General features: G+C 33.9%; 6 protein-coding genes, 1 long non-coding RNA gene and 1 pseudogene across 11 annotated transcripts in view; 3 read left to right on the top strand and 5 right to left on the bottom strand.

The window, feature by feature from the left end:
• Positions 1 to 3,153, top strand: part of LOC148200238 (uncharacterized) — a 7,302-nt gene extending 4,149 nt beyond the window's left edge. Inside the window, exon 4 of the mRNA XM_088112873.1 lies at positions 3,095 to 3,153. Coding sequence (XP_087968999.1) covers positions 3,095 to 3,153 — 59 coding nt within the window. The remainder of the gene's footprint in view (positions 1 to 3,094) is intronic.
• Positions 3,154 to 5,165: 2,012 nt separating this feature from the next.
• Positions 5,166 to 9,147, top strand: LOC124828569 (uncharacterized). The gene is made up of 9 exons (XM_047301904.2): positions 5,166 to 5,604; positions 5,726 to 5,930; positions 7,028 to 7,118; positions 7,221 to 7,366; positions 7,448 to 7,691; positions 7,781 to 7,885; positions 7,973 to 8,155; positions 8,241 to 8,445; positions 8,532 to 9,147. The coding sequence occupies exons 1-9, from the start codon at positions 5,385 to 5,387 to the stop codon at positions 9,017 to 9,019; spliced, it is 1,887 nt and encodes a 628-aa protein (XP_047157860.1). The 5' UTR covers positions 5,166 to 5,384; the 3' UTR covers positions 9,020 to 9,147.
• Positions 9,148 to 16,899: 7,752 nt separating this feature from the next.
• LOC124828565 (SWI/SNF complex component SNF12 homolog) lies at positions 16,900 to 20,078 on the top strand. Of its 2 annotated transcripts, XM_047301898.2 has the most exons (3): positions 16,900 to 17,248; positions 17,486 to 19,076; positions 19,564 to 20,078. In XM_047301898.2, the coding sequence occupies exons 2-3, from the start codon at positions 17,506 to 17,508 to the stop codon at positions 19,634 to 19,636; spliced, it is 1,644 nt and encodes a 547-aa protein (XP_047157854.1). In that variant the 5' UTR covers positions 16,900 to 17,248; positions 17,486 to 17,505; the 3' UTR covers positions 19,637 to 20,078. The 2 variants fall into 2 exon arrangements, with proteins under 2 accessions (XP_047157854.1, XP_047157853.1); XM_047301897.2 differs by having other exon boundaries at positions 16,901 to 19,076.
• Positions 20,079 to 31,222: 11,144 nt separating this feature from the next.
• LOC124828566 (Ribosomal protein S24e family protein) lies at positions 31,223 to 39,352 on the bottom strand. 3 transcript variants are annotated; one of them, XM_047301899.2, is made up of 7 exons: positions 39,217 to 39,352; positions 38,849 to 39,028; positions 37,858 to 37,993; positions 36,991 to 37,075; positions 36,844 to 36,891; positions 32,600 to 32,700; positions 31,223 to 31,590 (listed from the first exon to the last, which is right to left on the bottom strand). In XM_047301899.2, exons 2-7 carry the CDS (start codon positions 39,012 to 39,014, stop codon positions 31,449 to 31,451), a joined length of 678 nt encoding a protein of 225 aa, XP_047157855.1. In that variant the 5' UTR covers positions 39,015 to 39,028; positions 39,217 to 39,352; the 3' UTR covers positions 31,223 to 31,448. The 3 variants fall into 3 exon arrangements, with proteins under 3 accessions (XP_047157855.1, XP_047157856.1, XP_047157857.1); XM_047301900.2 differs by having other exon boundaries at positions 38,849 to 39,031; positions 39,217 to 39,351; XM_047301901.2 differs by having other exon boundaries at positions 39,235 to 39,351.
• Positions 33,936 to 36,834, bottom strand: LOC148200237 (uncharacterized; annotated as a pseudogene). The gene is made up of 3 exons (XR_015785932.1): positions 34,906 to 36,834; positions 34,675 to 34,793; positions 33,936 to 34,593 (listed from the first exon to the last, which is right to left on the bottom strand). The product of XR_015785932.1 is annotated as an uncharacterized LOC148200237 (transcript).
• Positions 39,353 to 43,295: 3,943 nt separating the features above from the next.
• On the bottom strand, positions 43,296 to 56,896 carry SOX (sulfite oxidase). Its single transcript, XM_047301902.2, has 12 exons — positions 56,737 to 56,896; positions 56,524 to 56,639; positions 56,384 to 56,446; positions 55,187 to 55,223; positions 55,012 to 55,093; positions 54,481 to 54,599; positions 54,268 to 54,363; positions 48,412 to 48,522; positions 48,224 to 48,325; positions 47,520 to 47,567; positions 46,692 to 46,907; positions 43,296 to 43,662 (listed from the first exon to the last, which is right to left on the bottom strand). The coding sequence occupies exons 1-12, from the start codon at positions 56,809 to 56,811 to the stop codon at positions 43,546 to 43,548; spliced, it is 1,182 nt and encodes a 393-aa protein (XP_047157858.1). The 5' UTR covers positions 56,812 to 56,896; the 3' UTR covers positions 43,296 to 43,545.
• Positions 56,897 to 64,272: 7,376 nt separating this feature from the next.
• Positions 64,273 to 67,234, bottom strand: LOC148200236 (uncharacterized). The gene is made up of 3 exons (XR_015785608.1): positions 66,570 to 67,234; positions 66,386 to 66,471; positions 64,273 to 64,556 (listed from the first exon to the last, which is right to left on the bottom strand). It is a non-coding gene; the product is annotated as an uncharacterized LOC148200236 (long non-coding RNA).
• A 10-nt stretch (positions 67,235 to 67,244) lies between these two features.
• LOC148200235 (uncharacterized) overlaps positions 67,245 to 72,089 on the bottom strand; it is a 5,393-nt gene continuing 548 nt past the window's right edge. The window contains exons 2-3 of the mRNA XM_088112872.1: positions 71,964 to 72,049; positions 67,245 to 70,134 (exon numbers count right to left, since the gene is read on the bottom strand). Coding sequence (XP_087968998.1) covers positions 67,245 to 69,539 — 2,295 coding nt within the window. The 5' untranslated portion in view covers positions 69,540 to 70,134; positions 71,964 to 72,049. The remainder of the gene's footprint in view (positions 70,135 to 71,963; positions 72,050 to 72,089) is intronic.

The raw sequence follows: 72,089 nt of genomic DNA, 5'->3' as shown, positions 1-72,089 counted from the left end.
AAGGTACTTTGGAATGAAGACACACAGGAAATGACTTGGGAATTGGAAGAATTTATGATAAAGGAATATCCATATCTCTTTTGTAAGTAATTTTTTTTTTGTTAAATAGTCTTTGTTTAAATAAATAATTTTCGAGGGCGAAAATAATTGTTGTTGGGGAGATTGTAAGATCCTTGAAAATATTTGTAAGTTAAAATGTAAGATCCATGAAAAAAAAAATATTTATAATAGTAAATTTTAACATTTTATTAGTAATAATAATTTTAATGGATAGAAAAATGTAAATTTTTGGATATAAAGTTATAGTAATTTTAGAGGGAGAGCTTCAAATTTTTGATAACTTATTTAGGATTTTTTTTAGAAATGTGAATAGTAAATAGTAAATAGTAAATAGTGAATAGTGAATAGTGAATAGTTAAAAAAAAATATTAAAATAAATTATGGAAGAGAACACTCCACGTAGAATTAATCATTCAGAGATAAGAATGGTGAATAAAAAATAATTTTTGAATAGTAAAAATGAATAGTAAAAGTGAATAGTAAAAATGAATAGTAAAAATGAATAGTAAAATTTTTGGCTATAAATAGCCAAGGGGGGGGAGGCTGAAGATTTACACCAAAATTCTAGAGAAATTGTGAGAGAAGAGAGTTAGAGGAAATTCTAGTTAAAGAGAGGAAATTCTGGAAGTTTCCGGAGAACGGTTTGAGAAGAGGAAACTAAGTCTAGAATAGAGGTAAGGGAAGCTAACTTTGTGTATTTCTTTTTGTATTATCTTGAGTCTTGAATATGCTATATTTTTCTTTTGTCTGATTTTAAATCTTAAATATGGAGTATTTTGTTTCTGTATGATTTTGAATTTTAAATGAGAATATGTTTTTTTTTTGTGTGTTAATATCCAAGTGTGATAGTTGTAAAATGTGATATTGATTATGTTATGTCAATTGTATGTTATTAGTGGTTTATTTTTGTATTTTGGAAGGATTAGAAATTGTCTAACCGGCTCTGCCAGATTCAATTTCTTGTTTCCCCAAACATTTTATTGTTTTCCTTATTTTTTTATTGTATTTTGGAAGGATTAGAAATTGTCTAACCGGCTCTGCCAGATTCAATTTCTTGATTCCCCAAACTTTTTATTTCCTTCCGTATTTATTTTATTACATTTTTGGAAGGATTAGAAGTTGTCTAACCGGCTCTGCCAGATTCAACTTCTTGTTTCCCCAAACTATTTATTTCTTTACTTATTTATTTTATTGCATTTTTGGAAGGATTAGAAGTTGTCTAACCGGCTTTGCCAGATTCAACTTCTTATTTCCCCAGACATGTATTGTTCTTGTTATTTAATTATAATGTATTGATGGATGGATTAGAAGTTGTCTAACCGGCTCTGCCAGATTCAACTTCTTGTTTCCCCATGAATTTTTATATTAAGATTATTTTTATGATTGTCAAATATTGTATTCTTCTATGACCATTTATAGTAATGTTTTATTATTGTTAATTGTTTATAATTATCTTGTATGAATTCTATTATGGATGTTTATTGTGATGATTTTATTGAATGAGTTTGTTGGCTGAAATTAATCTTGTTGGAAGGTTTGGAATAAGGGTTCTGTAATAGCTTGTATATGGGTATTAAATATATATACAGTGTTTGAGGTTGTTGTGAGAGGAAGTAAAATTAGGCATTTTAAGATTTAGAGCATAAGAAAACAAGGTAGATAAATTAAATAAACAAATTGTTAATTATTGAAGGCCTCCCTTTGTTGGTAGGATAGAGGAACCTTAAAAACCTGAGTTGGCACATCCCTGATCATAGAGCAGCCCTGGCCTGGTCCAGTCAGTTGTGACTAGTCATATGTGCTAGCGTCGAAGGTGAGTTTGATGCGTTCAGACATCTGGGTCCTCTCCGGTGACCAATTGGGGTAAAGAAAAATCTCTATTAGGATGAAAATAAAATAAAACAAGTTGATTGTAGATGCATAATATTATCATGGTAAAAATTTCATATATATTTTATTTATCATGACATTGAGCCCAGACTTTAATATGTAGTTCCTAAGATATGTTGATGTATTTTGGTTGATCCATGATCTTTGTTTGGTGAAAATATGTTGAGTTATACTCGTTATGGGCAAAATGAGTTTATAATATGAAGCATGATATCTGGCAATATGTTTAATTTATCGATACCAAAACGGGTTATTATGAATTCATGATTAAAGAATGAACATGATTGAGTTAGGTGGATAAGAGGGTATGAATTATTGGTTTTTATGAAATGTTGGAGTGGATTTGAGAAATCATTACTTATGAAATGATGTTTACTACCGGGAGTAGTATGTTCGAGTTATACCATGAGAGTTTGGTATGAGCAAAGTAACACCTGAGGTTTATGGAAGCAGGCAGAGAGGGGTCTGACCATAAGGCTTCACAAAGTAAGACATAGTATGTAAGTGAGGCTTAAGGAAGCAGGCAGAGAGCGGTCTGATCATAAGGCTTCATGAGTAAGCATGGTACACTTGTAAGATTTATGGAAATGAGAAAGATGATTTTGATAATGATGAATTAATGACATCGGAATAATGATATTTTATCAATTGCAGAAATACATGATTTTAATATTTTTGTTACAAGTTTAATGATTTTATGATATGGTTGGCTTACCCTTATTTGTTTGTACTATGATCATATAACTCATGTTATATGTGATTAGATAATGTTGCAGATGCGGTTGAAAAAGCTTAGAGATGAGAGAGATGCGGGGAAAAACTTTCAGGGATTTTTGTAAAAAGAATAAATTTGTATTGGGAAGATTATATTGTGTAAAATTTATAAGTTGAAATTTCAATGGTGAAGACTATATTGTTTAAAGTTTGTAAGTTTGGTATTGTACTTTGGAGTAATTGAAATAAAGTTTGATTGTTTATATGAGATATCAAATTAATTTAGTCTCTACTATCAGTAATACCCTTTAAATTATTCGGGTGTTACAGCGGTGCTCTCCATCGACTTCTACTCGAACAACTTTGTGGATGAGTGACGATCCCTAAAACTCAAAATTTCCTCAATTTCATTTCCATATCGCAATTGCAGAGAGAATGGGGCTTTCTGTAGTTGAATTTCCAACTTTGTCAACTTTGCCCTTTCTGTAATTGAATTTCCACCCTTTTAACTTAATTTTTTAATTCAAAATTTAAAATAATATAATTCACCCACGTTTTTAATGACACGTGTGTTAAAACAATGTTAGTTTATGTTGTATTGCATAAAGTTTTTCTTTTATTTAAGTATTATGTTTATTGAAAATTTTCTACTGTACATTGTTGAAGAATAATATAATGAATGAAAACATACTTAGTTTTTACGCTTAATATATCTATCATGAACTGTTTTAATTAGTAGATAAATTATTAATTCCGAGTGTTATAAAGGCAACTGACATCTATCAGAATTTTGGAATTAGATTTCTTACAAATTAATATAACATCCTGAATTAAAATAAGCAAACTTTTAAATTCCAAAAATTAAATTAAAATAAAGATACTTAAGAATATGTGTAACCAAAATAAACGTTATATAATAATTTTGGTCTCGTGATATTTGATTTTAAAACTTTATCATTTTTTTTAGAAAGAATGGATATATGAGAAACACTAGATAGATTTGTTTAACTAAAAAAAATTAATAATATAAATATTGCATGGAAAACAACTAATAATGAAAGTTATATATATATATATATATATATATATATATATATATATATATATATATATATATATATATATATATTCAAGTTGTAATAGCTTGATGCTGAATTTTGATTGTGTAATTATGGTGGAGGTTTTATTAAAAAAAATTGAGCAGTTTGTTGCCCACTACCTTTTAAATAACATGGTGACTTTATTTTCATTATGTTTAAAACTTTTTTACATTGTATTTTAAGTTAATGTATCAACTAACAATTACAATTACTCATGGATTTGTACTTGGAAATTATCTACGATAATTGATTGATAAAAATATCACTGTAAAAATCATACAAATTGTTACAGTTTCGTTATGACAGTCATTTAAAATTGTAATTTTTTATAATATGATATAATATTTTTTAACTGCCATAATTTATATGTAAAATATGTCAGTTTTAGCTACCATTTTATTAATTGGAGTCCGTTTTAACTGAAACTTTTAAATACATTTCAATACTGAATTTTTCTCTAGTTGAATTTCCTGTAAATTTTTTCCTCTAATTTTTTTTTTCTCAATCATTTCCTCCCTCTCAGTCATGGCTATCCTTGCCCTCCCTCCCTCAAATTCTTCCCATCTCCAAATGCATTTCCCCACACTATACTATATTAATCAAACACATACTAACATCTAATATAGCATAGTATAGAATAGTGTAGTATAGTATAGCATAGCATAATAGTATAGTATAGCATAGTAAAGTATAATATGACTAACATCCAATATATGATCTATATAACTATATATTATATATTTTGTTTTATAATTATTTCTTTACATATTATTTTATCATTTATATCCTTATTAATAGAAATTTTTATTTATTAAAAGAACTACCCTATTAAAAATTTACAACTACTCTTCTTATATATTATGAAAATTAAAAAAATATAATTTTTCACGAACATGTTTTTTTATAATTTCAGTATAAATTTAATGACCATTTCTTCATTTTAATAATTAATTTTAATTGCATATTTTTTTTATCGTTGTAAAAAAAATAGAAGAGAACATTAGTCTATGCTCTTGTATTTTTAGTAGTAGTTACAAGCGGAAACTCACACAAATACGTAATTTAAAAAAATATAAAAAGTAAATCAAATTATTAAAAAGAGTGAGAATTAAACCGAGATATGTAGTAAAAGAAAACCAGGCTTTCAATTTTAGGTATTATACAATATTATCCATTTTATCACATCGTAAAATTACTCTAATTTAATAAAAAAATAGAATTGTCGAATTGAAAAACTATATTAAACTTAAAAAAAAAAGGTAAGATCTTATACTTATTTTATCTCTCTAATGTTTTGTTTTCTAATTAATGTTAAGGAAGACTGAAGAAGTTACAAAAGAACAGTATTACTCTATATATTCGCACAAAGTTGAACACTGAGGAGAAGGTTTTCTCCTTCTTTCTCTTCTCTCTTCTATATTACATAGGTGAGTATCTACTTGTGTTTTCACTTTCCTTTGGAGTTAGATGGTATTTTGCTTTTGTTTTGTTTGTGTTCTTCATATCTACAACTTTCCATTGGGATTTCTGTTTGCGTTTTTCATGATTGTAACACTCACCTCAACCTAGTTCTGATCTCTTTTGGTGTGAACTTGCGCACTAAGGAGAAGGAAAAAAAAAATGACGAAAGTCAGAATCTTTCTGACGAGGCTACTACTTATGCTCTGTTGTGTTGCCATAAATGAGGCAAAGTGTTTGAAATATAAAGATCCAAAACAACCTCTGAATGTTCGAATCAAGGATCTCATGGACAGAATGACTTTAGAGGAAAAAATTGGTCAGATGACACAGATTGAACGTAAAGTTGCTTCTGCAGAAATCATGAAGAACTATTATATTGGTAAGCTCAACTTTTTGAATGAAAAACAAACATATATATATATATATATATATATATATATATATATATATATTGATATATTTATTTAGTTGTTTTCTTATATGGTTTGTGGTTTTGGTAGGGAGTGTGCTGAGTGGGGGTAGCAGTGTTCCAAAACCACAAGCTTCTGCAGAGAATTGGATAAAAATGGTGAATGATTTTCAAAAAGGTTCTTTATCAACTAGATTGGGAATTCCTATGATATATGGGATCGATGCTGTTCATGGCAATAACAACGTATATAATGCAACAATTTTTCCTCATAATGTTGGGTTAGGTGCTACCAGGTAAGCACACTTTTTATCACATTTCAAAGTTCTTTCTTTGCATATAGGTAAGTGTAAAAAAATCTACGTTAGTAAAAGTAGCTCTTAATTAAAACGAAGACTTTTTTTACGTGTTTTTAATCTATTTTTTTTAAATGTTGCTTTATTTTATGCTTTTAGCTTCTTAAATATATTTTTTTAAAAAATTAATTATTTGAAAAGCGCTTATTTTAAGTTTTAACGTACTAGTCTCTATCATTGGTTTAATTTTGTTTTTTAGAGAGTTTTCAATTTAAATTAATAAATTTGGAAGTACAATTACTTTTAATATATGTTTTAAAATTCGCTGTTAGAGACTGAAACCAATATTTATGAGTACTTGTGGACGGCCCTCAAACAAAAAAACAACGTTTAACCAAATTAAGGATTATTGAAACATATATTGAGCGTGGGATTTACCCCCAACTTTATCAATAACTAGCTATGTAATTTAATGCGTGTATGTCCACTTTTTTATTAAAATAATATAATTCGAAAGATAATAATAATAATAATAATAATAATATTTACAATAAATTATTATTATAAACTATTATTATTATTATTAATTGATAAAGCAGACTAATTATAGATATAGCATACACATTTTTTAATTTAAAATCATACTTAAAAATTATAAAATGTTGGTGGCCCTCTTACTTTATGATTCTTTTTAGCTTTGTAGTTTCTAATGAATTTATGCTTACTAGGAATTACAGCATTCATATTCACTTTAAGATGGTTAACCACAACTTAATTAAATTTGTAAATTTTATAATTTTTGTAAATCTTATAATTATATCGCATATTTACACTTAAAATATTCTTTTCTATTTCTTTTATCCAACGCATGCTCTTTTTATCCAATTTTTTTCTATAAGTATTGAGACACATGTCTTTCAAAGCAAAACTTTCAACCGTACAATAGTTGTCTACTTTTTATACTTTTTCTCGTCATAAATTTTGGAAGCAAATAAATTATCTTACTATAAAAGTGTGATAGAGAATAGTTATTAGTGTTATTCAAAATTTAATACTATACTCATGTATCTTGATGAAGTTTATTTATGAACAAACAGGGATCCTAGACTAGTGAGAAAAATTGGAGTAGCAACTGCTTTGGAAGTTAGAGCGACTGGAATTCATTATGTTTTTGCACCTTGCATAGCGGTAACTAAGAACATTTTATTGAATAATTTTATTATCAACATCTAATGATAATATTCATTTGGCTTCAATTATAACCTTATCTTAATGTGATATGAAGTATAGGTTTGTAGAGATCCCAGATGGGGAAGATGTTACGAAAGTTATAGTGAAGACCACAAAGTAGTTCAAGCTATGACCGAGATCATTCCAGGTCTACAAGGTGAAATCCCAGCAAACTCCCAAAAGGGTGTTCCATATGTTGCTGGGAAGTAAGAACTTCATTATTCTCTTTGTTTCATATCTTTGTTTCTCTCTTTGATAAGCTTGTCTTGGTGTTGGTGTTAACATAGACGAAAAGTTATAGCCACCGCAAAGCATTACGTTGGGGATGGAGGAACCATAAAGGGAATCAATGAGAACAACACAGTAATAAGCAGACATGGATTGCTTGGCATTCACATGTCACCCTATTATAATGCAATCATCAAGGGTGTTTCCACTATCATGGTCTCTTATTCAAGTTGGAATGGAGAAAAAATGCATGCCAATCGTAATCTAATCACAGACTTTCTCAAAAACTTATTACGCTTTAGGGTAACACTCAACTTCTCAAAGCTTCATTTAATTCAAGAATAGCAAATTGACATAGTAAACAAGTCCTAAATTTTGTTGTTTTTTTCTAGGGTTTTGTCATATCAGATTGGAAGGGAATTGATAAGATTACTACTCCTCCTCATGCTAACTACACATATTCCATTTATGCTGCAATCACTGCTGGAATTGACATGGTAAAATATGAGTTTAAAGTATAAACTTGAATGTTTTTTCCATTTACCTTGTATAATCTTCTAAGACTTGCTTTGGTAATGTTGTAGGTAATGGTTCCCTTTAACTACACAGAATTCATAGATGGCTTAACCTTATTGGTGAAAAGTAATGCCATACCAATGAGCCGAATTAATGATGCAGTAAGGAGAATTTTAAGGGTAAAGTTTGTTGCAGGCCTTTTTGAGAATCCGTTGGCTGATTATAACCTAGTTCACCATCTTGGGAAGAAGGTTTGTTAGTGGTGAAACATGTGTATATTTTTTACCCACCAATTAACTTTTTGCATGTTGATAAAATCGTTTTGACAATGTACAGAAACATAGAGAATTGGCTCGGGAAGCTGTGAGGAAATCCTTGGTTTTATTGAAGAATGGTGAAAACCTTAAACAACCAGTTATCCCTCTTCCTAAAAGGGCTTCAAGGGTACTAGTTGCGGGAAGCCATGCTGATAATCTAGGATATCAATGTGGTGGTTGGACCATCGAATGGCAAGGAGTTACTGGAAATAATGTCACCAAAGGTATATTATAGATTCCTTCATAACATATTTCCCTTTGGTATAGTTTGGTAAAAGTACAATATTAAAAAGGCTTATGTGATTTACAGGTACAACAATCCTCAATGCTATAAAAAACACAGTTTATAAAGATACTGAGGTAGTTTACAAGGAGAATCCTGATTTGGACTATGTGAAGTCTAATAATTTTTCATATGCCATTGTGGTAGTTGGAGAGAAACCATATGCTGAAACAAAAGGTGATAGCTTGAATTTGACAATCTCTGCACCTGGGCCAGAAACCATAAAAAATGTGTGTGGAGGAGTGAAATGTGTTACTGTGATAATCTCTGGTCGTCCAGTGGTTATAGAACCATATGTTGACAAAATTGAAGGTCTGGTTGTTGCTTGGCTTCCTGGTACTGAGGGAAATGGCGTGACTGATGTTTTGTTTGGTGACTACAGTTTTAGAGGAAAGCTTCCAATGACATGGTTCAAAAATATTGATCAGTTGCCGATGAATGTTGGAGATAGTCATTATGACCCTCTTTTCCCCTTTGGGTTTGGCCTTAAAACCAAACCCCACCAATACAGTTAGGAATTCAAAATTACTCATCTCATAGTTTTACTCCATTTAAGATTATATGCTTAATGCCAAAACAAACTTAAATATGCTAAAATTATTATTATTATATATTTTAATTTGAAAAAGTATATTATTTATCATTCAATTTGTGCATTTTTTTATTATATTTAACTTGTTGTATTCCACATATTATTATATTCAACTTGTTTTACAAGGAAAATAATAGTTACCCTCACAATATTACTATATAACTTTAAAATTAAGAAGTTAAAATCTAAAATTTTAATTCAAAATTTCAAATTTAACATTAAAAAAATTTGAAACTAGATAAGGATTTAACAGATATATAAATTTAATACATAAAATTTAGGTATAATTAGTAATTTGATATCTAACTTTATTTTTCACTTTTCTTCCTATATCTTTTGTATCTAATTAATTTCAATATCGATTAAATAGAGTCAATTTGGTCATCTTCTGTCTTGAAATATCAATTTAACAAAAGTGACCAAATTAATTATATTTAACAAATATTAAAACTCAATATCGAGTCAACAAAATTATAGGAGTTGTCTTACAAAAAAAATGGATTCTTTGAGATGACATGGAAATGTTGATCATGGATTGAATAAGAAGGAGATCCACCTGCAAAATATTCTTTGACTCTCAAGTCAGCAAGTGCATAAAATATATGAATATATAAAGTGAGCATGAGAGAAATTGAGTGAATACTCTGAAGTGTGGGAAAACACTAGAAAGGGGAATGAGGGTCGGGGAGGAAGGGGGTGGGTGTAGGGAGGTGCAACACACACACATAGATCTCCACACTAGTAAGATATTGTCCGATTTAGGTCAAGCCCTCACGAATTTGCTTTTGGAACAAAGGATTATGGTTCTTCTACCTCCACCTCTCCTATAGTAGAAGTCTTTTCTTATCCTCGAGTACATCATGGTCAACACTAAGCATCTCATTGCCCTCTTTCACGATCCATGGTCACAATACTAAGCATCTCTTGCTCTCCACCTCTCATTATACATCCGACCACCTGCCAAGCTTCACCTTATCATGGAGGGACGTACTCGTCTAAGCCCGGTCACTAGACATGAACCATGGGCTCTGATACTGTTTGTAGGGAGGGACACCACACACACATACACATAGATCTCCACACTGGTAAGGTATTGTCAGCTTTAGGTCAAGACCTCACGGATTTGCTTTTGGTACCACTCCAAAAGGCCTCTTACCAATGGAGGTATCTTATGTGTATATAAACCCATGTCCATTTCTTATTTTATCCGATGTAGGACTTTGTTTGTACCCAATAGGGGGGAAGGTGTGGAATAGTGTTTTCGAAAACTCTTTCGCAAAACAACGATTTACTGTTATGGAGGGGGTCAAACGGTCAGTTGTAGGCGTTAAATGATTGTGTTTTTAATAAAGCGTTTTAAGAAAACATTTCAAATAAAGAAAATGAAACACACATGTTTTTATATTGGTTCACTCTTTCCTTTTCTCTTCTCTTCTCTTTTCTTCAGCTCAGATATAATCTTTTCTTTGAGCTCTTTTCTCTCTTCTATTCTGTAGGATGAATATGGTGTTGTAAGCTTTGCGCACTTGTTATCCTCTATATTGTCCTCTTGATTTTCTTCGTGAGAGATTTTTTATTTATAGGCTTGATGAATATTTGTCTATTAGACAACATTTGTAGTTCGTAGCCTTGGTGCTTTTATTTTCTCTTTCTTCTTTTTGCAACAGTCGTTGTGTAAGTCAACTTTGTCAGAGCATACATGATTTTTCAGTCCTTTGCTTGAAGTAGATTGTACGATATTTTTAGACTTTGCTTCAAGAGAGGAACATTCTATGATTATCTCTTTTGTCTCTAACGTGCACATTTGATTTTTGATTTGTAGCACTATGAATGTGTGTAGAATAGCTTATCTACAAAATTAGAGAAAATTGTGCATGCAGTAGATATTACTTTTCTTATCACTTTTTGTTGTTTTTGAACGTTGACATTTAATGTTATTTAATTTTTGCTTAGAACAACAAAGTGTTTTTTTATTTTCTACCGTTAGGTAGCATTTTGCAGTTAAGCTCTTTTAAATTGAAGATTCCAAACGTGTAGATACTATAATATAAGATGACGCGTTTGTTTCATTCGTGGTATCATCTGGATACAAGTAAACGCTTCTTTGTATTGTACCTTGTAGGCAGATAACGTTTAGCTTTGTCAAACTTTCTTATAATTTTTAGTTAAGTTGTTTTAGTGGAAGACATTGTTTCGACTCATTTTCATTTTCGAGAGAAGCCAAATACCTAGTTCATGTATCTTAAGCATTGAACGTTTAAATCAGTTATCTCTCAAATACTTTTAGATAAGACATCGTCTATCAAGCGTCTGATTGTTCTAGCCTAAATGTTTTTCTATTTCCTAGGACCTAAGTGTTTTCCTATGACTTCTAAGTTTTGGGTTTCAGGTTATAGTTTTGTTTGTTCGGGATTTTGGCTCTATATTTTTATCCTAGGTTGCTTTCTGATCTTTTAACCCGTTTTAATGTTATTTGATTAAATTTCAAAACATGAGATCGTTTGTTCATATAGAACGTTTAACCCGTTTTAACATGTTTGACACCTTTATCCATATTGAGAGTTTATTTGATTATAACGTATAACATTCAGCAAGACTCTCATTAATGCATTAATTAGGAACGATTTAGAGGAATGTCTTATAAAGACTTTTTTCTTAACAATTCTCTTTAGACTTCGCTTTTCTATTTGTATTTTGGATTTTTAGAATAATACTTAGTCATTAATCTTTTGTTAGTTCTGTTTATTAGTCCATAAGATATGTGAAGTTGTTAAACAATTTTGACTTATCCCTTAGCAACCTTTCTTTCTTTCTTCGCTGATGTTTAGTTATGTGACTCTTTTTATGGGTGAATTACTATGATTTGAGTATAACATTCTTCAGATTTTGTATGTTGTTGTGCTTAGTGTTTTGTCTGTTGTGCTGAGTGTTTTGTCAATGGTACTTGAATGTTTCTTGTGCGTGTTATATATTTTAGCTTTATTGTGTGAACTCCTTGTTATGCTCCTATGTTGTTTCATCATCTTATGTAGATTTAGTCATAACTTTGTATTCCTATGTTGGTTGTCTGACTTTTAGTGTTTTGACCATTGTGATTTGTTCTTTGTTTATACTCTTTTGTATATTTGATGATCTACCGCTACTTCGTTTAATGTTATTTGTTAAACTTCACAACCAAAGATGTCGTAGACGATCTCGATCTTTTTCTCAAACGATCTTATCTTTAGCAATCTCCTTTTTTTATGTTTAACAAATACAAATGCTAAACGAAAAGTTTTTCTATTCATTATTTTAGAAGGTACTTTAGATGTACTTCTCCCCTACTTCAGCGTGTTATGTTTCGTCTATTATCTGTCCTATTTGGCATTTTATTCATACTTCTCTTCCTATTTGTTTTTGTTTAGCATATTTCTCTCCCCCTTATTTGAGAAAGATAAAAGAGGTATTAGAGGATGCTAAACATATTTCTCTTCCTAGTTGTTTTAGCATATTGATACCACTATTAGGTATGTGTTTGGAATTGTTAAGGATAAGTGCACTTGTAGCTCATCAACTCTTTTGTCTTTTCTGTTTTCTTCTAGGTTTAGACTTCTCATGTTTTATGACACTCCCTTATTTGCTTTAAGGATTCATTACGAACCTTTTATCAATTTCTTTGGGTATTCAATTCATTGTTTGAAGTTCTTCTCTTCTATTATACCTGGTGTTTTATCATTGTATTTAGTATTTTATTAAACTAAAGGTGTTCAATGATTTCTAAACCTACTTTAGATATTGTTATATAATAGAGTTTTTAGATTGATGTAGACTTTTGTGTTGTATCATATATGGATGATGTAATATATTCTAAAGATTTGGACATTTCCCTATTTTACTAGTTATTAGGCTAACTTGCTATGTGAACATGTGAGTTCTTCATTTTGTTGGTGTTTTCAACTATCAATTAGCTAACAACTATCAAATGATTAACTACTAATAATATCACAGAACAATCTATAATTTAATTCGCAGCTTTCATAAGATAATGTAGACGAGTGTAGTTAAAAATAATCACAAAAGAAACCAATGAATTCAGAGAAAGTCAAAGCAAAAGAAATTTCATATGATAAATTTACACTAGCCGTTTGGTTCTATTCCCTAGTTGATGGTGAGGGTTTGTCCCGTTTTTGAAAATAATGGACTATGGATTTAAGGAGGGTCTGAAGGTAGGTCTTTTGTTCCTCCTTGTGTGCTTGGAGCAGTGCTTCAAGTCTTGTTAGTCGACGATCATTATTCTTAGTAATCAGTTGATTAATTAAGCTTGAGCAGAGGAGTCAGCAAGTAGGGCAGGTATGAAAATTTTGTCTATTTATAGCTTTTCGTGAAAGATGAACATTAGGCAAATAAGTTGACTCCAACAGAGCATGTAGCTTTAGGTGGAAAGTCAAACTTTAGTATACTTTGTAGAGGTACATAGCTTTATCATAACCTTTAGCAAAATCGAGCTTGTACGATGTGATAGAATAGAAGACTTCATTCAAGGGAAACATTCCCAGAATGTTCTTCATCTCTGACAACGTCTTTCTCTTGAGTATAGTGATTCTGATCATATCGTTTTGCTTTAGTAATCTGCACAAATATCAAGAATAATGTATATAACCATCAAAACATTTTATCGTACATGTATTAAATATTTTGAACTTTGATAAGCTTTAAGTCATATTGCGTGTTCAAAACATTTTATCATTTGTCATGCCATTAATAAATGAATCGTTTGGTAAACAATACCACATACAATAACCTCAAATGGTGTAAAACAATAGATGTTTTATCAAAGACTATTTGTAGCGTTTAACAGTCATACATTAGACGATGTAGTTCATCAGACGCTTTACTTGAATTAACATTGTATTGAATAACACTTTCTTTAAGATTCAATGTTATATAAGAGATAGAATTTTATGTTCATAAAACACTAGCTTGTTACTCATATCGGCTATTAGATGATTTAAAAAGAGAAACATTTTTTTTTCTTAAACGTTGTTCATAAACTTAGTTCATCAGATAGTTCAGTCTAGAAAACGTTATTCATAAGCTTGATTTTGTCTATAACAAATGTTACAAAATGTTTTTCTCTTGGGTTTTATTTCTTTAAAACAACTTTTTATACACAACGATATTTCGCATAATGCTTTTAGTTAAATTTCAAAACTTGAGTTGCTTAGACGGTCTATTCTCTAGACGATATTGTCTTAACACCTTTTAGTACAAAGCTTGAGGAAACATTCTAAGAATTTCTTCTTATCTCTCAACGTCTTTACATCTCCCCTACTAATAAGATTTCTCTTGGTCATGATTGAACACTTTTTGAAGTTCGTTACTACCTACACGATGGTCCTGTTAGATCAATTTTCAAAGTCACTTGTCACCTATAGTGTCGGCCTAGGCGTCCACAAAGTTTGGAAATAATTACAACTTATAGAAGGCCAGCGAAAGAGACGAGTATTGAACACATGTAACGTTTTGCCTCCTCGCTTTTTTCTTATGTTCCTGACAACTACTCACCCCTCACATTTATTCAAAACTAACATCCCATCATTCAAACCTCTTCATCATTATGCTTCTCAAGGCCAAGGGACTATAATACCTATAGGACGAGACCAAATAAATACATTTTTTTTGTACAAAATGTCACTAGGTATTGACACCATGGCAACAACATCAAGACTCGAGTATATGTATATTGAGCTTGGGGGCAAGTGTACTACATGTGTCCGAGTACATCTCAGCTACCTCTGCTTAGATGTACTCGACCCCTAAGGTATAAGAACATACCATGACAACCTAGTTGACTACATTTCAGCCAAGGCAACCTCCGTGACAATCGTTAATTACGTTGACCATATTAACATCAAGATTAAAGCATTATTAGTAAAATTGGTTAATTAAAGACAAATCATGGTAATTAGACATGTGGACCAAGTCCATCTAAATAAAAGAAAAAACATAAAATATAGTATAAATAACACAATACACGAGATAAATAGAGACGTATCTATTATTACAATATTTATTGTTGTCTAAATTAACTTAAACATCAAAGTGTCTTTTATAAACATATATTTTCTTAATCTTGAAGAGACATAAACCTAAAAAACATTTCAGCTTGAAGTACGTTACCATCCAAATTATGAAATATTTAGATTTGAAAAGTAAAAAGTTTTCTCTTTGGAAGGTTCTACATTATTTCAATCATCATAGAGCAAACAAAAACAAGTTTATACAATATCCACATATGAAGTTATTTATCATTCTTACTAATAAAATCAACTCTTCAATAAAATTAAATATCATTCGTTTTGATAAAAATATATGAAGTTTACATACAATATCGAGACTTTATTTGACAATTAAAATTAAATTATCCAAAGTAAATTATTAAAAGGAGAATGTTCATCTGTATCAAAATTTTGAAGTCGGTGAGACTCTCCCAGTCTAACGCTCCTAGTTCTAGAAATGCAGTTCTAAATAAAGTTTGAACTGGATAACTTAGGCCTTGTTCACTTGAATGGATTTGGGGGAGAGTGATTGAGGGGATTTGAGAGGATTTGAAAATAAATTTTTTGTTGTTTATTTGAGTGAATTTAGAGGTAAGTGAGAGTAAATTTGGAAGTAAAATTTGTGAGAATTAGTGTAGGATTTAATTGACGTGACAGATTAAAAAAATTTACTCTCAAATCCCCTCAATTATTCTCCCCAAATCCATTCAAGTGAACAAAGTCTTAAAAAGAAAGATTTTTTTAAAATTAACTATAAAGAATCTTTAAGTAATCCCTTTATAAATTTAGTTCATTGAACTTTTTCGTTTCTCTATTTTTATCATTACATATTTCACTTTTATTTCAGTTTTAATTAATGTATTGATTTTTATTTAAAGTTAAAGGTCTTTGATTACTGTATAATTTTAGTTTTTATTTGATTTCCGCGAATACAGAATATTTCTCTTTGTTTTAATATATTAAAACCCCTTTTAATTTACTAAAATGGGTTAATATGGAAATTTTAGTAGTTTTAATTGATTAAAAAGTTAATTTACTTTATTAATAACAGCATATTATTGTTTTCAAAACTCTACCAATACATTTAACACATTAAATTTCCTTTTAATAGTTAAAATGATTTTATTATAATCTATTTCTTTTGAATTTTAATTTGTTTTAATCACCAAAAGAAGTCCCTTTATGTCAAAATCAACCAATTACATATTGTGTTTTACTAAATTAAAATACCAAATTCAATGATCTTCTGTTCAAATGGGTCGAATGCACCAAAGTTTGACTGATTCCTTACTACTCACCAAATTTGGAAAAATTCTATTTTAAAGTGACCAGTCTAGTTAGTAAGTTAATTCCATTGCAGTTAAAACCGTTGGACTAGTTAAGCTTTTGAAATCATAACTCGGGTATCAAAGTTTATTTTCTTCCTAATATTAAAAGTTGATTATATTTTTAAAGTCTTACCAAATATGTTCCTCCATATTTTAAAAGTTTTATTTTCCTTATCTAATATTGCAAAGTCACTTAACATTTTAAAAGATATAGTTAATTATTGAATGTAAAACAAACAGAAATACATCAAGTTATTTTAGCTGTGCTTTAAATAATATTTTAAAACTTTCTCAAAAACATGTATAGAGATGTCCCTAATTTAGTGTTTTATATAATAATAACTAGCAATCATTTATAATGAGATCAAAATGAATAAAATAAATTCATAATGAAAAAAAAAAAAAACTATACTTATTATTAAAATATTTGTAGAAAATATCACTTTGTAGGAAGGACGATGCAACACGAACGACGGCGTTTTGCTGGAAAGCTAGAAGGGAAGGCGTACTCATTCAGTGACTAAACTTTGAGGTTTGACCTCCCAAAATTGGGCCATTTTCCTAACCCTAGCCACGCTTCACCGCAATCATCGTCCACCTTCCTGAAAAGAACCACTCCCAATTTTTCTCACTCTTTCCCATTTCTCTAATTTAGCCCTCTTTCTCCTCAAATTCCAGATCCTTCCAATCCATCCCTCTCTCCCACCGAAGCCCCATGCGCCGAAGCTAATCTCGTGTTCTTCTAATCACCTGGAGTTACGTGGATCCTTCCAAAGCCAGATCGAGGTAAACCCTAGTCGATTCAGTGGTTTTTCGTTTTCGGTTCTTTGTAATTTTCCGGGGCAATGCAAATTCGTAGTTGGTGGCGACTCACGCGAGTTTTGAATTTGGACGCTTGATTTTGTTGGTTATTTTCCCACTTGGTTCACTGGTTAAGATCGAGAGTTAAAAGACAGGATCTCTTCATTTTGGTATTGAGGTTTTTGTTTTTGTTTTTTGTTTTGCCCATTTCTGGTTGACTAGTGGATTAGGTTTGGACAGTGATGTCTGTGAACAATAATAACCCTTCTAAGGGCATTGGGGCATCTTCCTCATCCTTTGGCAATGCTGGAATACCCTCCAATTCTATACCTGCAAACCATGGTTTTTCACAGTCCCAAGGACAAGGCCAGATTCCCGTTGGTTTTCAAGGGCAGTTTCCACTTTCCCAGGCTCATGCTATTGTCCAAGCTCAGTCCAAGGCCCAGGCCCAGGCTCAGGCCCATGCCCAAGCAGCAGCTGCAGCCCATGCTCAAATCCAGGCTCATTTGCAAGCACAGGGGTTGACTCTTAATCAGAACCAAGGTGGTGGTTTGGGGAGTTTGGGGCTGTCGTCGGCTATTTCCACACCGGGTAATGCAAGTGGGAAACGGATCCCTCTAAAACCCCCAATTCGGCCAGTGGGATTTTCCCCTCCTAACAGCTTCTCCCCTTTGAGACCGATGGAGCTCACACCTGCTTCGCGGAGGAAGAAGCAGAAGCTTCCCGAGAAACAGCTGCAAGATAAAGTGGCAGCTATATTACCTGAGTCTGCACTGTACACACAGCTTCTAGAGTTTGAGTCTCGTGTTGATGCGTCACTTGCTAGAAAGAAGGCTGACATCCAGGAAGCGCTCAAAAACCCACCCTGTATTCAGAAAACTCTTCGCATCTATGTATTTAACACTTTTGCTAATCAAATTCGCACAATTCCAAAGAAGCCGAGTGCAGAGCCTCCAACCTGGACGCTGAAGATAGTTGGAAGGATATTGGAAGATGGTGTAGACCCTGATCAGCCAGGAGTGGTTCAGAAGTCCACTCCTCTGTATCCGAAGTTTTCAGCTTTCTTCAAAAGAGTAACCATTTCTTTAGATCAGAGACTATATCCAGATAATCACATTATTATGTGGGAGAATGCTCGATCACCTGCTCCACATGAAGGTTTTGAAGTAAAGAGGAAAGGGGATAAAGAGTTTACCGTGAATATACGTCTGGAAATGCATTATGTGCCTGAGAAGTTTAAGCTTTCACCAGCTTTGACAGAGGTTCTTGGTATTGAGGTTGATACCCGCCCAAGGATTGTTGCTGCGATCTGGCACTATGTAAAGGCCAGGAAGTTGCAAAACCCTAATGACCCTTCTTTCTTTCACTGTGATCAGCCTCTTCAGAAAGTATTTGGAGAAGAAAAGATGAAGTTTACAATGGTTTCGCAGAAAATATCTTCACATTTATTCCCTCCACAGCCTATACTTTTGGAACACAAGATCAAGCTATCGGGAAACAGTCCAGTTGGGACTGCTTGTTATGATGTGATGGTTGATGTTCCTTTCCCAATTCAGAGGGAGTTGTCTGCTTTATTGGCTAATGTGGAAAAGAACAAAGAGATTGAGACATGTGATGAAGCAATATGTGGAATCATTAGAAAAATTCATGAGCACAGAAGGAGACGGTCATTCTTTCTTGGTTTCAGTCAATCGCCAGTAGAATTTATTAATGCATTGATTGAATCGCAAAGCAGGGATCTGAAACTTGTTTCCGGAGAACCTAGTCGCAATGCAGAGAAAGAGCGTCGATCAGATTTCTTCAACCAACCATGGTAAGCTTTAACATTTATCTTATTTTTTGTTCATTATACTGTCAACATTGCTACCATTGATGTAACGAGAATAATTTAAAATCTAGCTTTATAGTTTAGAGATTAATAGTTTATTTGGATATGCTGCCTTTGTTTAGTGTGATGTATGATATTGTTTGGATTCTATTTTACTTGACTGATGCACTTTCACCAATTCATATCCACGGGAGGATTTCATTTCAAAATTCAGATGTGACTAAAAGTGCATAACATGTTTTTCCTTTGAGCAAATCATATTGACACCCCTGAGGCTTCTCAAGATTGCACTTAACGCTCTTCCTTTTTTTTTATATTCATAGCACTTCTAAGTCTCAATAGTTGCTTAGTGTGTTTGTGCCAATTTAACGGTAGACTTAATCAGTGTTTATGTGCTTTTTCTTCGATGTTATATAAATGCACGTCAGTTACAATCATTGTAAAATTTGATCTTGTTTGACAACTTGAACAGGGTTGAAGATGCTGTTATTCGATATCTGAATCGCAAACCAGCTGTGGGAAGTGATGCTCCAGGAAGCACATGACACCGGGATTTCGAGGGCCTCATACTCAGTTATTCATCCCTTTTGGCGATGTATTTGAAGATATATACTACGAGAATTTCTGAAGTAGCTAGTTTTCCGACTTCCATGCTGTATTAGTGGCGGGAAGGAATGCTGCTCCATGGTAATTAATATATACAATATGTTGTTGTATGGGTAGTATGAGCACAACTAGTTGCAGTGCTGATGATTGTTTATTAGGATAAATGGTACCACAGTTTCACGTCTAGTTGTAGTCAACTGTGGTGAATTCTTTGGTAACCTCACACTTCATTTCTCCGCGCAAGATGCTTGTCGTTATGGAAAATTGTATTAGGAAGGATTTGATTGGTGTACAGTATCTTCAGTTGTCATGCGACAACACGAGAAAGAACAAATGTTGCACCCCATGGCTCCTATTTCATCCATCTCTAGGTTCTGTTCACATTGATTTTTGGACTGTTACTTGCTCAGTATGAATGTTAGTGTTAGTGGTACATAAATAATTCTGTAACAGTAAAATTTGGTTGCTGTTCTTCTTTTACTTTAACTCAACCTCAAACAATGCAACACTATGTAACAGGCATAACCATGGCGTTCGCTTTACCAATAATGGTTATTGGATTAGTTGATAATTTATAATGATTATACATGAAAATTATACTCAATAATCTGATTTATTCTAGTATGATTTGCTGAACATAGTTTCATTTTAGTTATCAAAGCAACATAAGGTTCTAACTGTGTGAAATTATTCAGGTCATCTCCAGTACAGTTGTTCGTTGCGTAACTGTGGCCTAACATAATTTGTTTGATGCTTAACATAACTGTTGTCGAACATAAGTTATCACTAGAGCAAACAATATGACGTGGTAATTAAAAACACCGTTGTTTATATGATGCTTTGAATAAGCAAAACTAACAGAGATATTACTTTTAAGTAATAAAGTGGAGTTAATTATACAACTTGCAAAATTATATTAAACACTAATTTTGAAAACGTGTATATTCGGATAACAAAATTAAAATTTTAAACATTTCTTTATAGTTGGTGCGTGTTCTTTATAAATGTAATTTAGTCCATTTTATTTTAGTACTCCACTAATATGATATTTGATTTATCAAAACACTTACAACTAATATTTTTCAATCGAGGAGATCATTTGTTGAGATGATATTTTTAACTTTTTCAAACCATAAAAAGAAAATACAAGATTGATGAAAGAAAAGGAAAAAACCATCAATTTTTTTTACTGGTTTGATTCAACTTGAACATACATGTTTTTTTCAAGCAACCTGAGTTTAGAAGATTTGTACTATAGTCAAAGAGTTTATAAAATTATAAGTACACCTTAATAATTCTAAACCCTAAGATATCAAGAACTTGATATACCTATTAAGAATAAAAACTCTAGATGCAATACTTCACACAATTACATCAAGATTATCACTTGCAACGTAAATACAATTCAAGAAATGGAAAAATGTAAAAAGTAAATGAAATGAGTATACCCAAAGTGTAAACTTACGAATCAGTCCTATATCCAAGCAAGATATCAATCAAATTCATTTTGATAGCTTTTTGATGAATTTTAGAAAACCTAACAATTGCTCTTTTCAAGAACTCAAGAATGCTTTTTTTCTTACATTATCAACTCTTAGGTATGAAAATTTGTTTATTAGAAAGATAATAGAGTTTGTTTTTTTTAAAGAAAAAACAATTTACTTATGTGTTTTTATGATGGCCAACCTGCATGTAAGATCAAATACCTTTCTCTCCCTTTCGACATTAGCAAACATAGGGAGAGACAGATATCAAAGACAAATGAACCATGAAACATAAAGATAGATTTATTTCTAATTATATCAATTGATGGTAGAAATGGATTGTTCACAATAGCAGGATAGACCATAACTATTGAACCACAACATTAAAGTAAATTATTTAGCAAAGCATAGCAGATTGTTCAGTAATAGAACAAACATGAACAGAGCAAACTAAAGATCAAGTGAACAAAAGGTGTAACAACAAAGCAGGCAATCTAAGGTTCTAAGCAATCAAAGTAATTTAAGATGTAACAAAAGAAATAACAAAGAGAAAGAGCATTTAGTCTTCTTTATATGTCTCAGTGTCTTTTTCTTATAGCTCATCTTCCTCATCAGCATCAACATCGAAGTCCTCACTGCCACCGCCAATATTGTTCTCTTTGAGTTGTTTGTGGATGCTTGCAATTTCCTTATATAAGTTGAATGGTTCAAGACAACCTTGGTCAGTTGCTTCAACACACATTTTCCAAAATCATTCTTTGGTCTCACAATAGGTGAAATATGTGACTTATCAACAATCACTGGATCGACATCTTCTCCTTGGTCAACTTGAGGCTCATCTTTGGCCTATGTGATGAAGTGCCAAAATTTTCAATCTTATTTGTGTTATTGTAAGCCATGGATACTTTATCATTTAGATTCACATGGTAACATTCAAATACTTTGGAGAGAAAGACAACATAAGGTAATCTAGCCATAGATACCTTTGTAGTTTCTATAATGGTGTCACTTACAACCTCAGCCCAATCAGTTTGAATGTGCCCTTTGAGTGCATGGATGAGGTAGATGTCTTATGTAATTAATTGAGCACGGTTACTCCCCCTGAGAATCAGAGCCCATGCAAGAATAAATGTTAACAGTTTGTCATCCCTTTTCATGATATCATATTTAAACAAAGTGTAATCTCTTGGTCAAGGGCCTGCTACTCGGCCTCATCCATCAGTCGTTCAGGACACCAGCTAGTCCCCCTAAATGTTGTTCTCTCCTGAGATCAAGCGGACCAAGGGAAGAAAAGGTGTAGCATGGAGGGCGAGAAATCATCCTCACATAAAAGAAGTCGTAAGGAGACCAGGCCCCCAAGCAACTAGCTCGTGAGATCTTTAGTAGAGAGTTCTATCTAGGCAACAAGCTGAACTTCCGTCTAGCTCCAGATGAGAAAGATATGATTGAACAATTGTTCGAGTAAGAACTAGCGGACATGGCCCTAGAACTCGATGATCGGGCTACGCTAATGAATTGACACTTAGCATATGCCTTCGACCAAAGGTCCAACGAGAGGTTGCACGCTTAATTGTCCGAGTCGCAAGAGTTCGCCAATTGTTTATGCACGAAATCGAAAGAGGCCACCATTTCTCATGCTGGGTGCTAGGAGAAACAATAGGAGGTCAATCGGCTTCTTCAAGAGGCTCACAAGGTGATGAAGGATACCACCGAAGTTGGTTGGGCCCTTCAACAAGATTATGACATCTTGGGTGAAGAGAATCGTAAGCTCAAAGTGATAATGACCGAGCTATCTTCCCAAAATACTGAACTAATAGAAGAAAAGGGGAATTTAGTCAAGGAGAATGTCAGCCTATCGACTCGAGCTGAAGACTTGACTGTCAAGGTACGTGAAACGAATGAGGCTATCTTTGAGGAGCATTAGGCGAGCTTCAACAAGGCCATCCGTCAAGCGACTTTCCTTTTCAATAGCTCAACGGATGAAGCGGCTTTGACTCGACGTTTACAATAGAGACCTCGTGCCTATTGCCAACATTCTTGATGAGGAAGAGGTAAACGTTGTAGGGCTGGACAGGGGGATAACACTACACTGAGGGAGTAGATCTCAAATGGCCCGATCGAGGTGGAGGTGATTGGGCATGAATAGACCATAAGGGTTTATTATTTTTTGTGGTGGTCGGGTAACAAACAACCTCTTTTGTTTGGTTGTTTGTGCGCCAACCACCTATTCTTTTTGTACACCATAGTTCCATCAATGAAATACTTGAGTTTGGCTTTGCTCTTATGGTTATGTATGCCTTTTTTTTAATTTACTTGTCATTGTCGCGAATATTGTGTTCGAACCGATCGAGTTCCTCTATTCTTACATCTATCTTACGGGACTTATATTAACTTAATGAAGTTAGCAATTCAAGTAAAGCCTTACTGAACTTATCAATTTCCTTCATTTTCCCAGCCTTATCTCGTGGATAATTTAAACGAAGTTAATAGTGGTGTGAGTAAGAACGTATCGTTAGAAGTACCTGAAAAACACTAAAAGGGGGCTGAATAATGTTAATGGAAAACTTTTCGCAACCCTTCTGATATAACACATTATCAAGCTCTTGAAATTTTCCTTTAAATGATTGGTAGCTTGACTTAATAGATTTGTATAATAATAGCTTTTAACGTGCTATTTAGAATGTAGATACTGCAACGTTTTGTTAAGAACTTCCTTTATGAAAAAGATTGTTTAGCTTGGAAGATTCTTATGTTTAAAAATAAAGCACAACTACAGGTTTTCACAAGATCGTTTAGGTAAGAGAAGATATAATTACACAATAGATTTTATACTGGTTCGCTCCAATTGAGCTACGTCTTGTCTCCTCCATAAAGGGTTCCACTATAATCTTCAAATGATTACAAATGAGTATTAGCACCACTTCTGATACTCAGGAACCTCGTCGAGATTTCCTTTGAGGTCGCACTACTCCTGGTACTTAGCAACCCCGTCAAGATTTCCTTTAAGTATTTGCACTACTCCTAACACTCAGCAACCCCGCCGATTTTTCCTTTAAGTATTCAAACCACTTCTAGTACTTAGCAACATTGCCAAGATTCCTTAACTCACAGAGTTCAGTTGTAATTATTTTAATTCTCTTTAGAATTGCAATCAACGATTGGTTACAAACAATTCAGACTATATCTCTCATAGAGAGAATTTGATTAAAATACAAAGTAGTCTAAACACTCGCAAGTGTTTCTCTCTTCTCTCTAACAACAGTAAGAAATATGATAATGAAGCTTAAGAGTATCTCTTTCTCTTTTTCTCTTCTCTTATGTTTTCTTCAGCTCATACGTATTCTTTTTCTTGAGTTCTTTCTCTACTTCTTTTTAGGATGAATATATCGTTGTAAGCTTTGCTTTTGTTATTCTCTTATGTTATCATCTTGATTTTCTTCTTGAGAGATCTTCTATTTATAGGCTTTAAGGATATTTTTTCGTTAGACCGAGTTTGTAGCCTTGATAATTGTGTTTTCTCTTTCTTCTTTCCACAATAGCTATTGCGTAAGTCAACTTCTTAAAGCAGACATGCTTTTTCAATCCTTTTCTTGAAGTAGGTTGTACGATGTTTTTAGACTTTGCTTCAAGTGAGGAACATTCTATGAATATCTCCTTGTCTCTAACATCCACATTTTGATATTTGATTTGTAGTACTGTGGATGTGTGTAGAATAGCTTATCTACAAGATTAGAGTAAATTGTGCATGCAGCAGATACGTCTTTTCTTATCACTTTTATTGTTTTTGAACGTTGAGTATTTAATGTCATTTAATGCTTGCTCAAAACAACGAAGTGCTTTTTGATTTTCTACCGTTAGGTAGCATTTTTTCGATTAAGCTTTTTTCTCTAAGGATACCAAGCATAGATATATACTTCATCATAAGATGAGGTACTTGTTAAGCTCATGACATCGTATAGTCAAGTAAACGCTTCTTTAGCTTGCTTAAGCTAGAAGCTGAATACATATTCCAGATATTATAAACAGTAAGCTTTTAACTCAATCTCTCTTGGACGCCTTAGGCACAACAATGTTTAGCCATGCATCTGCATGTTTGAACCTAGATGTTTTTCTATTTCCCAAGACCTAAGTGTTTACCTAAGTTTTTCTATGTTTAGGGATTCTGGTTCTATGTTGTGTATGTTTGGGGTTCAAGCTCTAAGTCTTCTATTTTCACCCTAAGTTATTTTCTGATTATTGTCTCGTTTTAATGTTATTTTATTAAACTTCAAAACATGAGAGCTTTTGGGCGCATAGACGATTTCATCTTTAACATTGCTCGCTAACTTTTTTGTTATTCTTAGATCGATTGGTGAGGTTGGTTGTGGTTCACGGATAAGCACTATGTTCATCAACCTTTGATTAATAATGTTTCAAATAAGCGATAGTGGTTCACAAGGGGAACTCGTTGTTCACCAACCTCTAACGCGCATATAAAGGCATCTATTCGTGCACTTTTTTGGAGTTTTTTCCAAGAATACCTCGTTCCATTAATTGACTTAAAATTGTTACAATTGATCAACTGAAATAAAACTTCAAGTGAGAGGCGTTTCGCGTGTTGGACACTACTTTCCTGTCTGGGTGACATAAGCGATAGGCTCCATTGTTCAAGTCCTCTACCACTCTGAATGGTCCCTGCAGTTAGCTACAAGCTTATTGTGGCGTTGGCATTTTTCGTGATTCGCAGGTCTTTCGCCATTACCAAGTCTCATTCGTTAAAGCCCCTCGGTCAAACCTTGGTGTTGTACCTCCACGCGACCATCCTTTTACACGCCTCTGATCGCTTGGCTGCAACTTCCCTTTCCTTTAGCAAGGTGTCCAACTCGACTCAAAGCTCATCCTCATTAATGCTCATGTCTTGGATTTGCCTACTCAACGATGGCTTTCCCACTTCAACCGGCAGTATAGCATCAGTACTATACTTGAGATTGAACGAGGTTTCTCCATTTGTATCGTGCAGTGAACAACGTTACGCCCATAGGACTTCAGGAAACTCATCTACCCAAGCACCGTTTGCCTCCCTTAAACGTCTCTTGAGCTCAGCCACAATGCTTTTGTTGACGACCTCTACTTGGTCATTCGTCCAGGGATGCTCCACTCAGCTTGTAACATATTTGATGTCCAGGTTCTTGTAAAATTTTGACAGCTTCTTGTCGATGAAGTGGTGGCCATTGTCTGTAATAACTGTTCAAGGTAGCCCGAAACGACATATCAGTTTCCACACGAACTTTTGAACTTGCTGAGCAATGATGATGACAAAGGCTTCTGCTTCCACCCATTTCATGAAGTAATCAATGGCCACCAGAAGGAACCTCTATTGGGCTTGGCTGATCGGGAATGGTCCAATGATATTCATTCCCCACTGAACGAACAACTAAGGGGAGTTAATGTTGTGCAGCTCAACAAGAGGTATTTTAACATTGTTGATATGCTCTTGGAAACTCTTTCATTTCTGGGTGAAAGTCTTGCAGTCCTCCTCCATGGTCGGCCAATATTAATCTGCTTGCAGCGTCCTTGCCTTCAACATGCACCGTTCGGTGTGAAAGCCATTAACACCGTTATGCAGCTTGTTCAACACATATTGTGATTCTTCTAGCAATAAGCACTTCAAGAGTAGGGTGGTGAACCCTTTTCTGCATAGGTCTTCGCCAACAAGAACGAATCGTGCAATCTTTTTGGCCTCGGTCGAGCGTATGGTTTCACCTTCTTCTTCCTTTCGCAAAAGCTCTTTGATTTCCTCCCTCTAATCCTTTTGGCTGAGCATTGTCGTGGTCATGCATTCCACGAATTACTTCACTAGTATCTAATAGATGATTGTGGACAGTTGGCCATTTTCCTTACCACTTGTAAGTTTGGATAGCATGTCCGCTCGGTTGTTCTCCGCCCGAGGGATGTGCCTAATTTCCATGCATTGGAACTCCTTGATAAGCTCTGTTACCTTGTGGAAATACTGGAGGAGGTGGTCGTCTTTAACTTAGAATTATGCCTTCATTTGTCTTACAAGAAATTGGAAATTCGTTCAACATTCAACCTGCCAAGCCCCTACGTCCTTTGCCAACAGTAGCTCGGCCACAAAGCCCTTGTATTTGGCCTGGTTATTAGAAATTTTAAATTTAAAAAAGAGCGAGTGCTCAATTATTATATTGTTTGGTCCTTCAAGTGCCACAACTGTTCCTCCTACTTTTTTGTTTGACGAGTTATCCACAAACAACTTCCTAACTGGATCTAGGTGGTTGTCTTTCTAGAGGAGCTTAACTACGAACTTTGTTAGGTGTTTCCTTTTGACGAAACCGTGTGATTCAAAATGCAGCACGAATTCTGACAGTTCTACTAACCATCCAATCATACAACCTGCTAGGTCGAGCTTCCTATGGATTTTTGAAATTGGGTGGTCCGTGTGGACCACCATTTAATGACTCTAGAAGTAAGGCCTTAGCCAACTTGCTGTCGTTAATAAGCCAACACTAGCTTTTCAAGTTTCTAGATCCTGGAAAACCCTGCTAATAAAATAAACTAGTTTAGGCTCGAGGGTTTCTTGGACTAGAGCGACATTGATGGCCTCGTTAGAGACCGCGAGTTGCAACTGCAACTCCTTGCCCTTAACTGATTGGCATATAACGGGCGTGTTAGCCAACAATGCCTTTACCTCCGTGAACGTGATCTCGCACTACTCATCCCATCTTTAGGAGGAGTTCTTCTTCATCATCTTCAAGACCAACCGTATCTTCTCCACCAATATTGGGATAAAATGGGAAAGGGAGGTCAAACAGTCCATCAACCGTCGCGCCTCTGTTAGGTTCTGTGGGCTCCTCATCTTCAAGATTCACCTTTATACCCCGAGTAGTCAACATGAACCACGTTGGCTAGCCATGTGGTATAGGTAACCTCTTAAACAAAATTTTCCTCCCTCAACTTCTTCACTTCCACTTCTACTGCCTTTCTCTTCTCCTCGCTTAAGCATCGTTTCTTCTAAGCGACCGAACGTGCCTCCTTGAAAAGGGATAGCTCTTGGGACATCACTGTTGGATGAATGTCAACATGTTTGTAGCAATCCACATGAAAAAGTCGCTATTATCCTTCAACACCTTGATCAATGCCCCTTCGGCCTCCTTCTCCAGTTCGCTGGCCAAGATGGTAACTTGGCCCTTTTCCTTCCCCAAAGGGAGCTTATTGGTCTCACATTGTAGCTCTTTCTGGTTATCCATGTCGTTCAGGTGGATAGTGTTAAGTGTTAAGTGTTTGAATTCTCTTTAAAATTTTCAATCAATTACATCGCTTACAAGTCCTTAAATGATTACTCTCGCAGAGAGGATGTGTATACAATAGAATTCAATCTAACAGACTTTTAGAGTTTTCTTTCTTCTTATAATAAAGCTTATGATTTTATGAAGCTTGAGAGTATTTTCTTTCTTTCTCGTTTAAGCTCGCTTTTCTTAACAAATATTTTCTTCCATGTTTGTGTGCTTATTCTCATACTCTTTTCTTCAATGTTATTCAATTTATAGGCTTCAAGAAAATGTCTGTTAGATAGTACTTGCTTTGATCTTCGGATCTTCTTAGCCTTGTCATAGGTAACAGCCATTGGTTAAAGTCAATTTGTTAGAGCAGACATGTTTTTTCATTACTTTATCAAAAGTAGGTTGTACGAACTTTTTGGTGCGGATTTTGATAAAGAGAACAGTCCATGAATGTCTTTTTTGTCTCTAACATTCACTTCTTAACCTTGTCATAGGTAGCAGTCATTTTGTTAAAGTCAATTTGTTAGAGTAAACATGTTTTTTCAGTACTTTATCAAAAATAGGTTGTACGAACTTTTTGGCGCAACTTTTGATAGAGAGAACATACCGTGAATGTCTTCTTTGTCTCTAACATCCATTTTTGATTTGTATATGGTAGAGCAGGTGGATACTTGACATAGGTAAACTACACAAAGTAGAGTAGATATGGATGTAGGCAGATATGTACTTTTTCTTATCAATTTTGTTGTTTTTAAATATTGTGCATTTAATGTGATTTAATGTTCGTTCATAACAACTATAAGCATTTCAAAATTTCATTGCTCAAGCAGTATCTGATCGTTTAAGCATTTTAGTAGAGATACCTAACAATTCATAAGAGATTCATCGTTAAATGAAAACTTCGTTTAGCATAGGGTATCGTTTAGCCTATGCAAGGCTTTTCTTAATAGTGCCTTGTTTAGTAAAAAGTCATTTGATTCAAGTGCGCAGTTAGTGAGATATCTTTCAACATAAGTTTTTGGAGCAACGTTTGTACCTTTTAGTACGTTTACCAAAAACATCATTTTATATATCATGGTGAGAGCTCATCTAACTTTGTTTAGCAAAGTATAACACAAGTGCATTTAGCAAGACTCTCTCATATAGCACATTGACACATTTAGTAGGAAAATCGTTTAGTAGTGTCTACCTATGTATTAGCGCGTTTACTACCTATGTGATCTAGCTTATGCACCTCCACTTTAATTGTAAAGTCAAATGCCCTCACCATAGAGACCACTTTGAAATACCACATATCCACGTCAGCCTTTGTTTAAATTGTCACGTGTGTGAGAAAGTTACATCTCATTCACTCATGGCTCACGTAGACACTATGTTATTAACGATTTAGACATCGTCATAGAAAAAGTCCAAATTAAACAAACATTAAAAAAATTTGGACCATTTTAACTACTAAAAAAAGTCAAGAATCATTTTGAATAAACCTGATGAAACTATAGATAACAAAGAGTTATTATGTATTATATTTATATGTTCAATCAAAAAATCAAGATGTTGGACTTTTGCTCTAATAGTTTGATTAACATTACATGCAATAAATAACTTAAAAGTCCTATGATTTAGCACAATGTTAGGACGTCATTATTTAGAATGTAATGAAACCAAACTATGTAATGAAAAAGTAAAATCTAAAGTATGAATAAAACTATGGAAACATTATTGTTAAGCTCTTTTAAGGAAATGAAAATGAAATGTCTATCAATAGGAGAACCAAATGAATGAGAACAAGATTTGGTGATTTATCACTGTGCATAAATGTAACTACAATTAGACCTGCTCTTTTAACTGCATGATGAGATTATCAATTATGGACAGGATGTAAGCATGATAAGTTTTCTAAAATCATGTTATTTAAAGATAAAATGATCAAATTAAAATTAATCGTTTAAATATATGATAAAAAGAGCTCTTGAAATCTTCTAGCAAATATTACGTTATTTTGAAGTTGACTTAATAATGGTATTTTTGTGGAGTTTTTGGATAAATCAAATAATTCCAAGACTTAAACTCTTCAATTTAAGATGAAAGTGACGTGCAGATAAAGAATCAATCAATTCTAACTTTAACTAACTAAACTAAAATTGAGACAAAACTGATCAAAGAAAGTTAAAAGTCAACCATTTATAATAGAGACCAAATTTATCAGCCAGTTAGAAACAAAAAATTGGCAACTACAAAATCTTTTGCAATTTACCATCGTTATTGTACTTTAACCCAAATGTGTCTTTTTCAACTTAGAGGAGTCATCCCACAATACTTGCCATAATTTTGGCTCATGTTAATATATTATTCTTAGTAGGTTATAAATGTGAAAATAATTCTTTTACGGTTGTCTAATATTTCTTTTCTGGAAAGAAATTGTTTCTTCAGTATTCCTTTTTGAATTTAACTCTTCCTCTCTGGAAACTTCATCACATTCTTAACCAAATTCATGTTTGGCAATAATTTCTGCTGCACATTTATGTGTTTGCTAACATATTTACATAACTTTCTAATAAAATATCCACATATATTTATTCAAAGAACTAGACTACGCGAACATACGTATAATAATAACTGGAAAGTTGCTAGTTTTATATCAGCATGCAAATAAGACACACTGATATATAGAATTTGAAAAGTCAAATTCTCATACAATCAACACCACGATTTCAAGTCATTGGAAAACGTTGAATAATTGGTTAGATAAAAACACATTTCAATATAAAGAAAAACCAACCTCTTCATCACTCACCGATCAACTAATTTGTCAAGTGTTACTACTCAAGGTAGACATTTTACCACACTTTTAACATTTCCTTGCATCACCTTAAACCAGAGAGGCATTATGAAAATCCCAAATAACCATGAAATGAAAAAAAACTAGTTAAATACTCTATGCTCTGTTAAAGTAGTACTAATATAATACCAGCACCAGTAAGGGGCATGCATTACTGCAAAATTTGTACCGAAATGCGACTGTTTTGGCAAAAGGTTCCATTTTTTGCGATGAATGCATTAATTGCTTGAGTCCTTGAATGGAAACGCACTGTGGCCAACTTAATAGGTTCTGCAGCCCACTCTTCTCCTCGCCTGAAAGTAAGAAAAGAATTACCATTTTGAAAATATAATCCAAGCAGCAGTTTGTTTCAAGGCATCGTGAAAGTGAACTTGAGAATATGATATTCTCATGTTTGAGACAAGTTTTGTAAACACATTCTCAGGAATGGTTCTTGCAAATGAATATAAATTACACTTTTGTGTTACTTCTTATTCCATTACCTAAGTATTTTGTATTCCCATTTGAATAAAAGTTACTTTCTACAACAATTACCTACCTCACTTCATCCCTTTTTGTTCAATTAAATAAACTCTAATTCTTTTATAAACTACTGGCATTTTTCGGGAATAATGTTCCCGACAATGTGGTTCCGGAGGAGAGGATGGTTGGGAACAAAGATACAATTTATTAAAGTACAAAATTGAGAGATCCTTAGATAAAGTGAGACCTGCCAAAATTTGTGATTTTCAGTAAATTTCAATAAATGAGTGTGTTTTCAGAATGTTAAGAGCGTAGTATTCCAAGCATTTCTTTCTACAAATACATGAGAGGGTTTAAACATTAATTTAGTCCTTATCAATGCAGAACTGTTCACCTTGAGACCCTAAAACTAAAACGATCGCATCTAATTCATTAGCTTACAAAAATGTGTCAAGTGTGATCCTTGTCCACTACAGAAGTTTTTCTCTTTTGGGTCTCCTTTGAAAATGGGGATCACATATGATACATTTCCATTAAGGTGACTAAAAGCACTTGTAGAGAAGAAAATAAGAAATGCACTAAACGTCTCCATAAACTAAAATTGATTTATGCATTTAGAATAAGTTCTCTCGTTAGTTTTTCAAAAATAAGATTTTTAACTAAAGCGTAAAGTAGTAATTAGTAGAAGTTTTCTCATTTTAATTTTATCTTCTCCTATATGTATGAAGAAGTTAAGACACACACATTCTTAACCAACTAAAAACTGCCCTATTTACAAAGACTAAAAACCTGTCTAACTCTAAAATAAAATATAAAATTTCAAGTATATTTGATGTTTACCTCAAAAACAAGTTGATGGAGGAGGAATCATATTCACAACCGGACAGGGTTCGCACTACATCTTCAAAATTAGCAGTTCGAGCCATTCCTTGAATCAAAATCTAAAAAAAAAAATAGACACTGTTAGGTAAATGTGCTATTTCCATAGTAATGTTTGCATGAAACAAAAATTATAACACTTCAACTAGTAGCCTTCAGTTTAAAAAGTTATTCTAAATATAAGTTCAGTCTCAGCCAGCATATCACACAACAGTGGTAACGGAAGCACAACACTAAATACCAAATATTTATGGAATTCGCACCACAATCTTGGTACTTTTTCCATACCGAGAATTCAAGCGATCATAATGCATTCAATAACATGCATAAATAAACTGAATAAATTTGATGTCGTAACTTGTTGTAAATAAAGGATTATTATTATAAAAATATTTTTTAATATCTTTATAGTAATTAAAAGAAAAACATATTTAGAATCTTCTTATTCATTTACTTGAACAAAAAAGATAGAGGAAAATCAGTGCATTCCACCTACATGGTTTTTCATTGATGTATACATAGGAGTTACCAAAAGTAAGGCACTTTTCTTATACTCTAACCCTAAAGCTGGGTATATACAACAGAAATTATAATAAAATAACATTACATTTTAATACTCCCCCTCAAGTTGAAGCATATAGGTCATAGGTACCAAACTTGGAACATACAAACTAAATTGTAGGTCCTCCCAGAGATTTAGTTACAGTGATTTAAGTGGTTTGTTAGAACTGGCAAACTTAGTAATAAAATCTTTGGACAACAATTTCTCTCTGAAAAAATGACAATCAATTTCTGTATATTTAGTTCTCTCATGAAATATTGGATTGGAGGCTATATGAAAAGTTGCCTAATTGTCACAATACAACTTTATTAATTCCTTTTCACAAAATTTCAACTCTTGAACGAGTTGTTTACCCCACACAAGTTCACGTGTTACTAAAGTCATGGATCTATATTAGATTTCTACCCTAGATCAGGTAACAAAACTTTGTTTCTTACTTTTCCACGATAAAAGATTTCCCTCCAAGGAATACACAAACATTCTATGGTAGATCTCTTATCAATGGGACAATCAACCTAATCTGCATCACAATACTCAATCTACAATACAATACCCTAAGGGTTGAGCATTTCCCTTGTTTTAGTGTTATCCATATAGGATAATGAAAAATATCGATGACCTAAAAATACATAATAAAGTTATAACGGAAACTATAACGGGTTATGACGGAAACATTGCAGTCAAAAGAAATATAATACCACCACATAATTCTAATGCAAAAGTAATGATAATATGTCTAAAAATTCAAAATAATAATAACATCATATCAAAACACCATAAATTTGTAGTTCAAAACATAAAATGAATGTATTAAGTTTCTAATAATCAAACTCTTCAATCCCAACATATTGTCTTCAATATTATCACCCAATGGGGCATATCCATCCTCTTCTTCCCTTTTTGAGAGACTCTTGTCAAAGTTAAGTAATCTTTCAAACTCGGAATCAGAGTTATCATGCAATTCATTCTGAACCCCAATTTGAGTCTTCTCTTTACCCTTCCCTGTTAGTGTTGGAGTTGCGCCTAGACCTGTCTTAGAAGCATGGGAAGATCCAATAACAATACCACCACTTAATGGTTGCTTTCTTTCATTGGTTGCTTGTCTCCTTGTATAAACTATTGGTTCTCCAATACCTGAAGCTTCATAAATAGTTGCCCAATTAAGAGTGGGATCATCATCAAAACCCAACCATTTCCCACCTATTCATTATCATTATCATCATCAACTTCTCCCACTAACCACTCATTACATTCATCAATGTCATTCAATACAATAGGGTCAGTCTATTTCATCCCTAATATTGTATCTGTGAACAAGTTGTTGATTATACTTTATGTAAACCAAATCATGCAACCCTTTGTGGTCCAGCCTATTCCTTTTCTTTGAATGAATCTGCATTATAAATAAGTAAAATGTGAATTAATTTCTCTACACTCTACAAATAAAATAATGAAATGAGTCATGTCTTATTACTTGCTCAACAAAACTCCAATTGTGCTCACATCCCGATGAACTACATGTCAAACTTAATATCTTAATTGCTAGCTTTTGTATGTTGGGAGCTGCATGCCCATAATTCTTCCAACATTGAGCTACAAAAGCAAAGAAAGTAACTTAGAATGTAACCATTATATCTTGGCGCAATAACTTAGAATGTAACCATTATATCTTGGTGCAATTTAGAAAGTGTTTAAGTGTCTGAACTAGGGCTGTGGTCTTCTTTGATTCTTTGGCAAAATCATCACCATAGAGTCTACTTGCACCATTAAGTGTTTAAGTCTATTTAGCTGCACATCTTTCCTTGGCACCAACCTCCTTATGCAACCATACAATCCATTTGTAACTTCCAAATCATATTCCATGTCTAGATTGGAATAATAGAACTTCGGGTTCAAAAAGTGAAGCTGCATGCAAGGGGCGATGAAATGTCCATCAATTATCAATGATTGTAAATACATCATTGTATTTACTTTCATTGTTGTTGAATGACTTCATTATTATTTCCTTGACTTTCTCCATTGCTTCATATATATAGCCCATAACTTATTTTCTTTCCCCATCCACTAGACGAAGCACATGAACAAGAGGAGCCATGACTTTGACAATAAATACGACATGATTCCAAAATGAAGGCATAGAACAATTTTTGTAGCCTCCCTGCCCTTAGTTTCCTTAAACAGCTTGTTATTGCTCAATTCATCAAAAGTGAACATCTTTCTCAAATTTCCCTTCTCTTGATGCAACCTTTGTAATGATATAAATAAGAGGTACCAAACCTTGTAACAACATATCTTACTAATTCCCTCTTATTTGTAAATTGTCTCAACAAACTCAAGGTACTAGAATGGCCATAGATAAAGCCAATAAGACTAACTCCTCTTTGAACGTCTTCTTTATCAAAGGAAGCTTTCCAATGTCTTCAAGCATCAAATCTATACAATGGGCACCATAAGGAGTCCAATAGAGATGGGATCTTTTCTCTTCCAACAACTTACCATCCAGCACATAATTGCTCCCATTATCTGTTATAACTTGAACAGCATTTTCTTCTCCAATTTCCCCCAGAGGGAATCACGCATCCCAAATAGTTTTTCTCCTGCCTTCATAAATTTAGAACCATCAATGGACATGACAAACATTGTCCCTGCAGGAGAGCTCACCAAAATGTTAATTAAGCATCATTGGTTTCAATCCGTCCATGCATCTGACATAATATAACAGCTATGTTTGCTTCATTGCAATTTATGATCTTGCAACAACTTCTCAATATAGTCAACTTCCTTGTTGAGAAGTGAAACTCTGATTTCATGATAGGTAGGAACCATATCTTGAAAATTTTTCAACCTCACAAGGTTGAATGCATAAATTGACTGGTAACTCATAATGGATAAGAAAGATCAGCTCTTATTATTGTATAAATGAGTTTTCCCACCAACCTCCTATATCTCTCTAGATTTGAGAAAATTTCAAAGTGGTTTCTCATTAACATTAGAGTTGAGTCCATAGGACTATCAATGAGCCTACAATTTGCTAAGTTTGTATCCTGCAAAATATCAAGAACATATTTGAAATGATGACACCTCTTGATTGTGTCACTTCAATAATAAAAATATTTTAGTTAGTCCAAATCTTTGGTATGAAAGAGGCACAATAAATGTTGTTTTAGTTGAGCAATTCTAGTGATATCTATCCATGTAATAACAATAGCATCAACAAAGAGCATAAGATAAACACACTTCCCATGATAAGTATGACAGTAAAACACTAAATGATTTGCCTCACCCCGATCCAAAAATCAACAAAATGGACAAATGTTCTAAATTTTTCATTTACCAACAGAGAAACAATAATTTTCACTCTTAACAAAGAATAAAGACGTTACATAAAAGATTAAAACTTTTAAGAATTTACCTCCAAATTGGTGTGATTTACTCACAACTTAAAAATCGAACAATAAGAGAACCTTATGGTTATGGGAAAAACTGTCTTAAATCATGCTCTCTATTTTACTAGTTCAAAATTTTCAAAACCCAACATCTAACAGTTTCAGCATTTGGGCAGTTTAAATATATGACAAACATCAAAAAATAATTAGTATTCAAAAAACAAGACAAGCAAAGATAGGTAAGAATCTGTACTGACAGTTTTTCCATCATATGGCTTTACTATATCCCATTGGGATCGATTAGCCTGATATTAGAAAAAGGAAAAAATATCAAATAGTTTCCAATTATAAACAAATATAAAAAAAATGATTTTAGAAAAAGACATGTGAGCAGAGCAGCATACCCTATCCAATTTGTAGATGCGACCCTTCTTTACAATCACCCTTATAGCATTGTCATAGGAATCACGAGAAGGGAATTGCAACAACCTGACCCAAAACGTTTAAATGATAATTTCAAGTATTGACTCTAAGATGAGGCCCATTGAGAAAACACAATGATAATAACGAAATGCTAGATGATTAGCTATGATGCTAGATGATTACGGAGAGTCATGCGGATGAACCAAGATAATAACGAAATGCTAATAGTAGCAATTGAGGAAGAAAAAGATAAGTAAATTGGTTAGAATAAAAAGGGCAGAAGGAAGAAATAGGTAGGCAATAATTGGATAAGGATTGCAAAGGAAGAAAGCTACTCTTTATCCATTCACTTTTCCTGTATTCTGATTTTACCCCAGCAATTGGGATTATTTCTACTTGTCTTCAATGAAATACATGGGTTCATATAACAGGACGAGTCTGACAAAATCTAGCACTCCATATTTTGGAACGATACCTTAATTACAGTTCAAAGTGGTGTTTCTTTTATGGTGTTTAGTTTCAGTGACTAAAAATATAACTTAAATAGAACTTATATATATATATATATATATATATATATATTTTGGACAATCCTCTCCTGACAAGTTGGTTGTTTTATAGGATTTTAGGGCTTGAAAGTCCAAATTCTGAGAGCATGACATGTTACAAACAAGTATATAATTAAATTGAACTTTCTCTTTTGTTTTCGGAAACATCATTCAGAGTAAAAGAAAAAGAAAAGAAAATGCAATTCCCTGTGATAGGCATGAAAATGCACTGATTATATTTCTATGACAAAAATAACTTTCACAATACCCCAAAAGCAAGACAAAGATGGAATACATTACGTTGAAACTGGTATAAGGCTACGGTTGTAATCAAATTTAACATCCTCCAGAGTCAAATTACAACCTTCAAGGAAGTTGATGATATCTGTTTTCAGTACATGTTTACGGATACCAAGCAGCCTAGCATATGTCACTCCTAAAGAAAGAACGAGAAAGGAAAACAGTCATTAACTAGGATGGAAATTATTTAAAATAAAAGAACTGTAAAGTGTTGAAAGGTATTATTTAAATAACATGGCTAGCAGTGATTTGGTTAGAAACCTAACATCTTATTTTCAAAATCCAAATGTATACAAAAATATAGTCACTAGCATCAATGATATATACTGTATGTCAAATTTCTATAATCTTATGCATTTATTATGTTCACATTGTCAAATCCGAAAACTATTTGGCTTTAGAATGTTAGAACACATGAATTGACAATAGGTTTATGGGTCCTTCTATTTATATACTAGTCATCATCATACTCATTTTGATTCAATGTGGGACTTGAGAATTACTAACAACATCGATGATAGTGAGTGATAGCAATAATGGTGAGAGTGTCTGTTATGATAACAAGGATGACATTGATGATACAGATTTAGTGACACTAATGGTAGTAGTGACCATGTGGTGCTAGTGATACTTGCTATGATAGAAATAATTATCCTATACAACAAAACCAAACAACTCATTAGAACAGCTATTATTTTATAGATAAATTATCCGATTATAACATATCCTAGCCACCGAGCGAGTCCTAAAAGTAACAGCAGCAACAAGGTTTTAGATATTAGTCGGCAACTGTGACCACAATTTTGGCCACAATGTCAAGGTTTTTGGATTCTGACATTTTTGTGGCTGCATCAGCCACTTTTGTCCGCATTTTCCTGTAATGTCAAGGAAATTATAACCTCGAGCTGCGGTAGAACAGTTTTTTCGTAAAAGCTAAAGCATGTCTAAGAGCGATAGAAATGGGAGAATAAGTGCATAAATAGGGTGGTACCAGAATGGTCAACGTCGAAGAATGGAGGAGGGGTAGTTGAATTCAGAGGTGGCTGTTCTGCTTCAGTGGAGAAACACCTCACGGGGAGGCCAAAACTTCTCTGAACAAATGCACAAACACTTGGACTGCAATTGGATCTCAATGCAGCCCTAACAATACAACTCATCTTTCACAACACACCTGCTATTTCCAAACCATATAATGAAAAGTTAAAAACAACAATGATAGGGTCGTAGCCACCACCCAATTCATTTTTGTATATGAAGCATAAGTTAACAAGTCTTTTGTAAATGGAAATGCAATAGAAAGAACTGCGAAAACAAAAACGAAAATGGGTACGTGAAAAGATTATACTTCTGCGAAAGTACCTGTTTCGATTTTGATACCTTGATCACCAGGAAGAAGATTGGGGAAGCAGTGCAGCGGGAACGAGAACACAAACACAAGTTCAGGGCAGTAGATTTTGTTTCGGGTGCCAGATTGGCCCATTACTGTTCCCAAAAGGCCCACCTACTTTGAACGTGCAAATCAATTGAGCCCAAGATAACAAATGTGCGAATTGCGGAATTTTCATAATTATAATGTGAATGTTATAATTACATAATACTCATTTTGACAAAGAGAAGAGATAATTATTAAGAATGAGATTTTTAATAAATTTCACCTAAGGCAAAAGAGTATTTGTATTATTTCTTCATTGTAAAATGTATTTTTTGTAAGTGTAATATGTACTAATTAACAATCATTTTTTAAGTTTTAATTGGGAAGTTTTAGTTAAGTGATTATTGTACTCTTTTATACTAATTTTCTATAATACTCCAATTTCAAATAAATTTTCTAAATCAAATGTAAATTTATTGATGACATGTTTTTATTTTAATTTAATATATTTATGATATATTTTTCTTGTAAAGTATTTATCTTATGTGAGAGCTTAGAAAATTATTATAGTGTTGTGATGGTTTTTATAAAAAAATAAAATAGAACTCTGCAATATTTTAATTCTAATAGGTTAAGTTATATAAATTTTTTTAATAAGGAAAGTTTTTTATATATAAAAAAACACTTATTCTCTAAAAACTATTTTTCCTATATTTTTTTTTACTTTTTTTTTTTGTTTTTTACTTCAATCTTCATCTTATTAAAGATAAAAAATCCTAGATTGATCCTCACGACGATTTCTACATTTCTAGCTGATTGAATAGTCTAACAAAATAAGTTTTCGTTCTTTTCTCTTTTAGGTATTTTCTGATTTTAAGTTGCATGTGGAGTTTAGAATCGTACATATGACTTAAGGTTACTCTTAGTAAATCTTTGTTGTTTTATAATCATGAAGTTATGTTTATAATTCTAATCGTGGTTTTGATTGGTTTTTAAGAGATATTATGTATGCAGAGCTTTAGAGAGCAATTGTGTAAATCAGGGGCTTTCTTTGTCTCAAGTGAGAGAAGTTGATTTAACTACTTTGTGATTTTTTGTAATTCACTCTCCTATGTGTTGGTTGATTTTAGAATAAATTGTAATTTGCATGGTTGAGTTGGTATGTTAATTTAGGCTAATTGAAATTTGGAGATGAATGAATGCTAAAATGGAGGTTCATGTGAGAATTGGAATTCTATGTTGTATAATTCGAGATGTTGGCTTATCATGACTGGAATTGCTCATTTTAATATTGCCTTTGGTGTGTTCGTAAATGGTTTGAAACATGTGAGAAAGTTTTAGGTTGTGTTGGCCATTGTCAAACCGCAAAATTTGAGTTTATATGTTATGTAGGCTCCTTGGACTAGCAAACAACTCATTGTGTGAGTGCCAAAATTTATTTTGGTTGAGAGATTTTCTCGTTGGGCAAGTTAGATGTTCCTACTCTAAGTCATCTGGGAAATTTAGGTTTTCTCATCAATAGTCCATTAGGCATAGGGCTTAGGTTCCTACACGTTATTATCAGTAATAGTAGGAACAAAAGGACCATTTTCAAGAACATCCCAAATACCAATATCGACATACTCTAAAAATATTTGCATTATTATTTTTCAAAAAGCATAATTTTCCCAACAAAAAGAGGGGGTTTGTTAATTGAAGCACCCTGTGCAAATGTTTGATATTGTCCAGACATAAAAAAATTGAATAACTATCAAAGCAAGCTTTGATTTTGAATAACGTATTTGGACAAAAATCAAGATGACGGAGTGAATTGATTTCTTGTGCTTTAAAATATTTTTTCTTCTCTCTTTATAATATTTATTTAACAAATAATATCAACAACAATAAAGAGTGTAAGGAAATAGAGATATGCACAAGGAATTTTATACTAGTTCAGATCATAAGGATCCTACGTGTAGTTGCTAATCCCAAACAGAGATTAATTATCTGCTGTCACAAAACCTATAAACTATTACAATCACACAGAAAGACAAGTTTAAGGGTTTAGAAACACCTCTCTTGTTACTAAAATAGATGATACTCACTTCTCCTGAAAACCACAAGGGATGAACACCTCCCCCGAATGTTTCACAAAGGATGAACACTTCCTTTGAATCTTCACAAAGGATGACAGACTTCACTCAACAATAGCAACAACACTCGATCATACTCTTAGTGAAAATTCTCGTTCTATGCTAACACCAAGTTCTCAAAACCACAACACAAGGGTTACATAAACCCTAGATCAAACTTCACCTAGTTTAACAAGTATAATTGTGTGTGTTAGAATGATAGTCTAAAACATCTTTATAAAGACTTCACTCAAAAACTCCTCCAAAAATCTGTTGTCAGTTATTTAATGTGTGATAATCGATTATCCCATTAAGGTAATCGATTATGCATTTAATAATGCACAAATGTCAAAAACATGCCTAAAAACTTCAACGGCTAGTCTTGATAATCGATTATGGTAAGTCATAATTGATTATGGATAATCGATTATCATTAGTTGGTCATCGATTACTTCAGAGACAAAATGAGGTTTTAGCTATTTTAAAAAATCTCTTTGTGATAATCGATTATCTTAAGTGTTAATCTATTGTTGTAGAGTTTTTCTAACTACAAAACGAATTTTAAAGCATACAATAGTTTAATACGCATTAATAGTTTGAGCTGCCGAATTTTTACTAACTTTATCATTGGAGTACCTTCTGCAGGTAACCTCTAAACATAACAGACAAACAACAAGGACGAATGATAGCATAAAGACGAACATTTGGACTACTAGCAATTCATACGATAGTAAATCGTTGACCTCGACTCTCACACCTGAAACATAAACCTTTCCCTGAGACATGTCTCCAACTATTAATACCTTTGCCTCTACCAAAGTTCTTTCTATTATCAGTGGTTATAATAAACACTATGGTTTTTTCATCAAAACTTGGGTTACCTTTCTTAGTGAAAAAGCTTAGAGAAGGTAAAGGATACATCAACAATATCTAAGATTTCGCTATACTAAAATAATCATTCAAACCATTTAGGAACTAAATAATTCTATCTTCATGTCCATAATTTCTTACCTTACTTGTGACTTGATTGAACATGACAAGTGCAAGTAAGAATCGGCCTACAACATTCAAACTCCTTCCACAACCTTTAAAGCTCAGTGAAAAATTCAATTTCACCAAAGGTTATTGTTTGAAATTATAGATTTTCTATTGAAACTCGGAAACACAAATCAAATTTCCTTGTGAGAATCATTCTTTTAAATCATACCAGATAACATTTTTCATGAAAACAACAATGGGGGACGGAATTCGTTATTCATGAATTCATTAAATTGTTACATCTTTCCCAAGCAAAATGGTAGGAATATGTAATAGGTGGTACTACGAGAGTTTTGTCAACAAATATGTATTCGATATTAACAATCAAAGCTTGACACACCATTCTAACCCTAATTTTTCTCATTAGAAACAACTTCATTTGGCTCCCAGTCATGAATTCGAATTTGGGCCATTTAAGTTGCGTAGCAGATCTCCCAAAGAAAGGGGAGCGACATACCATAAGAAGAAATCTGGAAAGACATTTAGTAAAAGAAGTAATGTAATCTCATTCAAGTTTTGAATACAAAGTGTTTCATTTGTATACAAAAGAAAAGAATCGTGACAAAACAGACACGTTTGTTTTCCATAACCGTGTAACAAATTTCTTCATGTGCTAGGTGTGACATATGATAGAGGATCTTTTTTCTTTATCAACAACGTGGTAGAGGATCATCATTTGCTTATTCGGTGGTGGTGGTGGATGAATCATGTAATATAGGTTGCTACTATTTTACGACTTTGATTTTTGTTACTTTTATATTTGTTTGTTAGTTAGACTACTTTTTACTGCTCTAATAACTGCTTCAAAAACGCTAATTCTATTTTTCAAAGTTCAGAATGATAATTTACTAGGATAACAATAAATCAAATGCGTAGATGTGACACAATTTAAGGTGCGGGGAAAATGATAAAACGAGTGAAAAGTAAATGCATAATGATGATCTCAAATTATTTCCTTGAAGAGAAGGAGCAGCAGATATTCCATGAAAAATTCTGCGAAACTAGAGTACAACGATTAGTTATATATAACACCTTTCCTACAGCTTATTTGTATAAAAAGACTACACAGCTTGTCGCGATGCCTTGTTCAGTGTTTTGAGTGCTCAAAGGTAAGTGCAAAAAGAGGAGATATTTGTAAGTGCCAAATGTCAAATATTGGTGCTACTTTTACAGGTTTGAGAGACTCGCTTGGACTTTTACCCGGTGCCATGAAGTGTTTAAAATCCCTCTCAGGTTCCAGATGTCTTCAACCTTTTCAGGCTGGACATTAGCAGAAGAATCTACCTGCAAATTAGACAAAAGGTGAGGTGTCAAAAAAGATCTCCGACTAAATTAGAGGGATGATCCTCTGAACCATAATGAAAACGGTGTGAACATATTAGAAGAGTTATTCAACTTCTTGAGCAGTAAGTTGTTAGCCAAGTAGTTAAGTCAATTACACAACTGACTATGTTGTTAATTATTATAGTTAACTAAGGCGTTAATATATAGATAGTTATACCGCTCTCACTATACTATCACAACTACACTAATCCTTTAAATTCTTCCGTGTAACCTTGTTCTTTCAAGTAATAAAATTTCTATCCCGTTTAATAGAGCATCTAGAGCTTGAAGGTCCTCAAGGTTAAACCTACTCCTTCCACTTTGCTTACCTCCTCTCTTCTAAACTCAACACATTCTCACGCCCAATCTCTGGAAAACTATGACATGATTTCTTCTACGGTACTAGCAGGTAGAATCTACCAGCGAAGTTTATTGCCTCCAACATTTAACTCTCAATAATCCATGTAATCGATCATGGTCATGCATAATACATTATGTTGGTACATAATCAATTATGGAAAGCTTATAATTGATTATACACATGACATTGTACACATCATAGACCAGCCCTCTATATCTCACTTGTAAATATCACAAATGACAAAAATGGTCTATATATCGATGCTAGCATGACTTTCCCTAGAATTCTGGCATTTGAAGAGCAAATTCAGTTTACAATAAATCATTGATCCAAATCCTTGCATTTCACCTAGAATAAACTCAGCTTTCATACAGATCAACACTAATTCATACGTGCCTACGGTAAAAACACTAAAACAATCAAAGACTGAAAACAAAGTTACAGTACGCAATGGAAAAGTTCCAACTTTGTATCTAGTAAATTGGTACAAAGATTAGGGTTTGTTAGTGTTAAGAAATGAACTTTAAGTGTAACACAATCCTACAAAATCAGCTTGTAAGTTGAGGTTTACACCCCATTTATATATTGTGATTTTGCCTTAGTCAATGTGAGACTTCTAACACACCACCTCATGTTGAGGTATATGCATATTGAGTGTGAGACTAGACAATATTAGGTAGTCTGATAGTGTTCCCATAGCAAGTGGAACAGTAGATCCAACAAATATCAAATGTCTTCCTTCTTCTCTTTATCATTAGCCAAGTACTCTCCTTCTTTAGAGAATTTCTAGCCTTTCTCGATGTTTTGCAGACTATCTTTCACAGCATCCCTACCCTTTTTTCCCTCTTTCTTTCCTTTCATGACAAATTTCTCACTTCCTTCCGAGCCTCTTCCATGATTCAAGAGTTCTTGTAGCATGTCTTTCATTTCTTGGACGATTTCCCTTATTTCTTGCATACTGTCTTTTTTTTCTGTCATGGCTCTTCCTTGTTTGCTAGCCCCTTTCTCTAAAGTATTTACTGTTTCTTCCATATCTCTTTCTCCCTTTCTTGCTCTGTCAACAAATTCCTTTCTTCCTTTTGAGTCCCTTTCTTGATTTTGGTATTCTTGTATCATTTCTTTCAATTCTTGGAAACCTTCCCTGCTTTCTTCCCTTAATTTGACTATGGCTCTACTCCATTTCGTGCCAATCTTTCCAAGGCATTGACTCTCCCTTCCATGCTTCTATACCTTCTCTATCCGGTAGGTCAGACCAATTTGTTAGGAACCAAGAATTGAAAAGAGAAAGAAGAGTAATATTCTTTATGGTATAGACTAAAAAGAACACAAAAATAGGAGAGCACTCTCTCCTCCAAGGGTTCCCCCTTCACAAAGAGCTAAAGCTCAATCTACAAAATTATCAAAAGGAAACCTCACTCACCCTAACAACTACTTCTTAACTTGTTTCCTTCTATCATACACATTATATCCTATCACTTTAACACATGACTCATGTTAAGAAATGAACTTTCAACCTAACTCAAGCCCACAAAACCAACTTGTAAGGTGAGACTTGCACCCACTTATATATTGTGATTTGGCCTTATCTCTAGTAGATTTGGGACTTCCAATAGTTAGATATTGTTAAGATACTTTTAGTTACAATATTGTGTGTATCTAGGCTTAGCCCATATTTTCTTCATTATTCTCTAGTATAAATATAGCACCCTATATGTATTTTTAACATAATGAGAATTAACCCTATACCTAGTTTTCACTACTTTAACATGATATCATAGCCATATTTTTTAGTTTATCCTAACTAGATTTGTTGTTTGTTAGACCTATATTGCCACCTACTATCGGGCTGCTATCAGCCACCCATTAATGTCTAATCCCTTCAAGAAGTATATGCCTCGACATGAGAGGGTGTGTAAGAGATCCCAAATTGACTAGAGATAAGGAAAGTTTAAAATATATAATTGAGTGTAAATCTCACGTTACAAGTCGATTTTGTGAGGTTGAGTTAGGCTTAAAGTCCATTTCTTAACATTGTCTTTTTAGGATTCACTGGATCAAAAAATGGATATAAATGTTTCTCTCCCTCTCTTAACCATTATTTTATTTCAGCTAATGCCACATTCAACAAGCCTTCTTTCTACTTCAAGTCTCCTTCTTCTCCATGCATGTCTATGCCTCTACTATAGTTAATATTTCTACTATTTGCGATCCCACTGTTGTATCTAGTCCACCTCCAATTTCTCCACCTCCACCAACCCTTTAGGCATATAGTTGATGACAACATTCTCATCATCCACTAGATGGCTCACTTCTAGTGCCCAATCCTCCATCCCCTCCAACTCTGACAATTTAGTCTGAACTTCCAATTTTCCTTCATAAAGGTATACACTCTACTGTAATCCATCTCTTTATTGCACTCCTTTGAGTTATATCATAGATTATCTCCATCTTTTTATACCAACTTTTTGTGTATTTCTATTATGTCAATTCCAAAATCTCTAGGTGATGTCGAATGACCATTATCCTACCATCATGGTTGTACATGATACCTCTATACAAGTTAACAAATGTACAGACTCATTAGGTACACTAAAAAAGATAATAGCATTACAACAGTGGGATAACATACCGCTTTTGCAATAATCTCAGTGCTATGACAAATATCAACTGTGACTTCAAAGAATACCCATGCCCATTTGTCACTGCTGGCATGCTCTGATATATAGGGAACACCACTTTTCTGAAATCTTGAAGCTTCCATCCATGTTTTGCCTCCATCAATAGACACATCTACTCTCTCAATGCCTCTGCCACCTCCTGCGGCCGCATATCCACTAATTTTTACCTGCACACCATGTGCAAGAATTAAGATTTCAGTCAATTACGACAACTGACAGAAAATGTACAAAAAAAAAAAGAAGCTAAAACTCATGAAATGGAACATATGCCAAAATTTGAGTTTAGATGGATGGATAAGTTCCTATTGAAAATTCATGTGGGCAAAGAAAGGGTGTATGTATGTGTTTTCATTTTCAGGAAACTTCAAATAAAAATATAATTTGAATTTATTTTAGAGGAAAAAAAATCTCAGTACAAGAAGAATCGATTAGGGAACATGAACAATATGTTTTGAAGCAAAAAGTAAAATACAGTGATGATAATTGAACTCTAGAAAATTCTAGTCAAAGTTCCAAAGGAGGATGTCATGTTTAATGAGATCAAGATAAAGGAAAAACAAAGCAAATTTATATGTTGTGGAACTTCATAGCTACTAATAAAAACACATTCATGTAACTTATAAAAAAAAAACAGCAAAGGAATAAGCTAAAATTAGACAAGCCGAGACTGAGCTTCTACAAATTAGCTTATGAATAAGCCAATTTCAATTTTTCTCTCCTAAAAGGAACTTGTGGAGAAACCCATCCAAACAGGTATACACTTGATTAAATAAACTAACCTTCCCAGGCTTCATTGTGCTCACATCTTCTAGAGAACATATAACACACTGCCACAAAAAATAATAAGTATTAGCTTTTGAATGAAACCAAGCAGAAATCCTAATACACAACACCTACTCTGCTACAAAAAGAGTAACAAAGTGTTTGTATTCCTTCACACAACCTTGTAGCCACACACACCTAGGTAAACAAATTACACCACTCCTCCACACCCAGCCGCGCTCACAGAGGGAGCAGTGTCTTTTTCACACTAGAAAAGCCCAGTACATCAATGTAATAGCATGAGCTGAAAAATTCTCTACTACAACAAAGGACATATTTACTAGGCCAAAACACATACTAACTACCCGGTTACAACTAATTACAATTTTAACCCCTTTAAACTTTTTCTTCTATGATAGACCTGTGAAGGTCGTCCTCACTAGTTTTGGGTCCTGTCACCATTTCAATACTTTCAAAGAGGTTTGGTAAAACAAACATACACTTGCTCTGCTTGGTTCAGCATGGCCTGATTACTCAACATGTAACAAATTAATTTACATGTTAGGTTTCTTGATAAAAGAAACCTGATTATCAGTAACAACCTTTCTCCTAACATATACATTCATAATCCTATCAGAACAAAACATGGTTTAAGAAATACTAACTAAGAGATTTTTTTTACATAAAAAGGAAAGCAGAAACAGTAAAATAATCAAAATACCTGAACTGGGAAATCCATTTGGGGTCTGCGGGTGGACCAATCAATATTATCCCAATTAACTGATGGTGGAAACATTTTGTAGTCCTTTTGCATGAAAAAACCCTGATACATGATAATATAAAGTTATAGGGGCATTTTAAACAGGAATTTTTTGGTACATCGTTACAACTCTAGATAATATATTAGACCTGGCATTCTTCTGCGATGATATTGATCTCTTCCAGCCATTTAACAGACCGGGCTCCAATGACACCAGGAACAACCACACGTAATGGATACCCATGATCCCTATTAAGAGGCTAATGAAAGGGATATTAAACTGAGCTGTAAACACTAACTAAAATAATAATAACATAATATACATTACCACCCAAAGCAAAAAGAAAAATCCAGAAGTAAATTCACATTGAAAGTATAATGTATAATTGCGTTACAAAGGAAAGATACATTAAAAATATTTATGATTCAATGTCAAAGCCTATGATGAATTGTACTCATGCATACCCCTTAGAAGTTCTTCTCGTTACCTAGAAGGAAGGAATTGTTTTAAACTTTGTGAAATCTATTCAATAGCTAATCTTATTTATTCTACTGTGAATTTATTGGATACATGTGAAGAAGTAGGAAAAATGAAAAAAAGGAAAATCAATAAATATTATAAATAAAAGATACTTGATTTCTGTCACATGTATGACAGTTCAAAGCCCACACTAGTGCCTCACGTACTTGTTGGCAAAAATAGGTGTTACTCTCTTGGAATAAAATAATACATTTCATATCATATCATATTATTCAGAATGTTAATGAGTCCCCTATATGTTGTTTCCTCCTTTTCCACCGAGAACACAGATTTGATGAGGGCCTCCATTTCATATCTAACATTATTATTGTTATAATTTTAGAAAAAAGGAGTTGATCACACACACATACAATAAAAGCATTCTAATATTCATGTTCTTTTCGTAGGTTATGACTCTCTAAGCCTCTTTCCTATTAGGTGGGTTTGGCTACCTAGATCCAACACTGCAATGATAATGTGCAACTGCTAATCACATCTATAATCATTAGGCAAATCGTTGACTACTTAATCCTTCTTAATGGCTTTGCCTATAGTTATTCTTGACCTCCTAGCTTTACATGATAGGGCTACACTCCATTGGATCTCCTTAGTAGGGTTTAAATCTTCTCCATACATGCATAAACTACCTATAGTAAAATGACTGACTTTTTTTCGTGTTCCAACTCTTAAGGTAGAAATTTTCAAGTATCTACACGTGGAAGAGAAGTTTGTGGTATTACAATAGGATGTGACAGTAGAGGACATCCTCAATGCACATATTGTAAAAAAAGTGGGTCATACCCAAGAAAACTGCTACTTTCTCCATAGCTTTTCTAACAAGATAGCCAGTATCTCAATCTGAGGTTGTTGGACTAAAGTTTTTTTATGAGAAATATAAGGAATATTTGAGGTTGAAATCCAACAACCTAGCACAATCATCCACAAATCCCTGTTTGTCAACAACTTTCATTTCACAACCGGTGGAAATCAAAGTTTAAAGATAATTGACTCAGATTCTTTTGATCATATTTATGGTGATACCTCTATATGTTTTCTTTCCTTTCTTTTCCTAAAATTCCTCATCTCATAACATTATACAATGACTCTAAAGTTATTTTCTAAGGGAATTTGTTCTCCTTGTTCCTACCTATGCCTTCAATCTTATTTCTTCAAGTCAATTAACCAATTCATTGATTTGCTCAATAACCTTGGATGCTAGGTTATCTGCTCCTGTTTTTATCCCCATTCATCAATGTTTATGTTGGATACAATATTACCAGCAACAGTCACAATTCTTTTCCAACATATTAACGACGAGTACCAGTCGACGATTTTCCTATGAATATTGTTTACTACCAACTTTTTTCCAACAAGTACACTTTACAATTGATGTTTTCTAAGTCAGTATAGTTTACTATCAACGTTTTTTCAGTGAATCAACATTTTTCAAGAGAATACTATTTACCATTGATGTTTCTCCGCCAAAAAAATGGATCACAAAACTCAGCCTCTCATGATTCTCTTCAGCCTTGAACTTTATAGCTCACATGACAGTTTTGAGGCCTACAACCTGTCTCTAGTGGTGTGACCTTAGCCTCCATCTCCTTTGATGGCATTTGCTAGTTTTGTCACTAAGGACCACTCCTTCCTCTATCTAATGCAGTTGATTAGACCAAATTGTTACGAACCAAAAAACAAGGAAATGAAAATGTAAATCAAGGAAGGATTTGTATTATTTGCAAACAAAAAGAAAAAAATAGAAGAAATGAAACCAACTACCACATAGCAAGGCTCCTACAAAGAGGTCACTACCCTTTGGCCATATCAAAGTTCACAATATCCAAGATGACCTTTCTCTTCATTCCCTATATATCTGTTGGAAGTCCCACATCGACTAGAGATAAGGCCAATTTATAATATATAAGTGAGGTGCAAACCTCACCTTACAAGCCGGTTTTGTGGGGTTGAGTTAGGCTTAAAACCCACTTTCTAATATGGTATCAGAGCCATGGTTAGTGCCTATCCTAGCGAGTTCTAAGTGGGCATTCTATTCTTCTATTCCACCCGCAATCGGGCCGCTATTGGACCACCCAATTTCTACTATCACGCACGAGATGTCTATACCTCGGCGTGAAGGGGGTGTGTTGGAAGTCCCACATCGACTAGAGATAAGGCCAATTTATAATATATAAGTGAGGTGCAAACCTCACCTTACAAGCCGGTTTTGTGGGGTTGAGTTAGGCTTAAAACCCACTTTCTAATAATATCCCCAATGCCCCACTTAGACATTTGGAAATTTTTTTACACTAGCTACCTCGTCACCTTTACACTTCTCACTGTGTTCCCTCCTAACATACACCTTTAAAACCTTTGGTCCTTCCCTCTACGTTGCTACAAACCTATTTGCAGAATTATTGATGGGAGGTTGAGTAACCAACTTAGCAAGCCTTTGCATGCAGCTTCCCATTAGGTTTATACAAAGAGAAGAAAGTGCTTGCATCAAATGAAGATAATGGCTTAGTTTATGCTATGTATAAATTGAAATTTAAAAGCAAACAAATTAGAAAAATTGTTCAATCAAAAACTAGAGGCCATTTTGACAAAGAGAACGTTGAGGATGAGCAATCTTAGGGTGAATGTGAAGGTGATGTTGGAGGAAGCTCAATTAATACATATCTAGATGCATTTGAAATTATAGCAAGGACGAGTCAAGTCATCATGAGACACAAGTCTTGAATCTCATAGGTCTTGTCTTTAACACACAAGTTCTAATCATAACAAACAAGATAGTTTTTGTTGAAATGTAATGTTTTTTTTTATTATTAATGTTTATACAGGGGACAATAGTTCAAAATACCAAAGGTTAGGAAGCTCCTAAAAAACCTAATAGAAAGTTCCCCTACATAAACATTAATAATAATAAAGAACATTACATTTCAACAATTTTCATTTCTCTAATATAAGCTACCTAGTGTGAAATGGGTATTACACGATGTAAACAAACAATTATACCAAATGAAGCACAAGTTGTTGGAAAAACACAATAAGACCTTGAAGAATAAATTGCTAGATCAAACGAGCTCAAAATAGTCCCATAAAAGTTTGCACAAGAACGGACCCATATGCTTAAAGTGCTAGACATACAAAAGAATAAATGAGTCAAGCACAGAGGCCTGAAGGCCAAATGATCACATCAAGAACACAATCAAATTGTCAATTGATGTTTTGCTCTAATACAAGATAATAATTTAGAAGACATGATGTACCTCATTGAACCATCTATCTTTGAAGAATCTCTAGAAGAATGGAGGTGCTAGACGATGTTCAAGAACATATGCATCTAGCAAAAGTAGATATATGCTACATTAGACGTCACCAAGCAAGGACACACAAGTTTGCTAAAGCGTGAAGCAACCGGTGACCTCACAAGTCAAGTAGAATAGACACACATCATGTATGTTGGTTGTACTACACATATCTTTACAATGTCACATTATCTGATCTCTATGGGTTGATTATGAACACTTCTTAAGGAAAATTCTAACATAAATTACCAATCATCAATGAGAAAAAGCTTCATTCAGTATTGTAAGTGGTACAAAGACATCACAGAGATAAAGAGAGTTGTACACTCATCTCATCTCATCATACTACACAGTAGAGGATGTCAGTAGAAAGTCATGAAAAGCTTTGAGTCATGATGCTTCAGGCACGCAGAACTACATCAAACCTCTTTAGATGCCCATATAAGGAAGCACTAAGAGGCAAAAGAGACTAAGTTTCCAAAACATGACTAATGAGCCTTCTTTGCATGAGTAAAGTGTTGAAAAGCCTCAAAATAGCTTAAGTTGTAGCTTGTCTTCTAGGAAACTTAAACAAAGGGATATCTATATTCTAAATCCTAAACGTCTACGAAGTTATCTCTAGAAGCAAGGAGCGTATAATTTCATATCCACTAGTTTGACTGTAAAGCTTGTAATCAAACTACTTATTGTAGTATAGTCAGAATAGACTCTGTGTACTTAACTTGGAGAGGTTTTGTCTACTTGTGCTTAAGCTCAAGGGAGGAGTTTAAGTGATAGTGTGGAGAGGCTTGGTTTTATGTACTTAGATTAGAGAGGAGTTGTGTTGTGTACTTGAATAACCAAGAGTGGCTTTATATACTCATAAGCCAGAAGTGGCAATAACGATACTTGTAATTTAATTTGATCAGTGAAATTCTTTTTCGTTGGCATTGAAGAATTGCACGTAGGCTGGGTTGGAGTGACCACCAATATAAAATTTTGTTATTGTTAATCTTTCTATCACACATTACATTACTTATTAGTTATCCCTTTCAAAAGGCTTCTGAATGTATTTTTTAAAACCATCAAACAATCCCGCACAAAGTCTAATAGGCTATTTGTGAACGGTTTTACAACAGTGTTTTAATAGACTTGAAACAAATACAAAAGAATAAAGAATAAGTTAAAGATTTATTTCCCTCTCTTAAGTTCTCGTATTTATAATGACATTAGAAGTTCAAATACAATGAATGAGGGGAAAGAGAAAAGAATAAGAAAGGTCATATCTAGAAACTAGATACAGCACAAAGCACATGGCAGCTTTTTAATAAAGTCTATATAAGATGACCTATTCTAATAAATAGCTCTATTCAAAGCCTTCCTTACTAGAGTTTACTTGTCTTTGATTTGATCTTCCTAATATAGTTTTGGATGCCAATGTTAGTGGTGCACATTTTTTCATATGACGAAGAGCTTCATGGCTATGAAGATGATGGAGATGGTGATGATGCTGACAAAAAAATGGACATGGTGATGATGATGATCTTGGGATGATGTTATTAGAGGATTACACATGGACTTTTGAAGACATTTGTCTTTATTTAGTTATTGAAAAGTTATCATGTCAAGAACTTGTATTTTATTTGTGTTGTATGAACTTGTGTTTTATTTGATGCTATTTGAACTTATAGTAGCAATGTCCTACTGGACTTAATTATTTCCTTACTGAGGTTTATTATTTACTTCATCATGGGATTGACATGTTGATTTATTATAATATTTATAGACATTTAATATTTGCTTTTATATGTAGTAAACTCTTACAAATTGGGAGAGCTCTTACAAGTTTACGTAAATTCTAAGGTTTGAGAACCTTAAAACAATATATTGGCAGCATATATAATGAATTAGGTGAAAAAAAGGAGAAATCGTGTGTCTCAATGACCAAAACATACAAAAAACAGAAAAAGGAAACCATTCATGTAATAAACATGCACTATATTCGTTCAATATCTCACAGACAAATTAAACAATGAAACCTACAGAACAGTACTTCTAGTAAAGACATCAGAAACCTACAGTGTGGCATGAACAGAGAACCCTTTTATATTTGTTTCTTCTACAAAATAATGAAATCTCACAATAAAAAAATCTTGAAAACTTTAGTGCTGCAAGAAGATAGCATAGTCAAAGCCACTTACTTCACCATTCATTTCATAAGCTAGCAGAACATCGGCTTCGGGATTTGTGGCCTGACTAAGTGGTATTGAAGCCTTGTATGGGCCTCCATTTTCCTCCTATCAGTTTTTTGTAATTTTATAGAAAAAAATCAATAAAACACTTCAACTGGGTGGTACAAATAATCAAAATGAAGTCAAAGTATCTAGAGTAAACATACAACCCGTAGTCATCACCTTGCACTTATCAACGCTTACAAACTCGACATGTCTTCCACCAAATTGAGTTACACTAGTTAACTTTGGAATTCCAACGAGTTCTAGAACATCAGACAATTTGGCACCACCCCATATAGCTGAGAAAGGAAAATATAATATGTTTTAGTTTGTATCTATTATGATAGAGCTTTAGTTTGTAGATAAGTACTCAAAAGCCATCCAAGTTGCTTTGGAAATTAATTAATAAGAGTTCAATGTGTTTTTTCTGTTTCCACCTTTATAAAAGTTTTATGAGCGTTGAACCAGAGGCTAGACATTATAGCTTTCACATAAAAGGTTCGATTTGACATGAGTTTTCATGTGCGTATTGAATGGGAATTCAAACAATCACTCAGTCCTAAGCCAGGTCATTTACACTTTGGTCTACCCTCCCTTCCATTGCAGGCTTTAGATTTCCTTCGTAACCCCCACCCAACAAAAAAAATCTCATTCAATCCTTTATCATGTCAATTTTCATCACATTATTCCAAGAAACCTGACAATACTAACCATTTCCAATAGCAGAAACATTCCAGCCAACTCCCCTCACTGGTTTGGTCTTGCTCATAGCGGTCCTTCTATTACCTGCACACTGAGATAAATCATTTGCAGGATGTAAATATCTTATCAACAGCACAAGATCCATGGCTCCAATTCAATCCATGTTCTGCAAAAGAGCACACACCTGTAATGTAGCAGTGACACTATACTTTGGGAGCATCCTGTCATCAAATAACATGGTCACTTCATTGTAAACACGACCAATATTAAAAAACCAGAATTATTTTCCCAGAACAGGTTCGTGTTGTCCATTACTCTTAGATAAATGAAATGTCACTATCATTGTGACTTGTCCAATTTTTACTGAGTATCTAATCAAATAATTCTTGAAAGCAAGGTTATTCAATACCGACTGCCCAAACTATTATTTGAATTGTGAATCATAAATGATATCAAATCATAAAACTTAGTCACAGCAAAAAAATGTAGATTGAAATATATCATAAAAATAATGTTTGGTAACATTTAAAACCAGAAATTGACAATATACAAGGTTTGTAAAACAAAACATCAAAGTCATGACTAAGGGCATGAACTCCATTTCTGAAGACTGATAACAGAACAATGGAACAGCTGAATGTAGTTCATGGAATGAATGTCACAGTATAAAACGTATAAGAAAAATAAAAATATAGCATTTGAATATTCAAATAGGGTACGTTCAACACGACTACTTCCTTTCCTTTTCTTTTAACAATTTAAGCTAGGCTAACTTTTCAACCTTTTTATTTAAAACAGCCGGTGAACAGAAGTAGAAAATAACAAAAAATTCAAATTGATGAATTTTATGATTCATATTGGTGACATGGACTCACATTAGTCTTGAAAGATAAAAATTACAACCGTGGCCTCTCGATATGCATTTTAGCCATAAAAAATACTTTATAAGAGGTCCACAACTACACGGCCACAATGTCAATTTTTGGAGTTTTAGAGACCTCAACACAACCATAATTAAGGCTGCATCGCCCGCCTTTGTTCCTAATTCCCCGGTGCAAGGAATGCAACAAGACTACAATTGTGGCTTTGCACCAAGATACAATTGTGGCTGCATCAACCGCATTCGTTTGTAAGTTCCCAAACTATAAGGTATGCAACCAAACCACAACCGAGACTCTAATTCAAAACCATGGTCATCAATCAAAATCCTTAGGCATAGTTCACAACATGCAAGAACCAATTCACCAACACTGTAAAACTATGTGATTAATTTGACATGTTAACCAACATTCACCGTCAAATCGTGCCGTGGCAAATCCTAGCTAAATCACGATATTCAATGCAACAGTTTAAACATTAACTACACCAAACACACACTAACCAGATATCTTTCATCGTGAGCTGTTTGGGACGCTCCAGCAAACCGGACACGAACACGGAGTATCTGCTCCTCAAAACCAAACACGTCACAAAGCAAGATAAACTAAAACCTACATATTTATGGCACAGCGATGGAGGAACCTGTTTATGTCCTCGACGATGGGTATCGGACCGTGATTCCTCTTGTAAAAGAAATCGCAAGGGGTGACATAGGAGGCACCCAAGGCAGAACGCGGTGGCTCCGCATTGAATGGCGTCTGAAACGGAAAAAGGAAAAACGCGGCGGCGATTTGTGATTAGCGTTTGGAAAAATTGGGAAACACGGAGAGAGAAAGGGATAGTAAATTGGCTTGCCTTGGCGTTGATAAGAAGAGAAGGGTGACGTGGAGGCTCCTGGGAGTAATCAGATGGTGCTGTGAGACCTGGCATTTTCGCTGAAATGGAAAAACAAAGAGGTGAAAGCAAGTGGAGCAGTGCAGTGCGTTGTGAATGCGTCTTAATTGAGAATGTTTGTGGTTTATATAGGTGCCATTGGAGGAGTGATAGTTACAATGTCTCGCTTTGGTATTGAAGGAAGGGACGGATGGATAAAATTAGCTGTTAAAAACAAATGTTAGATTCATTTTTTTTTCTATTTTTATTTAATCCTTTTATAATTTCTCTTACTTTATTTTTTACTGGATTTTTTCATATTTATTATTTTAATTGATAAAATATATGGGAATTGAAAAATATAATAATGGTTTAATGTCTCAATAGGTTCCTATTTTTGTTCAGAATTTGAAATAGGTCCCTTTATTTTTTGGCATCTCAATTAGGTCTTTATTTTTTGTTAATTTGATGCAAATAAATTCTTTTCGTCAATTTCATCAAACGGCGTTAATGAATGTGTGACGTGGCCTTACACGTGTCAATACTGTCCTCAGGCCACGTCACACATTCATTAACGTCGTTTGATGAAATTGACAGAAATAGATGAAATTGACAGAAAAGATTTATTTGCATCAAATTAACAAAAATAAGGACCTAATTGAGACGCCAAAAAATAAAAGGACCTATTTAAATTCTGAACAAAAATAGGAACTTATTGAAACATTAAACCATATAATAATAAATAATTAAATTATGGAATGTTCATTATGTCCAACCATTATTAACAATAGGATGATAAATAAATAATTAAGTATACTAAATAATCAATATTAAATACAAGTAAGCGAATTGAGTTAGAATTAAAACAGAATAAAGAAATAACAATAAAATAAAAGAGTTTTATAAAAGTATTAAAATATGATAAAATAAATTATAGATTATGCATGTCAACCAATCCATCATGACCGAAAGTAAAAAAATTGATTTAATTACAAATTATATCTCCAATTTTCCGAAACATAAAGACAACACTGCCACAGCTTCGAGTATCAAAGCTGGAAACTGATTAGTGTAATAAATTTTAATTAATTATAAAAAATTATTAAACTTTCCTTAAGTGCTTGTCGAGTTTTCCACGGATTTATCGAACACTTCCAGTGCACTAGTGGGCAGGGCACCCTGATATATTTGTAATCTGTGGGTACTTTTGTCTCATAGTGCATTCCAACCTTCTCTCCTACTTTTTGTTTTCTTTTAAAATAATTACAACAAGGATTTTTTTAACAAATTACCAAAATAAACCTAATGGGAGAGCCTTGGTATTTTAAAATGAATAGACATGTTCACATTACATGGTTAGAATTTAATGACGGAGAAGTAGAATTTCGACCTTCAAAACTCATTGCTTTCGTCTATACATATATGAAAGCATTTCCATATGTAAATTTTCTTTTCAAATAATTTTATAATAATTACTTTTCATATTTTAATTAATTATAATAAAAAAATTAAATATTTTTTTAATATTTAAAATTATACATAAAATTGAAAAGTCTCTTTGACGTAACTTTGTTCCTAAACTTAAAAGTGAATCTATATAGTTTCTTTAATTCAAGGTGTTAAATTTTTTATGTCTTACATTATATTTGAATTTGACATTCGAATATAAAAATACATTAAAATGTACAAATTTCTCAATACTTTAAAGTATTTGTTTCAAACATATTAATTATAATTTACTATTTATTAAATAAATAATATGCTTCTTTGATAAAACTTGTAGTTTATTATTATACGGAAAATAAAAGTATGACCTTCTAAAGACATGCTACATCAAAGATCTTTTAAAGACAGTACATAAAGCTCTTCCACACCAATAATACTTCTAATTCGTTAAAATCTCTCCTTTAACAAAGTCACACATGGTCCTTTGTTTTACTCTATTTTGAAAAAAAATAAACTAAACTTGATAAATCATGTCATGTATAAAAGTATTGCTTGAAGAAGAGAATTGCAATTATTGTTGTACAAAGAGTATTTTAACGATAATGCCTAAATATTTGAGTATTTTAACAACTCCTGGTATCTCTAGACGCTCTTGGTATCAACCTGATACACCGTTTAGTTGAGTTTAACCCACTTCTTGTTGTCATTGTATACAAGTAGCCACCTACTATTGTGATCTTGATTGAGTTTTACCCACTCTTGGTTAAGCAGTATTCTTCACCACTCCTGATATCCCTAGACAATCTTGGTATCACCGAATACGCTACCTAGTTGAGTTTAACCCACTCTTGGTTGTCCCTGTCAAGCTAGTAACCACCTATTACTGTGACCTTGATTGAGTTACACCCACTCCTAATTATGCAGTATTTTTCCCCATTCCTGGTATCCCCTTATACATTGCCTAGTTGAGTTTAACTAGGGATGGCAATTTTACCCGCGGGCATGGGTATCCACGGGTAAAATCCGCGGCGGGTAGTAACTATCCACGGATATTTGCTACCCGCGAGTAACGGGTAGGGGTACTTTAATACCCGTTTCTAAATGGGTCGGGTACGGGTAGTATACTATCCGCCCCACGGGTACCCGTTACTCGCAAAAATTAAATGTTTAATGCTTATCATACTTAAAAAAGGTATTCATTATAGCTCTCAAAAATAAAATAGGTCGAGACAATGTCTCTGACAAAACAACTTAAAAGACATAAAAATAAAAACTAAAAGAAAGCTTAAACAAGCTAAGCGCTATCTATCTCAAAAGAGACAAAACTAAAACAAGCGTTTACTTGACTAAACGGTACCATGAGCTTAACCAGTACCTCGTATAACGATGAAGTATCTATACTATTTGCACCTATTTAAAGGTTGCTAAGGTTCAATGAAAAGTAATGCCAGTGAATTTAAGAGTCAAATTATTTGTGTGGGTCACATGTTTTTAATAAAGTGGTATCAAAGCTTTATGCTCTAAGTACTAAGAGAAAAAAAGAGAGGGGAGAGTCAAACACCGTGAGGGAAATAGTGAGTGCTTGATTTTTTTTGTGAGAGAGATGACAAAGGTTGTCAATGGTATCAGTGTGCTACAATTGACGAGAAAAACCAATTATAATAATTGGTGCTACAGATGAAGGCGTTGTTAAGATCCCAAGAAATTTGGGATAAGATGGAAGATAGGTATGTTGAACCTGATGAGGGCGAACATGAGATAGTGGCACAAATGACAACATGGAAGAAATCATGGGCAAAAGATGGGTCAGCATTGTATTTTCTCTACAATGCAGTAGATGAGTCAGGATTCGAAAAAATAACAAATGTCAAATCAGCAAAGGATGTCTGGGAGATATTAGAGGTTGCGTATAAAGGTGACAATCGCGTTAGACAAGTCCGAATACAAACTTTTAGAGGAGAGTTTGAAAAGTTGAAGATGGAGCCCAAAAAACATATTACCGAGTCCATAACTCGGGTGAAGAAGGTGGCCAACCAACTCGGTAGGAATGGAGAACAAATGCCATCTAGTCAGGTTGTGCGAAAAATTTTGAGATCCCTTACAAATGATTTCAAAAGTATCGTGTGCGCCATCGAAGAATCGAAGGACTTGTCGAGTGGTTAAATGCTTGATTCCTACTAGTGTTATAACATTGTGTAGTTTCCAAGTTAATTGGATTGTGTGTCGAGTGGAACATAAGTTGGTTAAGTTGGTTTTTTTCATAAGGGTTGCTTGATAAGTCATGTTGATGGGTGACTGTGAATCATGTGTTTTCTTACGTACTCAATGGTGGATGACGCGAGAAAGTCCTACGTTGGTGCGTAGGCCCTGTTTTGGTGAACATGAAAGTCTCCGTTGGTGTGTTGGCCCAGTTTTGGTAAATTGAAAAATCCTGCATTTGCGTATAACCCTGTTTAGGTGAACAGTTCGTGTATGCTGGAGTACGGAAGAAGACACATGGTGATAGTGCTGGGGAGTGGTGGCATGGTTTGTCTAAGTTGGAGTTGGATTAATAAAGTGTTATTATGTTGGACATTTGATTTAAGTAGGGGTGTTATGAGTTTAGAGTTTATTTGATAATTGCATTATAATAATTGTATTATTATATGTGATTTTGACATTGGTTTGGTTAGCTCACCCTTGCATTCGTGGTGATGGTTTCCACCTGCGATGATCGTATTTATACAAGAGCAGATGATGTTGCAGTGAATATTGTTGATAATGGTGATGTTGTGTAGAGTAATAAACGAGTGAGGAATTATTAGCAGGGTTTTAAAATGCTATTTTTCTATTTAAATAAATCATGTTAAGGATTATCAGTACGTTATTTTAAGTTGTATTAGGATTAATTATTATTTATGTATGTTTTTATTTAATTATTAAGAATGTAATAAAGTTTTAAATTTTCACTCGCATGAAAGGCGTAACGATCTGGGCACTGTCTCAGAGAGAGACTCGATGAAATAGACATGTCTGTGAAGATGTGGACTACCTGCACCTGGACAAAAAGACCCTATGAAGCTTCACTGTTTCTTGAGATTGACTTTGGGCTTTTCCTGTGCAGCTTAGGTGGAGGGCAAATAAGGCCTTCTTCTGGGGGGCCAAAGCCATCAGTGAGAAACCACTATGGAAGAGTTAGAATTCTAACCTTGTGCTAGGACCTACGGGTTGGGGAACAATCTCAGGTAGACAGTTTCTATGGAGTGTAGGCCTCCCCAAAGGTAACGGAGGCGTACAGAGGTTTCCTCGGGCCATACGAAAATTGGCCCTCGAGTGCAAAGACAAAAGAGAGCTTGACTGTAAGACCCACCTGTCGAGGATAGTTAAATATTCTCTAAGTAATGGAAGTAATTTAACTAGGATGTTACAAGTACTAGGTGCATAGCATCGGGTGCTTCCCTCTTTTAGGTTTTAGATAGTTTAAGTAAAATTTCAATTCTCAATTTATTAATTATTGGATTAAGATGAATTTTTCACGTCTAGTTTTCGATATAAAAATATTTTATTAGAGATATATATGATTATAAAATAAACATTGATTTAACAAGAAAAAGTTTACCATTATTTTCACTTTGATTACAAGTGGTTAACAAGAAAAAGAGAATAAATTATTTATTTAAAATAAAACATATTATATCTATTGTAGTCTTAAAATGTATAGTATATAACAGTTTGTAGATTGTTTGTGTTCATAAAAATGCTATTGATTTGATATTTTTACAAACTGGTGTATTATATACAATAGAAAAAATTATCGGTATTAAAAGTGTATCTCTTTTATGAACGAACACACACATATATACAAAAGTTATTTCAATAAAAAAATATATTTAACAATTCTTAACTACCGACAAATTTAATAAATACTTTATAAGCTTTCCAGTGGTATTTTAGCTACTTTTAATAAAAAAAACAATGCATCAATGTCACATTATTGTAGAAACAAAATTATTAGTTTTAAATGTTAGTAGGATGGAAGAAAAAAAGAAAAAAAAAACATTTTACAGATATTAAAAAACCATTCTTTTATAAAGATTAAAAAACACATCAATAACCAATAATAAATTTTTGCATCTCACCGTACAAGTGATTAATTTATGAAGCGTAGCTTTATAAGTTGGGCTGTGGGCATGACATAGAGTAGTAATAAAGGACAATTGGATAAGGATGGAGCTGGAGGAAAGCCCGCAGATAGGCCCATTTCAACAAAAAATATTGAAACACAATAATGAGATCGAGGAATTAAAGGCAGTGAGTGACCCACAAAAACAAAAATATTTGAGCCAGAAGTAATAATTTTTATATATTGAATTAAAAATTATACAGTGACCTAAAAAAGAAGGTATACCCTGATGGGTAGCGACCAGACTGAGCCCTACGAGAGGAACGAATATATGGTACCCCATGCAAGGGTGCTAAACTCCTACCTACCAACCCATCCATTACTCGCATATGGGGAACACCTACCTTTCCAAATCATTCTCTTGGCTACCCATTTTAACTATTATTTTTAATTTTTTATATTTTATATTTTATAGATATTTAAAATTTTATATTTTTGAATTGAATTTCCATCGTTTAAACTTTTTTAAATTTGACGACATTGTTTGCTTCTCATGCTTTTCAAGTATTAAAAATTATGAAATTTTATGATTAATATAAAATTACTTGTCTTTTACATCATTTGTAATGCTATTTTACTTTCATCATAAAATTTCACATTTCTTAATACATAATGATGATAATGATGAGATGAGATAACAGTCATGCCACTTAATTAATGAAAAAAATTAAAAAACAATAATTCAATTGAAATATATAAAAAAATTGTGTCAATAAAAAAATTAATACAAATTTAATTGAAATTTTTAGAGATTTAAAATTTAATTAAATCTTTTGCTATTGGTTGTGTTACTTTTTAAATTAAAATTGAAGTTTTATATTTTTGTGTGGTAAGAAAAAGAAAACAAAAGTGAAAGACATACAAATAGGTGAATTAAGTAATAATGTTTTTATTGGAAAGAATGTTGTTTTTTTATCAAATGGGAAGGCGTCTTATTTCGAGTTTTATAAAAGGACTGAAAATAAACTTTTATTTGTAAATGATATTTGGAACGTCAAACGAGCTTTTGATGAATAATATGAAGACTAATTGAATAAATTGAATGATTAATGTTTTATATAATATTGAGATGTATTTATATGAAGAAATAAATTCAACTTTTAAAACGTACTAAAGTATTAACTTTCTATTTTAGTTTATTTTTTAAAAATTGTTAATTATGAATAACCAAGAACAATTCCATTTTGATATACTTAAATTATCGGTATAATTATCAATTTGAGTGTATAGGGAGGTAGGCAAGTCAAGTGAGAAGGACTTTTCTATTATTTACAAAATAAGCATAAATAAAATATAATGAAAAGATGGACACTTGTAATGAACTTTATTTAGCACAATTATGGTCATTATTTGTATTTCGCATTTCCGTTATTTTTATACATATTTTAGTATCAATTTTTATTTAATGTTTTTCTAATTTAATCATATTTGTGTTAAACTAAACACATTTTTACTTTATTTTTAACATTTTTCTAGTCTTTCTCACATATTTACTTTCATTTATTATTTTTATTTCGAAACAGTGATAGAAAAAAATACTATACGACAAAACTTCAATTATGATTGAGTACACCAATAGACAAGTACAACAAGCACACAGTCACTGACAGTTGTTCATGTATCTTACTAAATTATTTATATGGTTATTTAACCAATTAACCAAATAATGTAAGTGATTAATATATTTTTTAAAGATTGTTCTCACCTCATTTTTTTTAAATAATATTATTAAAATTATTTATGATGTTTGATGTAACATCCCAAAATAATGATAATTACCATTAACCAGGACTGATCACATTTACAGAGATAAACAGTGCAGTCTTAAGAATATTACAGTAGCTCAGAATTTTAAAACTTAACATACAGCACGTACAGTAAAATCTGCAGTGTTCAGAATTCAAAAAAAAAAAAAATAAACAGAAACCAGTTCTGATTATCCATTCTGTAGAATTTAAATACAGAATATCAAAATACAGTCCAGCACTTGACAGAATTCCAAATTTTCAGATAAATACAAAACAGATCTGCAGAACTATATATATATACAACTGCCAAAAATACTGCACAACACACTAGACTAAAACTGCTACGGAATCGCGCCTCTACTGTTCAGCTTTTACTTCAACTTCAACCAGGTTTGCATCTTCCAAATTTTCTTCTTCCAGTAATACTTCAAGAGATGCATCACCCTCTGCTCACATCCACAACGGATGATCATTGCATTTTGACAAGACGGATTATACATGGACAGTAAACAGCACCAGGAAAATTGCAAGGGTAAGCTTATATTGTTTAATTAATACAACATACATACAGTTCACAATTTAATTCACAGATACATCAAACAACTTAATCATAAAATTTAACATATAAATCTATATAAAACAGACTGTACTGAACTGTATGAACCATGTAGTTACAGGCGTCCTTGCACCCAAGTGGTGTGGTAGCCGGGATATACCTAATCAGCTTCCACATGCGGTTAATCCTTCGCCCCTGCTAAGTGAGGGATACGAATGACCTCCACTTGAGGTTAATCATTCGCCCCTGCTAAGTGAGGGATACGAATGACCTCCTGCCATTCCCACGCATGACTACCCCCTTCTACGTGAAGATGAGCATCACGGAATATCAGGATGGACCAAGCCATCAGTAACTTGTCCATGTTCATACTTTACAAATTTAGCATTTAATACAACTGAGAAGCTCCTCCATGGAACGCTCATTCAAGTTCAAAATCATATAATCATATCATGTCGTGTTCAACCATCATATCCTTTCATAATTATAATATCTCCATTCTGTATTTCACTCTCTTAATATTAACGTCATGCATTCTTTAATCAAATAAAATGAACTTATCACAGAACCTTTGATTTCACGTTTCTGAACAAAAGAAACGAGTCATTTATTCACTTAATATGCTTCAACTCTTGATAATTTGAAAATACTGATCTTTAGAAGAGATGAATAATACATTGAAAGATTTTAAGTGTAAAGAATCTAGATAGAACCCAAGGAATAAAACCAGTGATAAGTGTTTAGATACACCAGCAATATAATTGATTTCAGAAGAACAGCACTGGCAGTCCAAGTACGAACGTAATTTAACAATTTGGACGAACGCCAGTTATGTTCGCTCAAAATTCAATAATAGGGACGAGCGTTCAGTTTAGAAACCGAACCCCGCTTTGGAACGAACGCTAAGTCAATGACCGAGCACAATCAGAACGAACGTTGGTATAAACCGAACGTTGGGTAGGACGAACGTTTAGGTATATGACCGAACACCAGTTATGAACGAACGTTCAATATAGAAACGAACGCTCTGTAGACGAACGTTCAACAGAAGGTCGAACTTCATTTAGGACGAACGTTATTAAGGACGGACGCTCTACTTAAGGCCGAACGTCACTCATTTATAAAGTTTTAAATATTTAAATATTACTGAGCTAGACGAACGCTCAGATCATCAACTAGGGACGCTCATTCTCGGGCAGAATTCTTTCCAAATGAAAGAATTCTAGTCTAAGTAAGCTTAACTGAAAACCGAACGGTTTAAGACCGTACAGGGACGAACATCCTTTATCAGTACAGAGACCAGATTTCTCAACTCTTAACAGAATTTTCCAGATTTCGATTTTTATGAACTTGACAACTTTCCTTTCAGATTTAATACATCAAATCATACAGATTTCAACATTTGGATCATTCCAAATATACAATCACCATACTCCATTTATACAGAATCAAATCAATATACATTTAAATCAAAAATCAGCAACAACATATATAATACAATTAAGCAGTGTTCATTCATGACAGATTCAATCGATCTAATCATTCCAACTCTATAACATTCACACATCTTTCATGCGTATCCAAAACAACATGCAAATGAACCAGAATTTATATCTCATATCAGTAAACGTTCATAAGGCTCAAATATCAGATTTCATATACATGCAACTCAGATTATAAAATCAAGCAGTATGAATTAAACATATAAGCTTCCCTTACCCGGATTGAAGTTCCAACTTGTCCTAGATGAAAATGGCTTTATCCAACTATGCTTCTATTATATTCTTGATTCTTCCAAAACAAATCTAATCAAAAATTGCAGAACTCTGAGACTACATACTTGCATGCACTAAAACTCTATTCTTCCAGAAACCTAAGAACGAAATACAGTAAGAAGGCTTACCAGATTGGATTCAGTTTCTGTTTGGTCCAAAATGGAGATCACAGCAGTACTAACATTCCTATGGTGCTGCAATTGTGATCAGAGAGGAAACGTGAGTTTTCTGATAGAGAGAAGTTAAGGATTCTTAGAGAGAAATTTGGAGAAAATGAAGAGTTTGGTTTTCTGAGGAAGAAGATGAATGAGTGTGCAGGTGAAAGGGTTCTCAGAAAACTTTGGTTTTGTTAAAGTAACGTTTGCTTGAACAAACATGTCCAAGACTGACACCTGCATACTAAATTCTGATTTGTAAGTTTCTAACGTGACAAGTGGCAGGTGTGCATGTAAGGAGTGGTGCGTTTTTAATGTTGCAGAGAATGATGGTGGTTCAGTTTTCTGTGCATTGCAGAGATGAAAATCAGAGTTGAAAGTGGGTTTTTAATTACCCGCAACAGTGACGTGGTGTGTGTGTTAGTGGTGTGATGTCAGGATTAAATTTGCTAATTATCCAGGGTCTCACATTCTCCCTAACTACAAAAATTTTCGTCCTCGAAAATTCAGAATTTACCTATGAATAAGTGTGGATATAAGTCCCTCATTGCACTCTCCACCTCCCACGTTGAATCTCCATTCTTGGCATCCCACACTACCTTCACCAATCGAACATCCTTCCTCTTGTGTAATTTAGTGCGAACATCATCAATGCGGATTGGTTTTGGAGTAGATGAGAATATCATCTATGAACACAACTACAAATTTATCCAAATAGGGTCTAAATATCCGGTTCATGTAATCCATGAAGATGGCTGGAGCGTTCGTTACTCCAAATGGCATTACCACGTACTCATAATGCCCATAACGTGATCTGAATGCTGTCTTCTGGATGTCTTCCTCCTTAACCCTTATCTGGTGATATCCTGAACGCAAATCAATCTTAGAAAATACTGTTGCTCCATGCAGCTGATCCAACAAATCATCTATTCTTGGCAACGGGTATTTGTTCTTGATGGTCAGCTTGTTTAATTGCCTGTAATCTATACATAACCGAGAGCTGCCATCTTTCTTTTTCACCAAGAGTACCGGAGCTCCCCATGGTGATACGCTCGGTCTAATGAATTTCTTCTCCATAAGCTCTTCAATTTGCTTCTTGAGTTCAACCAACTCTGCAGGTGCCATTCGGTAAGGTTGAACAGATATAGGAGCTGCCGTTGTCACCAAATCAATGGTGAATTCGACTTCTCTAACAGGAGGCAATCCTGGTATCTCTTCTGGAAAAACGTCCAGAAATTCACTCACCACTGCTCGTTCCGTACTGCTCTCATTGGACGTCCGTGCTTCCGTCAACCCTCCTAACTCCTTGTCTTCATGTGTCATAATGAGAAAACAGCTTGCACCTTCCATTATATCCTCCCTTAACTGACCGAATGTAACTCCCACACATTCTTCATCATCTTCAGGAAACACTAATTCCTTCTTGCCACAATCTATAATAATATGGTTGGTAGCCAACCAATCCATTCCTAGAATTATTTCCAAGTCCTTCAAAGGTAAACAGATTAAGTTCACCTTATAACTATGCCCCTCAACCACAATAGGACATCTAATGCACACGGTAGATGTTCTAAGCTCTCCAGCCGCTGGTGTTGATACCACCAAGTCAAACTGCAGATCTCTCTCTACTATTCCCAGCTTTTCAACACACGCCTTCGAGATGAAGGAGTGCGTTGCCCCAGAGTCAAACAGCACACAACAAGGCACTCCAAACAGCAAGCATTCACCAGTTATAAGATTACCTGCGTTCTCTGCTTCCGCTCCAGTGATAGCGTACACTCTCCCCACTGCTTGTGCACGTCCACCCCGTGGCTGATTTCTGCCAGTGTTTGGTGGTCTCATCACTGCTCTTCCACTCATGTTACACTCGTTCTCCACGTGCCCATTTCGTCCACATCTGTTACAGTGCTTTCCTCCTACCAGTTGAGGGCAGGATGAACGGTAATGCGGCCCTCCACAGTGAAAGCAAGTTACACTGCCTTGTCCAGCTTGTCCTACAGGAACCAGTGCTTGAGAACCACTTGTATTGGCTGATTGATTTGGACGAGCGTAAGGTAGTCTCCTCTGAACAGAACTTCCCCTGGACACAATTGGTCCCCTACTAACTTGCGGTTGTTTCTTCTGTCGTTCAACCTCTGCCATATTTTTCTCCAATACCTTAGCTCGCTCAACCATACTGGGAAAAGACCGGATACATAAGCTGGATATCAACACCTTCAAATCACTCCTCAATCCGTTCTCAAACTTCCTACACTGCCATTCTTCATTGGCTGCCATCGTATAGAACCGAACAAGGTGCTTGAACTTGTTGGTATACTCTGAAACTGTCATCCCACCTTGAACTAGTTGTAAAAACTCCACTTCCTTCGCAAACCGTACGCTGTCAGGAAAGTACTCCTCGTAAAATTTACCACGAAATACTTCCCAAGTGACAGGACGTTGAGCTTCTATCAGAATAGCTCTTGTGCTCGCCCACCAGTGGCTTGCTTCCCCAGTCAGTAAATATTCTGTGTAAGCCAACCTATTCTCGTCCGGACACCTCTTTGCATTGAAAATTCTCTCCATGTCTCCTAGCCACTGATCCGCCTCATCAGGGAGGCCCTTTCCATTGAATTTAGCTGGATGATGCTGGAGGAAACTCTCCAAACTCCATTCAGCGTTTGGTTGAGCAGCGTGTGGAGTGGCGTTTGAAGAGGATGCTCCAGGCGTACCTCTAGTGGCAGCAAGGATGTCCATCAATTGTCTCTGTGTGTTTTCAGCAGTAACACGTGAGGCTTCTAAACCCTGCATGGCTGCCTGATTCTGCTGCATCAGGGTGGTGTTCTGTTCCATAAGGGTGGTATTTTGTCGTTGGAGTCTCTCAATAACGTCCTCCAACAATCTAGAGCGGTTGGAAGTATCAGGTTCATTCGGTTGAGGAGGGGGAGGCAATCTAGGTGCCATTAGTTCTCTGGATACAGAGAAAACGAGCGTTAGTTATGTCCAAGAGTTAAATAATAATAACTCATTAAACATATAATAAGCACACAGCAAAACACAGTGCACTCATAACCCTACAGTGTCCTTAAGAGAACAAAACTGCTCTGATACCACTAATGTAACATCCCAAAATAATGATAATTACCATTAACCAGGACTGATCACATTTACAGAGATAAACAGTGCAGTCTTAAGAATATTACAGTAGCTCAGAATTTTAAAACTTAACATACAGCACGTACAGTAAAATCTGCAGTGTTCAGAATTCAAAAAAAAAAAAATAAACAGAAACCAGTTCTGATTATCCATTCTGTAGAATTTAAATACAGAATATCAAAATACAGTCCAGCACTTGACAGAATTCCAAATTTTCAGATAAATACAAAACAGATCTGCAGAACTATATATATATACAACTGCCAAAAATACTGCACAACACACTAGACTAAAACTGCTACGGAATCGCGCCTCTACTGTTCAGCTTTTACTTCAACTTCAACCAGGTTTGCATCTTCCAAATTTTCTTCTTCCAGTAATACTTCAAGAGATGCATCACCCTCTGCTCACATCCACAACGGATGATCATTGCATTTTGACAAGACGGATTATACATGGACAGTAAACAGCACCAGGAAAATTGCAAGGGTAAGCTTATATTGTTTAATTAATACAACATACATACAGTTCACAATTTAATTCACAGATACATCAAACAACTTAATCATAAAATTTAACATATAAATCTATATAAAACAGACTGTACTGAACTGTATGAACCATGTAGTTACAGGCGTCCTTGCACCCAAGTGGTGTGGTAGCCGGGATATACCTAATCAGCTTCCACATGCGGTTAATCCTTCGCCCCTGCTAAGTGAGGGATACGAATGACCTCCACTTGAGGTTAATCATTCGCCCCTGCTAAGTGAGGGATACGAATGACCTCCTGCCATTCCCACGCATGACTACCCCCTTCTACGTGAAGATGAGCATCACGGAATATCAGGATGGACCAAGCCATCAGTAACTTGTCCATGTTCATACTTTACAAATTTAGCATTTAATACAACTGAGAAGCTCCTCCATGGAACGCTCATTCAAGTTCAAAATCATATAATCATATCATGTCGTGTTCAACCATCATATCCTTTCATAATTATAATATCTCCATTCTGTATTTCACTCTCTTAATATTAACGTCATGCATTCTTTAATCAAATAAAATGAACTTATCACAGAACCTTTGATTTCACGTTTCTGAACAAAAGAAACGAGTCATTTATTCACTTAATATGCTTCAACTCTTGATAATTTGAAAATACTGATCTTTAGAAGAGATGAATAATACATTGAAAGATTTTAAGTGTAAAGAATCTAGATAGAACCCAAGGAATAAAACCAGTGATAAGTGTTTAGATACACCAGCAATATAATTGATTTCAGAAGAACAGCACTGGCAGTCCAAGTACGAACGTAATTTAACAATTTGGACGAACGCCAGTTATGTTCGCTCAAAATTCAATAATAGGGACGAGCGTTCAGTTTAGAAACCGAACCCCGCTTTGGAACGAACGCTAAGTCAATGACCGAGCACAATCAGAACGAACGTTGGTATAAACCGAACGTTGGGTAGGACGAACGTTTAGGTATATGACCGAACACCAGTTATGAACGAACGTTCAATATAGAAACGAACGCTCTGTAGACGAACGTTCAACAGAAGGTCGAACTTCATTTAGGACGAACGTTATTAAGGACGGACGCTCTACTTAAGGCCGAACGTCACTCATTTATAAAGTTTTAAATATTTAAATATTACTGAGCTAGACGAACGCTCAGATCATCAACTAGGGACGCTCATTCTCGGGCAGAATTCTTTCCAAATGAAAGAATTCTAGTCTAAGTAAGCTTAACTGAAAACCGAACGGTTTAAGACCGTACAGGGACGAACATCCTTTATCAGTACAGAGACCAGATTTCTCAACTCTTAACAGAATTTTCCAGATTTCGATTTTTATGAACTTGACAACTTTCCTTTCAGATTTAATACATCAAATCATACAGATTTCAACATTTGGATCATTCCAAATATACAATCACCATACTCCATTTATACAGAATCAAATCAATATACATTTAAATCAAAAATCAGCAACAACATATATAATACAATTAAGCAGTGTTCATTCATGACAGATTCAATCGATCTAATCATTCCAACTCTATAACATTCACACATCTTTCATGCGTATCCAAAACAACATGCAAATGAACCAGAATTTATATCTCATATCAGTAAACGTTCATAAGGCTCAAATATCAGATTTCATATACATGCAACTCAGATTATAAAATCAAGCAGTATGAATTAAACATATAAGCTTCCCTTACCCGGATTGAAGTTCCAACTTGTCCTAGATGAAAATGGCTTTATCCAACTATGCTTCTATTATATTCTTGATTCTTCCAAAACAAATCTAATCAAAAATTGCAGAACTCTGAGACTACATACTTGCA

Source organism: Vigna umbellata, chromosome 4 (genome assembly GCF_029865625.1).
Source record: "Vigna umbellata cultivar VRB3 chromosome 4, Vumbellata_1.0, whole genome shotgun sequence".
Classification (NCBI taxonomy): domain Eukaryota; kingdom Viridiplantae; phylum Streptophyta; class Magnoliopsida; order Fabales; family Fabaceae; genus Vigna; species Vigna umbellata.
The sequence above is the reverse complement of the archived record's forward strand: the minus strand, read 5'-3'. Positions and strand labels throughout refer to the sequence as shown.

Bases quoted from the DNA above. Each gene is read 5' to 3' on its own strand.
- LOC124828569 (XM_047301904.2), top strand. From the start codon at position 5,385: ATGACGAAAGTCAGAATCTTTCTGACGAGGCTACTACTTATGCTCTGT. The intron at 7,367-7,447 runs GTAAGAACTTCA...GTGTTAACATAG, and splicing joins GTTCCATATGTTGCTGGGAA to ACGAAAAGTTATAGCCACCG. The intron at 8,446-8,531 runs GTATATTATAGA...TGTGATTTACAG, and splicing joins TGGAAATAATGTCACCAAAG to GTACAACAATCCTCAATGCT.
- LOC124828565 (XM_047301898.2), top strand. From the start codon at position 17,506: ATGTCTGTGAACAATAATAACCCTTCTAAGGGCATTGGGGCATCTTCC. The intron at 19,077-19,563 runs GTAAGCTTTAAC...CAACTTGAACAG, and splicing joins GATTTCTTCAACCAACCATG to GGTTGAAGATGCTGTTATTC.
- SOX (XM_047301902.2), bottom strand. From the start codon at position 56,811: ATGCCAGGTCTCACAGCACCATCTGATTACTCCCAGGAGCCTCCACGT. The intron at 56,447-56,523 runs GTTCCTCCATCG...TTTGAGGAGCAG, and splicing joins ATCGTCGAGGACATAAACAG to ATACTCCGTGTTCGTGTCCG. The intron at 54,600-55,011 runs GTTAGTATTGTC...TTCCTTTCTCAG, and splicing joins TGTTTCTGCTATTGGAAATG to CTATATGGGGTGGTGCCAAA.
- LOC124828566 (XM_047301899.2), bottom strand. From the start codon at position 39,014: ATGAGTTGTATTGTTAGGGCTGCATTGAGATCCAATTGCAGTCCAAGT. The intron at 37,076-37,857 runs GTAATGTATTCC...GTTTTGGGTCAG, and splicing joins AGCCTTATACCAGTTTCAAC to GTTGTTGCAATTCCCTTCTC. The intron at 32,701-36,843 runs GTCAGTACAGAT...TTTTTTTTTTAG, and splicing joins AGCCATATGATGGAAAAACT to ATTTTGATTCAAGGAATGGC.